The sequence below is a fragment of the Gossypium arboreum genome, chromosome 5 (assembly GCF_025698485.1).
Source record: "Gossypium arboreum isolate Shixiya-1 chromosome 5, ASM2569848v2, whole genome shotgun sequence".
Classification (NCBI taxonomy): Eukaryota; Viridiplantae; Streptophyta; class Magnoliopsida; order Malvales; family Malvaceae; genus Gossypium; species Gossypium arboreum.
This window is the reverse complement of record NC_069074.1, coordinates 80,525,604-80,597,692: the sequence shown is the minus strand read 5'-3', so window position 1 is coordinate 80,597,692 and position 72,089 is coordinate 80,525,604. Positions and strand designations below refer to the sequence as shown.

The 72,089-nt window shown below is 32.5% G+C and overlaps 2 protein-coding genes and 1 long non-coding RNA gene across 9 annotated transcripts; 1 reads left to right on the top strand and 2 right to left on the bottom strand.

Annotated features, from left to right (window-relative positions):
* Positions 1–23,583: 23,583 nt before the first annotated feature.
* LOC128292986 (uncharacterized) lies at positions 23,584–24,688 on the bottom strand. Its single transcript, XR_008282995.1, has 2 exons — positions 24,543–24,688; positions 23,584–23,626 (listed from the first exon to the last, which is right to left on the bottom strand). It is a non-coding gene; the product is annotated as an uncharacterized LOC128292986 (long non-coding RNA).
* Positions 24,689–26,794: 2,106 nt separating this feature from the next.
* On the top strand, positions 26,795–35,693 carry LOC108483683 (alpha,alpha-trehalose-phosphate synthase [UDP-forming] 1-like). Of its 5 annotated transcripts, none has more exons than XM_017787217.2 (18): positions 26,795–27,077; positions 29,768–30,164; positions 30,259–30,356; positions 30,449–30,837; positions 30,915–31,029; positions 31,111–31,212; positions 31,337–31,487; positions 31,587–31,675; positions 32,110–32,158; positions 32,694–32,794; positions 32,965–33,152; positions 33,480–33,597; positions 33,816–33,992; positions 34,072–34,194; positions 34,282–34,369; positions 34,471–34,601; positions 34,688–34,786; positions 35,001–35,693. In XM_017787217.2, exons 2-18 carry the CDS (start codon positions 29,810–29,812, stop codon positions 35,463–35,465), a joined length of 2,838 nt encoding a protein of 945 aa, XP_017642706.2. In that variant the 5' UTR covers positions 26,795–27,077; positions 29,768–29,809; the 3' UTR covers positions 35,466–35,693. The 5 variants fall into 5 exon arrangements, with proteins under 5 accessions (XP_017642706.2, XP_052884483.1, XP_052884484.1 ...); XM_053028523.1 differs by having other exon boundaries at positions 26,874–27,077; positions 34,471–34,577; XM_053028524.1 differs by lacking the exon at positions 26,795–27,077 and adding an exon at positions 28,711–29,066 and having other exon boundaries at positions 34,471–34,577.
* A 22,474-nt stretch (positions 35,694–58,167) lies between these two features.
* LOC108483314 (trifunctional UDP-glucose 4,6-dehydratase/UDP-4-keto-6-deoxy-D-glucose 3,5-epimerase/UDP-4-keto-L-rhamnose-reductase RHM1-like) lies at positions 58,168–61,732 on the bottom strand. Of its 3 annotated transcripts, none has more exons than XM_017786641.2 (3): positions 61,487–61,732; positions 59,071–60,643; positions 58,168–58,981 (listed from the first exon to the last, which is right to left on the bottom strand). In XM_017786641.2, exons 2-3 carry the CDS (start codon positions 60,628–60,630, stop codon positions 58,538–58,540), a joined length of 2,004 nt encoding a protein of 667 aa, XP_017642130.1. In that variant the 5' UTR covers positions 60,631–60,643; positions 61,487–61,732; the 3' UTR covers positions 58,168–58,537. The 3 variants fall into 3 exon arrangements, with proteins under 3 accessions (XP_017642130.1, XP_017642131.1, XP_017642129.1); XM_017786642.2 differs by having other exon boundaries at positions 61,493–61,732; XM_017786640.2 differs by having other exon boundaries at positions 61,546–61,728.
* Between the last annotated feature and the right edge of the window lie 10,357 nt (positions 61,733–72,089).

Genomic DNA, 72,089 nt, shown 5'->3' with positions numbered 1-72,089 from the left:
TGTTTTACAAATTCTTCGTAGAAACAGTTGTATGCGAAGTTCAGCAAGTGTGAGTTCTGGCTTTGTGAAGTGACATTTCTGGGTATGTAGTTTCTACAGACGGGATTTGAGTAGATCCTCGTAAGATTGAGGCTATGTTGGATTGGAAACAGCCAAAGAGTGTGCTGAAAATCTGTAGTTTTTTGGGGCTAGCAGGATATTATCACATTTTGTAAAGGGTTCTCTTTGATTGCTGCTCCGATGACTAAGTTACTGCGTAAAGAAGTTCCTTTTGTGTGGACTGATAAACAGTAGGAGAGCTTTGAGAAGCTCAAAACCGTGTTGACTCAAGCACCTGTTTTGGTTCAGCCTAAACCTGATAAGGACTTCGTAGTATATAATGATGCATCTCATATGTGTTTGGGTTGTGTTCTGATGTAAGATGGTATGGTTGTTGTATATGCGTCTCGTCAGTTCAAGACTCATAAGCCTAATTATCCGACACATGATTTAGAGTTGGCTGTAGTAGTCTTTGCTCTTAAGATCTGGAGGCACTATTTATACGGAGAGAAGTGTACTATTTATACTGATCACAAAAGCCTCAAGTATCTCCTCACCTAGAAGGAGTTAAACCTTAGGTAGCACCGATAGGTTGAACTGCTTAAGAATTATAACTACAGTATTGAGTACCACCCTGGTAGGGCCAATGTGGTGGTCGATGCATTAAGCCGTAGGTCTATGATTGATCTGAGAGTGATGATCGCTCGACTGAGTTTTTTTGACGTTGGGAGTCTGTTGGTAGAACTTCAGGTTAAACCGTAATAAATTGATCAAATCAGAGATAAGGGGTACTTGTCTCGATCATTTCCAATAGGGATCATCGTTTTACGTCTCAGTTCTGGCAGAAGCTTCATGAGGCTTTGAGGTCGAGGTTAGACTTCAATACTTCTTTCCATCCTCAAACAGATGGTCAGTCAGAGAGGGTGATTCAGATACTGGAGGACATGTTGAAGAGTTGTGTAATAGACTTCTGAGGCAGTTGGGAGGAATACTTGTCATTGGCAGAGTTCGCTTACAACAACAACTATCAGTCTAGTTTACAGATGGCACCTTACGAGGCACTGTACAGTCGTAAGTGTCGCACTCCCTTATGCTAGACTGAGTTGGGTGAGCAACGAGTTCTGGGTCCAGAACTAGTATCAGAAACTGAGGGTAAAGTTTGCTTGATTCGAGATCGACTGAAAGTGGTTTCGGGCAGACAGAAGTCCTATGCTGATTTGAAGAGGAAGGACATCGAGTATTCTATGAGCGACATGGTTTTCCTTAAGGTCTCGCCTTGGAATAAGGTTTTGAGTTTCACTCGCAAGGGCAAGCTGAGCCCTCGGTTTATTGGGTCGTACCAAATTCTGAAGTTAGTAGGGTTAGTCGCATATCAGTTGGAGCTACCTTCAGAGTTAGATACATTCATGATGTGTTCTACGTCTAGATGTTGAGTCACTACCGTTCTAATCCCACGCACATTGTGCCTGTGAAGGAGATTGAGGTTAGACTATATCTAACTTTTGAGGAGGAGACGGTTCAGATCCTAGAGCGAGATGTTAAGGTTCTGCGTAGGAATTCTATCCCTTAGTGAAGGTGCTGCAACGGGATCATAGCACTGAGGAGGCCACTTGGGAGCTGGTCGATTTGTTGCGTCAGTAGTATCCTTACCTTTTCTAATTAGGTAAAATTTCGAGGACGAAATTTTCTTTAAGGGGGTAGATTTATAACACCTCGAATTTTATAAATTTGTTTTCGTAATTATTTAACACAAGTCAGTATCTACTTTAGTGGTTAAGTGTTCTGAGTGTGTGTGTGAGGTCCCAAGTTTAAGACTTAGCTTGGGAAAAATTTTGGTTTTTATTTGAATAAAGCCTTACCTTTGGTTAGTAGACTTATAACTACTGGTTTATTAAAATATGCAAAAATGGGTCTACTAGTCTAGTGGTTAAGTGGAGTGTTAAGTGCCTGGAGGTCTAAAGCAAGGGATTTATTTTGCTGCTTGTGTCATGTGAGAGTTTGAGAATTCTGATAGTAAAGAGGTTGAGGGAGAAAATTAAGGAGACTAGAATAGGGAGGTTATCAAATTTTCAGTTATTTTTCCTGTTCCCAAAAATTTTTGACTCTCTGCTGAATTTTCTTCCTTCCTACCCTTCAAGCTGCCATTTCTTCTTTGTCTTTTTACCTCTTTGCAAGTTCAGTTACTCCTCTTTTTTGGTATCTTTGTTTTTTCTTTGAGGAATCGCACTCGGCTCTATTGCTTTGGTAAGTGTGTTAAGCGTGATTGTAGTTTTAGTCATAAATTATTGATCGGAGGTTCTTTATGTTGTTGACAGCAAGGGATCGGTTGGAGTAGGCTTTCCTTTGGTGAAATTTTAGTCTAGTGCATCGGCGTTTCAAGGTAAGTGTTGTTTGCGCGAAATTGAGGTATTGACAGTTTTAAGGTTTACATGAATCATGGATTAAGGCTAATATTGAGGTTTAACTATTCAATCTTTAGGTTTTAATCGTCTCGGGAGTGGGTAAGGCATTAAACGAACCACGTGTGTACTCCAAACGCACTTAAAACGAGAATCGACGAAAGTTAAAAATGATTCTGTCCACGCCACACGAGCGTCTGGTCACCTGTGTGGTAGGCCGTGTGGCAACACAAGGGCGTGTGGTCGACGAACCAGGCTATGCAAGAGTGACACGGTCGTGACGGACATGGCCGTAAGATGGCTAGCGAGACTGTGTGTGAGATACGAGCTTGGCCAATTGGGCCGTGTGGGCTACACAGGCAGGCCACATGGACGTGTGAGCCCATCTTTCTGCAATGTATTGTAAGGTTACACGGGTTGCCCAAGATGACTATGAGTTGTCATAGGCTCGGTAAGCATTACTTAGACCCCTATTCTACGATATGATATTATGATGTGTGAGATAACATGTTATACTTTGTATGTAAATATATGTTCTGTTCTGATTATGAGCATATGTCTATTAATCTACATTATAGCATGCTATTCTTGGATGATGCATTACATCGGGGTGGGTTTGATGAAGTGAAGGAAGTACTGAAGGGCTTCATAAGCCCGTTATCTGGCAGCTAAGCTGCATATTTATGATATGTGCCGCATTACGGTACTCTATGGTGTGTAGTGTTAGATAGGTTGATTTTATCCCCATATTTGGTGTGTAAGGATGGGTGAGTCGATTTTATCCCCACATAGTGTGTTGGGTTGGACGGAGTTGGTGTGTAGGGTTGATAAACTGTAATTTATACATATTTTTACCCCATGTTTAACGCATTTTATGGATGATTTCCCATTAGAATTGGTGAATTTGATGCTCCTAATGCTTTAATTTCATGTTTTATACTTAGGAGAGCATAGGAGAGCGAAAGGAACGAAAAACGGGCCAAAAACGGAGAAAATAGGCCAAAGTACAAAATTAACACGGCCTGGACTTCCTCACACGGGTAGCCCACATGGCCGTGTCAATCTGGCAGAATCGGAGCACAACTCACACGGGTAGAACACACGCCCGTGCCATTCTAACAGACTTGAACTCGGCCTGAAGTAATCGCACACGGACGTGTTACACGAGCGTGTCCCTGCCGAGCCCAAGTTGAGTCCAATTTGGAAAAGGCTAATTTTAAGGGCTCTTAGGCATTCTAAAGCCTATAAATACACCCTAGAGGAGGAAGAAAATAGGACACACAGAATAGGGAGTATGGAATTACTCCAAGGAAGCCGATTGATTCATCTTAGAAGTCGGATTCATCATCAAGACTGAAGATCTCTCCTCAATTCCCCTTCAGGAGTTTTGGGTTTTCTTTATGTTTTGTATTCTTTATTATTCTAAGATGTTTTCTTATTTAGTTATGAACTAAAACCCTTAAATACCTAAGGGGAATAAAACCTAAGACGAATCTTGTTATTATTTTCTGAATTGTATGATAAATATTTAACTTGTTCTTAATTATGTGTTCTTAATTCTTGTTTTGATATCCCAGGATACTGATTCAAGATAAGCTCTTATTCAGAGGAGGAATAGACCCTGTCTAAAAGTACATTTGTCATAATTAAGCGGAGTTGCTTTCGCACCTAGACATAAGGTGACAAGATTTTGCCGGATTAGGGTGAAACCTAATAAGGGGATCCATAGATCGAGTTAATGCAACCCTAGGGTGTTAATTAGAGAAAGGTCTCAATTATTCAATCTAGGGATTAGACGTTATTAGTCTTGAATAGGGATAATAACATAACTTAGGAATCTCTATGGAACAAGTTAAATGAATTAATCGTCCGATTTGGAGCCAGAATAACAAGTGCAGTCTAGGTGGATTTTTCCTTAGATATTGTCTTAATTCAATCAATTTTCCTAAAAGCAATTCCCCAATTCTATTCTCTGTGAGTTCTTAGTTTAGATAATTAGTTAGTTAAAACAAAATCCTATTATTCTTAGGTTAGATAATAAAAAGATAGTCATTAGTAGTACTTTTAGTTCCTTTAGGTTCGACAATCCGATCTTGCTAAAACTATACTGCTGTTCGATAGGTACACTTGCCTACATCGCGATAATAGTTAGTTTCAAGAATGATTAATTATAAATATTTAAAACCTATCATGAAATCACGCGATCAAGGGTTGATGGGCATGTTTCTGTTGTTCTGATCTGTTATACACGCTACATCTGAGATGGGCTAACGCCCTAAGTTGTAACTGGTTCTGTTCTGAGTGGGCTAAGGCCCACATCGATTCTGTAAGGGCTCAGGCTTGAACTATGACTGTAATATGTTATCTGTTTGTATGCATGCTGAACTGTGGGGACGTACACAATGAGTTCTGAAAACTCACCCCTTAGGTTGTTTATCTGTTCAGGTAATCCCCAACAGTAGGCAGATCGGTGTAGTGGAGGACTCGACTATGACCACGACCACATACGTTTTGGTTTATGAACTTTCTACTTTTGCTTATTCTTTATTTTTTTTGGGAAGTTTGATGTAATGTTGGACTTGGACTTCTGGTTTTTAATTTGGGTTTTTGAGCTGTGAACATGGATTATAAACTGCAACGTCAAATTATGATTTTCCTTAAATAAGCTAACAGTTTTTCGAAAATAAAAACGGTTTCTTAAAATGATAACAATAAATGGGTTTTAAAAACTTCCGTGATAAAGAAATGTTTTCAAAATAATTCGACTATTTCATGTTTTCCTATTAATTTGTACTATAATAAGCTCCTCGTAAGATTTAACTTATATCTAAATTATATCATCTTTTAATTTAGACCTAAATAAACCTCTAACATAAATTAGATCCTTACATAAAATAAAAGTTTAATAATTTTGGTAAGAAAGAGATCAGAGGTGCTTAAATTTTGGGCGGTCGTCAAGCCCACTTTGGGCTGGGTTTTGGACTAAATATTTCAACCTTAAATTGGTCAGACTCTAACTCATTTTAATATTTAAAAATAATAAAAACAAAAAAAATATTTTTATATTAATATTTATATAATTGTATAAATAAATTTAAATAAACACAATTTATTACTGTATAAAATTTTGAGCTTCAAAATGTTAGATGTAAAGAAAATATAAAAGTTTAAGTATAATCATTTATATGACCTTATAATTTTACTAAAAAATTATTTTAATTTTCATTTAATTTTAACTTTTCGTTTAATTTTATTTTAAGCTTAAATAATAAAATAACTCGTAAAATAAATTAATAATTAATCAAGCGCTCAAAATTATATTTTCTGTTGAAGCTTCTAATATCGTTAATTTTCTACTAACTTAAAATAAAATTAAAATTAAAATTACATAATAAATATAAACTATAAAATTTCAATTTTTAAAAAATAAACATGTCGTTTAACTCAAAAATTATAATTGTAGCTCGTGTAAACTGCAAATCAATGTTTAAGTTGTTGCAATTTTCGATTGCGATGTTTAATCCTAATCATTTCATTCAAAATTTGTCAACAATTATTTTTATATAATTTTAAAATTTAGAAATTATTTTTTATATAAAATTGTATATTTGTATCCTGAAAACATTTTTTTGAATGTTAGTTACATGCAACATAAAATTTTTAAAAATATCAGAAAAATAAAAATTTAAAAAAATCTAAAAGTTTCTAAATATACATAATTTTTAAATATCAAGTTTTATTATTTTTTTAAAAAATCATAAAATATATAAATTAGTAAAAGACATGCTTAGAATGAATTAAGACAAATTGACATACAAGTTCAGTTGTATTTAGACCTATCCATAGGTCGAGCCACCCGGACTAGGCCCAAAAGTCCGTCCGAAAAGTGGGAGGGCTAAGGTAAAATATAGGCCTGAAAAATGGGTTTTACTAAAAAAAAAATAAGGCCCACTTAAAAAATGTGTCGGACCTCGGGTAAGACTTTTTTGACCCAGGCCCAGCTTAGCCTAGCTCGAATATTAAAAAAAAGTGTTGCTTTTCCTTGCTATTTTTTATTTTTTGCTATTTTCTTGTTATTTTTTCACATTGTTGCTATCATTTCACTGTTATGTTGGTACTATTTTGTTGTTATTATTTGGATATTGTACAACTATTATTTTATTGTTAACTTTATTACTATTTTAGAGGCATTTGCTTGTTAAATTGCACATATATTAGTGTTGGGAAACATTTATTTTAACATTTTTAGTATTTTTTATGTATTATATTTTTTTAAAAATTATATAATAAATAATATAAATAAATAAATACAGGTGGCCGGATCGAGTCAAGTTCGAGATTTAACATTTTTATCTGGGTCGGACTTGAGCAAAATCTTAAGCCTATTTTTCGGGTCGGACATGAGCCTAACAATTTTGATTAGACCCAACCTGAACTCGGTCAAACCCATGGACACCTCTAGTTGTATTTCGATACTCATTTATCCAAGTTTATTCTGGATATGAAGTCGAAACATAAAAAATCTTTAAAATCTATAATATGCCATGTAGTCAACTATCACATCATCATTTTTAACTCTAGTTGTCACACGTCAACTGCCATATCAATTTTCAAATTTTTGTGCCTGTCAACTATTAAATAATTATCAATTAACGGACATTAAGGTTTCAATGGGGAATATAATTTTGAGAGTCTAAGTGATTGCTAGTTTTCAATTAAAGCCTTAATTGGATATGTGGTTCTAGACTAGGGGCTCAAGCTGATTATTCATTTATTTTATAAGGATTTTTTTTACCATTTAAGCTTTTTTTTTTTCTTTGGTCAGTAGTGGTGTTCATGGGTCATACTAGAATGGGCCGAGTTTAGTTCTAAAAGAAAAAAGCCCCAAGCCTAGCTTGTCCAAATGGCCCATTTTATTATTTAAAAATAATAAAAAGTATTTTTATTTAAATTTAATTATAATATTATTAATATTAATATTAATATACAATTATTTTTTATTATTTTTAAACAATTAAACAAGTCAAACTAAGAAATTAAAAATATAAGTCTAAGCTCAACCCAAATCAAGACAACCGGATTGAACCGTGAACATTTCTATTTTATAATTTTTTTATGTAATTCTTAGTTCTACCCATAATCTTTAATCTCTTAAATCAAGAAAAAAATACACACTTAAACACTCATACCCATGTATTTCATTGTTGTAATAGTTAATGTTGAGTATGACTCCTATTTTAGTCAAATTTGAGAAATAATCTTCTAGTTAAACTATGTTTATTTGTTTCAATCAAACTCTAATTAGTTTAAATTATTTTATTATTTGACTTATAAATTTAGCCTATAAATAGGCTCTTTTTCAACATTAGAAAATACACCCATTAGATATTAGAACTTAAAACACTTTTAGAGAATTTTGTGTTTACGTTTTGAGGGTTCTTTATTTTCGGGTTTTCGGGGTTTAGTTTTTATCTCCATCTTTTGTACTCTTCGTTCTTTTACCATTATAGTAATATTATCTTTGCCTGTAGTTTTTTATCCTCTTTGGAGGGGCTTTTCCATGTTAAATTTGTATGCTCAATATATCAATTTCTTCCGTTATTTTCACTTGTTCATTGCTTAATCGGGTCTATCCCCAACAAGTGGTATCTGAGCTAGTTCAATATTTGTAGATCAGCCCGTTCAAAGATGACAACAATATGGTTTGAAATTGAGAAGTTCGACAGTGTCACAAATTTCAATCTGTGGCAAGTTCGGATGATCGCAATTTTAGTTCAAACCGGTCTCAAAAAGGTTATTACCGGGAAAAAGCGTGAGAATTTAAATCAAACAGAATGAGAAGAGCTTGATGAAAAGGCCTTATATGCAATCCAGTTGTGCCTCGCGAATACGGTATTGTAGGAGGTATTGATGGAGAAGGCCTCATTCGCCTTATGGAAAAGGTTAGAAACTCTTTATGCGAGTAAGTCTCTAGCTAAACATTTAGTGTTGAAACAACGTCTATTTACATTTTGTATGAATGAAGTTGGGCTTCTTAGATATCACATCAATCAATTCATTACTCTATTAAATGATTTAAAGAACGTTGAGGTTCAGATTGATGATGAAGATCAGCTATTATTGTGCTATTTACCCCCTTTATACAAGTTTTTCAGGGAAATCCTGATTTATGGCAGTGACAAACTCTCGTTCGAAAATGTGAAGGGTCATTCATTGAGTAGAGATAAACTTGACAATGAGTTTGGTTCGGATAGCAAGACAGATAGGCTAGCTTCTTTTTTGGTAGCATCAAAGATGTGAGACAAAAGGTGCCGCTATTGTAAAAAGTTAGGTCACGTCAAAATAGATTATTTTAAACTGCGAAATAAAAGAGATGTTGAGAGTAACAATGAAGATGTAGTTGGTGCTAATTTGGCTGATGAAAGCGGTAATGATTTCTTGTTAGTGTCAACAAACGATAACTCCAAGCTTATGTCCGAGTGGATCCTAGATTTGGGATGTTCTTTCCACATGTGTCCCAATAGAGAATGGTTCTCTACAACAGTTCGATTGAAGGTGGAGTTGTGCGCATGGGAAACGATTCATCTAGTAAGGTAATTGGTATTTGTACTGTTAAAATTAGGATGCACGATGAGACGATTAGGACACTCTCAGATGTTAGGTATGTACCTAATTTACTAAAGAATCTCATCTATTTGAGTATTTTAGACTTGAAAGGATGTAGAATCAACATCGATTCGAGCGGCATTAAGGTGCCTCATGGAGCTCTTGTTTTGTTAAAAGGTAAAAGAACTGACAGTCTTTATATTCTGGAAGGTTCTACAGTGACAGGTGAAACTAGATGTCCCTCGTCTGTTGCGGAGTCGAAGTCAACTCGTTTGGAGCGAAGGCAACTTAGTCATAGGAGGGAAAAACGTATGACTGTTTTGTTGAAGAAAGGTTCTTGTTTGGATACAGGTTTTGAAAAGTTAGGGCACTGTGTTCGTGAAAATCAGACCCGAGTTCGTTTTGATTTGGTAGTGTACAAGTCGAAGGCTAGAAGTCTTCCAGTTTCTAAGCACAGATTCGACTCAGTTAATTTCCTGCATAGTTCAAGATAGGCTCGTGGCGGGCTTTGGGTCAAGGAGGAGATTTGTTGAGTATGACTCCTATTTTAGTCAAATTTGAGAAATAATCTTCTAGTTAAACTACGTTTATTTATTTCAATTAAACTCCGATTTGTCTAGATTATTTTATTATTATTTGACCTATGAATTTAGCCTATAAATAGGCTCTTTTACAACATTAGAAAATACACTTGTTAGAGATTAAAACTCATAACACTTTTAGGGAATTTTGTGTTTATGTTTTGAGGGTTCTTTATTTTCGAGTTTTCGGGGTTTAGTTTTTTTATTTCCATCTTTTGTACTATTCGTTCTTTTGCTATTATAGTAAAATTATATTTACTTGTAGTTTTTTATCCTCTTTGGAGGGGTTTTACCACATTAAATTTGTGTGTTCAATTTTTTAATTTCTTCTATTATTTTTACTTGTTCACTGCTTAATCAGGTCAATCCCCAACAATTAAAATAGGAAAAACTTATTTCGAGAGTTATTAAAGAGTACTCAATAAGTCAACATATAGTTGACTAAATTAATTCCGCAGTCATTGAATCTTATGTTACTATTAAAAAAGAAAACCACTAGCTCATGCTTCATAACTTCTTTTAAAATGACCTGCGGACATGAGCCACTAAATTTTCACTCGGTTAAGTGGTTGTAATATTCCTATGTTTTTGTAAAAAAGTTACAATTCACTTACAATTTTAAAATCTTATAACCATAAATAAATTTAACTATATCGAGCTTTTGGAAAAATTATTACTTTTTTAGTGTTCAAAATTTTTTAAAATTATTCCAAAAGTTTAATGAGTCCTTAATATTGAGGTATTCAATTTTCAATTCTTTGTGTAGATGAAGATGAAAGAAAATCATTTATGTTGTGCAATCGTGTTGGAATGTTGGATTTCCTTCTTTAATAATATATCTAAGATTCATAGCTTTAAGATGACTTTTAACATCAAGTACCCATAATAGGTAATTACTTTCGGAAATATCAGGGGCGATGAATTCAAGCTTTATGAGATTTGGCATTCTAAAAACAGTTGATATAAGTTAGGTAAATATGATAAATGTAAATAATAAAATATGAATCTCACCTGCATAGTATGTAAAGAAATGTACTCTGATCATATAAATAAAAAATACTAGATTTATAGATAAAACATGTTAAAAGAAATAAAAATTTTACCTCGATATAATGAAGAAAAAGATTTTGTTCCATGGTTAGAGACTTGAAATCTAGTTATTCAACAACTAATTTATATTAATAATTTGTTAAAGATCGATTCGTATAAACAACAAGATAATAAAAATAGAAAAAAATAAATAAAAATATTGTACGTGAAAAACTCTCAAAGAGGGAAACCCCACAGGCAAGGGAGGCTTCAACTTTTCACTAAATTAATAAACTAATAAGAATATAATATGGTAAAAATTAACCTAAATGTACTAAACATACATTACCAAATCATTGAATACAAAATTCAAAATCTCAAAGAGCAAACTGATAAACAAAATCCTAGATCTCATAGGGCACTCACAAAAAATATAAAATACTCTTCATAATTACCACGAAACTCTCGCCAAAACTCAATATGCGGCTACATCTTGTTGCCCTCAAAGAAAAACCATTTTCTAGTTGGCATCACAAAATAAGGATACAAGGTTCTTTAAAATAGATTAAGATTAAAGTTCTAATCATACTAAAATATTTCTAAAATAATCAGAGTTTAACTAAAAAAATAATAGAATTTAACTAAGAAAAGAATATGACACACCCCAAACCTTATTCTCTTTTTTACAAATTATGTCGGACTCTTAGTCATAAATGCATAGAAAATAAATATTTAATAAGGCAATGCATCATTTTGTATACATGAATGTCCTTAATGTCATGTCCCATGAATCTTATAAATGCATAAATGAATAATCATCCCTTGCATACAAAGAATTCATATATTACAACACATCCCCATTTTTTCCTTTTGGCTAAAAATTCGATCTGTTTCCCTCTTTTTCTGTATTGGTAACCATAAACCAAAAGCAACGAAGGGAAGAAGAAAGATGAAAATGGCTAGATGGGGTTGGCAGAAAGGGAAAATGAGATTGAGAAATTGAAAGTGAAAAGAAAACAAAAAGAGACTAAGAGAGATGAAAGATAGGGCTGCAACAAGGGGGAAATGAAACTGAGAAAGTGGCAATGATGAGATTTGTCGAAACCATCCTTTTTTTTTTTAATTTTAAATTAAATAAAAAAAGGGGATCGACTTTTCGAAAATAAAATATGGAGTCGCCATTGATCTTCTTGTTTTGGTGTGATCGGATCACTTAAAAATTTGGTTATTTTAATGAAACATTTTTGGTTTACTAGAACAACGATTTTGGTCTACGAACTTTTGAGAAAACGGGTTCGGGAGTCGATTACGTATGAGGAAGGATTAACACCCTCACTACACCCGAAATTAGTACCAAATCGATTAAATGCTGTCTTTATGTCTAAAATTTAAAAAAGTTTTTGAAATGTGGTTCCCTTTTGATAATATTTGAATAACCCGAGTTGGTCATCAAAATTCTCTTGCTTAAGAGGAATATAGCACCACATCCAGCACGATAGGACATGATCCTTTATGCCCTCGAAAACATGACAAATTTTGACTTCCAAAAATTTATAAGTTGAAAACCGCAAAAGGATGCCCAATTATTTAGTCCAACGAGAAAATCGAAACCCAGTACAGTAGGGCACGACCCCTCGAATTTCTAGATATCAGACATTGCTTTATTTTAGAATTTAGAGAGTATGAGTGAAATTCTAAAGGAATCTTCGACATTTTGGACAAACAGGAAATTACAACCCAACACGATAGGGCACGATTCCCCGAATTGCCAAATATCGAATATTACCTTTGTTTTGAAGAGTTTTTAGAAAACATGAGTGAAATCCAAAAGGGACCTTCGATTATTTTGAACAAACGAGAAATTGCAACCCAGCACGATAGGGCACGATTCCGTGAATTGCCAAATATCGAACATCACCTTTGTTTAAAGAATTTTTTAAAAGACATGGGTGTAATTCTAAAGGGACCTTCGATTACTTTGAGCAAACGAGAAATCGCAACCCAACACGTTAGGGCACGATTCCGTGAATTGTCAAATATCGAACATCGCCCTCGTTTTAAAGGATTTTTAGAAGACATAAGTGAAATTTTGAAGGGATATTCGATTATTTTGAACAAACGAGAAGTTGCAACCCAGCACGTTAGGACACAATTTCGCGAATTGCCAAATATCAAATCTCACCTTCGTTTTAGAGAATTTTTAAACGAATAATTATAAAAATAGCTTAAAACATATTAATACGACTCGAAATAAGACGAAATTAATCATAAAAATTTGGATTTTATAAAACCACATTTCATAAACCAAGTGGAAAACGATGATATGGGGTAATATGTGTACGCATAAAATACGACAATGGAAGAGTGGAGGCAATACAATTTATTTAACCAACTAACAAACACTTACAACTAAGTATAACTAACTTGGAAATATAATTCAATTTCGATCATGCATGGAGAATAATTAACGTGACAATATAAAACAATGAATAAATAATCTGCGACAACAACATACATGGCATACTATAAAATGATTACTACTAGATGCACAAAACAAAATGCAAATCGAAGAAGCAATATGGTATAAAATTATTTTAAAACAATGATAAGTACTCGATACACACTATATGAATCGATGGATTGATAAATTAAAAAAATATTTGTAAAGACAAGCTTAATATACACATGCAATCATTAAAATATATATTGTAGAATGAATATTTTGAAAACACATAATGTATAAGTTGACAAATTTGCATAGAAAATAAGAATATATAATTATTGAAATAGATATTATAGAATAAAATTTTGAATCAAGTCATCATAAAATGTTTTAAAAACAATTCATTTGAAAATTGACAAAGCCCATGATAACTTAAATAATATATAATATGAAAGGATAATAAAATACGTGATGAGATATAATACACAAAATAGATTTACAAAATATATATATGCATACAAATTTATTGTAAAAGGAATCATGAGATTTAATAATAATATAAATTTTAAGTTAGTCTAAAAAATATACACATGCCTTTATATCAAAACATTTAAATAATAGGCTATATAAAACACAAAAGCAATATAATACAAATAAATATTCAAAATAATAATTTCATAATTACAAAAATGAAGTTTTAAAATTGTTTCATATATACATAAAGAAAATACTTGATAAATCGTAAGGTAAAACTGTTTTAACATAGACAAATCTATTACGATAATAAGTGTATTAATATATACATATAAATTTAAAAGTAAGTACATGCAAAATAACATTGAAATGATATAGGGCTAAATTAATTTTGTTGTAAATTACACAATAGATTAAGAACACATTTATATATAAAGAAAACCATATGCATAAAATACATAGGTTTAAAAGGGTATATGAATTAGACACAAGCATCAATGAATATATATATATACTTACATAATAATAATTTCGAAGTTATGTTATGCAGGATTATGTAATAAAATACATGAATAAACTTAGAAGAAATCATATATATAAAAATAATATAAGGTTGACAATAATATATATATGAAATAAAATCAACTTTAATACAAAGTGTAAATATATGTATAATAGTGTATAGAAAATATTTACATGAAGTATTATACAGAATGTGAAAGTAGATTTACCCGATTCACAATAAGTAAATGGTACAAATAATGTGATTTAGACGAATAAATAAACATAAAAAAAAGAAATGAATCTAAAAGAAACCAAATTGAAACCAAAATAAAAAGAATAGTTTATAAATAAAATAAACTGCTGAAAATAAGGACCCGCGTATAACACACACGAATTCACAGGGGCTGAAAATGTAAATATCCCCGATCCCGAAACGCTGTGTGAAGGCACGGACTAAAATGAAAATACATGCATATTTCAAGGCCAAATTAAAAAAGAAATAAAGCAACTAACAAATGATTGAGCCGCTGTGCAAATAAGGAGGACCCAACACGCAATTAACCCTCAAGGACCCGTGTGCGGGTTTCAACCTAGTGCGGGTCGGGTCATCAGGTATGGGGCTGCCAAATGGTGTCGTTTTAAGGCCATTGATATTGGCCCAAAACGGCATCACCTAATGCCCCCCCAAGAGCCTAAACCAACCCTAAGGAAATACTCAGTCGCTCGCATAAAGAAAAAAAAAAGAAGAAAAAACCCAAAATTTCTCCCTTCAATATTCAGCTGACCGATGGTCACCCAACCGACTGTTCTTCTGCCTCTCCTTTGGACCCATAGAGTGGTCAATTGAGGCTTCATTGAACCAAGGAGATCTGTGGGTCTTGCTCACAAACCCTAAATCGCCACTTAGTTTCGATTGTGGCGAAACAAGCGGGGACTCAAAGGCTTCGAAATGCAGGTGAGTTTCTCCTCTTTCTTTTGCCCTTTTTTGATGTAAAATGATAAAGAAATCGATTGGAATAAGTAGAAAGAACAGAGGATTAAAAAAAAGAAGGAAAATCACCTTCTCTGTTTTTTCGATTGATTTGTATTGCTTCTGTTTTTGTTCGTTCGTCAAAAAGGGATCCCTTTTACAATCAAAATCAATAGGCTTTATAGCCGAATGTTAAAAATAAAATAAAATAAAATGAAAATACAATTTTTCTTTCTTTGTTTTTTGCTGCTTTCATTTGTTCTCTTTCGCAGGTACGGAGTACGAGGCTGTGTGTTGGCGTGTGTACGGGAGTTGGCGCGTCGCTGCTGAAGTGGTACGGAGGCTGGGGCGATGTGGTTAGGCCGCTTGTGAGGACTGCGGCTCAAGGAGCCCTTTGCCCTAGGGTTTGCCGAAATTTGGCTTAGTTTTCGAGCCGTTTGGGCCCGTTCTAGGTATTGGGCCATTGTATTGGGCCAAAGTCTGTAAATGGACTGTTATAAAACTGGGCTTTTGTTATTTTTGTGACTTATTTTGTATTTTTCATTTTATCTTTTGCCTGTTTTGTCTTTGCAAGGGCCCGGGCCGAAATTGGGCCCTACAAGATTCTTTTAGGATTTCCTTCTTTTTTTATTATGCTTCAACGGGTTTGAATAATTTTATATGATTATTGTAATTTTAATTGTTTATTAATTTTAGAAATGTTAGACAATCTAAAATTTTTATTATGTTTAAGTTTTATCTAATTTCCATTTTAGCTTTGTAAGAGCACAAAAATAAGAAAGTAAAGAGAGAGCATATTTTATTGATCAATCGGAATAATATACAATTCTTGTCCAAACTCTATATTATAGACATAAGAAGTATAAATGAAATAGAACTCTACTTCTAATTACTATTAGAATTTTAAATATATCAAAATTTATCTTGATCTTGATGGACACTGACTTAATAATAAAATATTCATAACAAGCTTATCGTTATTTTTTTTTCATCACACTGTCATTATTATTGTTGTATTTAAGGTTGTTGAAACCAGATCAAATCGATTGATTGAATTGGGAATTAACTGATATATAGGTCCGAAGTAAAGAAAAAATCAATTAACTAAACTAACTGTCAATCTTTCAATTTTTATCAAATAAGTCATATTTAAAAGGAAAATTTGACGGGTTATTAATTGAGTAATGGTCAGCATTATTCGCTGATGTAGCACCCCAAACCCAGCCCAGAAGTTATGGCCGGATCTGGCATGCCACATCAAAAACGTTAAAAAAAATTTCCATTCTAAGTCCAGAAAATCGTACTTGATGTTCAAAAGATTAATTCATTAAGGGTTAAAGTGAATGGAAGCATGTACCGGTAGGAAACCGGAAAAGAGGTGGTGAGTCCATCGGATTTGCTTAAGTACCAAGCTCCCTTCGGATCTAATCCTAGACATGCATACCACCATTGCCACACCTTAACGTCATGGATATTTCTAGGAAACCGATTTGATTAAGTCATTTTTAGGAAAAATGATTAATTTTGGAAAATACTTTCATTGCGGAAGCTTTGCTTGTTGTCGTGTTATTTTGAAATCAATTGTTGTTTTTTTGAAAACGCGCCCTAAAGCTATCCAATTTCAATAGTTAAAATAAGTAATACCTATCTTAGTAATAGATATTAAAACCATCAAAAATAATTAAGCGGCCTTATTACATTTAAAAACCCAAAACTTCAAACGTAAATAAAAGGATGTCCAGTTCATCAAGAAAATCAAACTTTGAGCGGGTGGCCACTCGAATTCCCTCATAGCTCCAAGCCCACTATGGTTGGGGATTTCTGCGTGGATGAAAATAAAAGGGGTGAGTTTGGGGAAACTCAGTGTGTAAGGAAAACCCATTCAAAGCCCAAGTCGGCTCAAGCCTATTGGGCCTAAGCCCATTCAGTAACAAGTGGTCTTGGGCGAGCCCTTTTCAGATTACAATAAACTAGGCCTTAGCCCTTATTCAGATAATGTATGGCCCATAGGCCCATTTCAAAATACATGCAACATCAAGAAACATATGCAAGCCCATTTGGGAGACTACTCAACCCACCAACCACTACACTCCACCCGTACCAGCCATAAACTCCATGTGGGAATAGCTCAACCCACCCATTAACACTCCACGATTCTTGACTTTCTTTGCTCGATTAACGATAGAATTGAGCCAAAGCCTCCAAAGCGTGGACAAGCCACTTTCAGTACTTCCTCGTCAATATCCCAGTCCCATACATCGATAATAACAACATGGCATGCGATAAATAACAACGATCAAACATGCATTTAGGTCAATTTAACCCTAGGGTATTTCAAGAATTTACCTACTAGGGGTAAAGCGTAAATTTTCCACTTTTAAAGGTATTTCATAATTTATCTATTTTAGGGTTTTCATGCATATTCCTACTTTTCACGTACTAACGAGAATCACGCATCGAGGTTTCTTACGAATTGGGCGTTGGCCCATCATTCCAATTTTGGCCCATTAAGACCAAAAATATCGAGGCACGTAAATCATGCATTTTACAATCCAAATTTTACAGCTTACCAAAAACATTAATCGATTTACCTCACGAGCATTCGCACACTCGCAAATCTACAAAATACCGGTTTTTGGCATTTCGGTTTTTCGACTTTTGCCGATCCAGACTAAGAAAGAGGGTGTTAGTTACACACCTGTTTGCGACGATATGTTGACGAGATCCACACAAAAACTGCCTACAATTGGATTACTAACACGTTAATCTAACTATTCAAACACGAACTACATATTAACCTCATACCATATTCGGCCAACCACACCTACAGATCATAGTAAGCTTATAAGAAATCAATAAGCAACTCATTAACAAATTTTTGTCAATGTTTACCACATAATCATAATTTCACTGCAAGCTGTCTTCCTGAGCAACAGTCACTAAATTATTTATAACTGGAGCTACGAAACTCCAAATCAAGTTCCGTTAATTTTCCCTGAAAATAGACTCATATATCTTCTATCCATAAAATTTTCAGAATTTTTGGTTTAGCCAATCAATACCAGATTTTTCTCAAAGTTTCCCATGTTTCACTATTTGACTAATCTGACCACCCTTCATTACGAATCAAATTTGTCATTGTACAGAATTCAAAATATGTTCTTGTTTATTTCATTAGAAACTAGACTCAATAAGCTTTAATTACATAATTTATTCAACTTCTAATTCTTCTCCCACAATTTATGGTGATTTTTCAAAGTCACATTACTGCTGCTGTCCCAAGCAGATTTATTACCAAATCACTCTTTCACACCTAACTTGCATGCTTGTTATTTAAACATGTATATCACCAATCAATCATCACATATCTATGATTTTACTTAAGTATAATCTCCATTTCATCATTTTAAAGCACAACATGTTAGCTGATTTTTCCCTTCAACATCTAAGGCACAAGCATGCTCATTTGTTTGGCTCAACTTCACCTATCTTCCATTTTTCATCAAAAGAACATGAAACAACAACCATTTCCTTCATTTTAATTCATGACTAAATGCTCACAACACAACTAAAAATCAAAATATACTTCAAGAGTTAAGGTAGAATCAAGAAGAACTCATGAACCTCAAAATAGAAGCAAGGTACCAAGAACTTACCTTCAATTTTCCTCCTCCTAATGACCGAATACTCAAGAGCTTTCTCCTCTCCTTTCTCTTCTCTAACTTTCAGCTATGATGAACAAAGATGGACAAAACTTTGTTCTTTTCACCCTTTTCTTTTAATAAAACTTCATATTTCATCCATTTAATTCTTTAATACAAAAGACATGATATTCTTATCATGAAACATTTACCTAACCCATTATCATGAAACATTTACCTAACCCATTATCATGGAACATTTACCTAACCTATTATCATGAAACATTTACCTAACCCATTATCATGGAACATTTACCTAACCTATTATCAATTTGTATCAATTTGTACCATAAATTATGGATATCAAGTGTACATTTTGTCTACAACAACATGATGGCTGGCCACTTCATGTAAAATGGGAGGTTTGTCATGCAAATCCTCCTATTTTGCACTCCTATTTATTTGGCCACTTCAATTTAGCCTATAGTATTTTCAAATATTTTCACATAGGTCCTATTTCATAATTTCACTCCCTTTTTCTTATGAAACAAAAATTAACTAAAATTACCGGGTTCTATCTTAAGCTTGGGCCTTCTAGAGGCCCACTAACATAATTAAACCTATGCCAACATTCACGAATTCCCGAAAATTGGGCGTTACAACTCTACCCTCCTTAAAAAAATTTCGTCCTCGAAATTTACCTAATCAAACAGATGAGGGTATTCTTTGTTGCATCGTCTCTTCGGCTCCCAAACTCGAAGTTCCCTTCCTTAACTTGTTGAAAACGAGCGACCAAAGAATCATCGTTCAACAGTTTTTCCTTAATCGATCCACCCAGTTGGCCTCACTTGCAACTCACCAGCAGACTTCCATCATCATCTGACTCAGATGAGCAAACATTGCTCTCAGATCAGATATAGCTCTACGACTTAGAGCATCGGCTACCACATTAGCCTTGCTTAGGTGATACTCGATCGAACAGTCATAATCCTTAAGCAACTCAATCCATCTCCTTTGCCTAAGGTTTAGCTCCTTCTGAGTCAACAAATACTTAAGACTCTTATGGTCAGTGTATATAATACACCTTTCTCCGTACAAGTAATGTCTCTAAATCTTAAGTGCAAATATCACTGCTGCCAACTCTAAATCATGAGTCAAATAGTTTCCCTCATGAGGCTTAAGCTATCGTGATGCATATGCAACCACCTTACCCTCTTGCTTTAACACGCAGCCCAAACCCACGTGTGATGTGTCACTGTACACAATAAAATCCTTCCCAGACTCCGGCTGAATTAACACAGGTGCTTCAGTCAGAACTTTCTTCAACTTCTCAAAAGCTTCCTGCTGCTTATCAGTCCATACAAACGATACTCCTTTCCTTATGAGTTTTGTCAGAGGTGCTGCCATCACAGAAAAACCTTCCACAAACCTTCTGTAGTATCCTGCCAGTCCTAGAAAACCCCGTATTTCTGACACTGACCTAGGCGGCGTCCACTCCAAAATCGCTTCAATTTTCTACGGTCCACTTTAATCCCCTCAGAAGAGACCACATGTCCTAAAAAGGTTACCTCCCTCAACCAAAATTCACACTTGCTGAACTTCACAAAGAGTTCCTTCTCCCTTAATACTTACAGCACTATACGGAGATGATCATCATGTTTTGTTTCAGTTTCAGAATATACCAGGATATCGTCAATAAAGACGACTACGAACTGATCTAAAAATGGTTGGAACACACGATTCATCAGATCCATAAATGCTACAGGAGCGTTCGTCAGTCCAAATGGCATAATCAGAAACTCGTAATGACCATACCGAGTCCTGAATCTCGTCTTTTGGATATCTGCCTCCTTGACCCTTAACTGATGATATCCAGATCGAAGGTCGATCTTGGAAAATACAGAAGCTCCTCTAAGCTGGTCAAATAGATCGTCAATCCTTGGCAGTGGATACTTATTCTTAATTATCAGTTTGTTCAACTGGCGATAATTAATGCACATCTGCATTGTACCATCCTTCTTCTTCATGAATAGCACCGGTGCTCCCCATGGAGACACGCTTGGCCTAATAAAGCCCCTATCCAACAACTCTTGAATTTGAGCATTTAACTCTACTAACTCCTTCGGTGCCATCCTATACGGTGCGATAGACACAGGCGCCATTCCAGGCAACAAGTCTATTCCAAACTCAACTTCTCGATTCGGAGGCAATCCTGGAAGCTCCTCCGGAAAAACAACTTGGAACTCCTTTACGGTCCTAACCTTATCCACTGTCAGTCCCTCCTCTTCCGACTGACTTACAAATACCAATTAGGCCTCATAACCTTTCCGAATCCACTTTATGGCTCTTAATGCCGACACCACCTTGGACAAATAATCCCTTCTCTCACCTATCACCATAACCTCCTCATCCTTTGTAGTTCTTAACACCATTCGTTTAGAAGCACAATCTAGAGTCGCCTTATGCTTAACAAGCCAATCCATTCCCAGAATGATGTCAAACTCTCCGAACGGTAACTCCATCAGATCTCCAGGGAAAATCCTACCTTGAGTTTCTAAGGGTACATCCCGATACAGTTTGTCTACCCTAACCGAGTGATCCAAGCGACTTAGTACAGATACCCCACTCACAATCTCCTCAGAGCAGTCCAAGTCGTCCATAATCCATTCTGTGGCCTCCAACCAATATTTCGCCACATTCGGGGCTATACCAGACACGCCCCTAAAGATCTCTATTCCGTTAGTCCCGAAGTCATTCAGAAATAGATCCCTGAATTTCGTTGCCCGAACTTGCTCCGGCAACCCTTTCCAGAACACGAAGCATTGCCTATGACAGGGCATCATCCTCGGCGGCTCTATCATACAGCCCATTCTCATCCGTCGGTGGTGGTCGTGCTACTCCAGTGGGTATGTGTTCAGAAGACGAAGATCCAGCTTGAGTACTACCTCGGCCTCGACCACGACCTTTCCCTGAGTAGCTCTCGTACTCATATCGATTTATCTTGATTACGAATTTTTATGCATCAATTCAATATTCCAGTGTTTATTACAGATGTTTTATGAATCAGACAATAATTTCAAAGTTTGTTTTCGCAGAATCGAAGTCTAGCTACAGTTTCAGTCTCTTATCAGATTTTCCTATAGTTTCAGAATCATCCTATCTAGAGTATCCTAGTAGGGTTTCAGTACAGACAGATAATTCAGAAAAATATTCAGAAGAGTTCAGAGTAATACTTACAGGCTTGAGCCGGAGATTCGGAATGCCACTTTCTAAAGATCTAAATTTTGAAAATCGAGTTTTTCGCATTTCTTTATAAAATTTTTGTTTTCAAATATCTAAATTTTGTCAATCCATTCCACAGTCGAGTTGTTGTAACCTAGGCTCTGATACCACTAAATGTAGCACCCCAAACCCAGCCCAGAAGTTATGGCCGGATCCGGCATGCCACATAAAAAACGTTAAAAAAATTTCCATTCTAAGTCCAGAAAATCGTACTTGATGTTCAAAAGATTAATTCATTAAGGGTTAAAGTGAATGGAAGCTGTGCACCAGGTAGGAAACCGGAAAAGAGGTGGTGAGTCCATCGGACTGCTTAAGTACCAAGCTCCCTTCGGATCTAATCCTAGACATGCATACCACCATTGCCACACCTTAACGTCATGGATATTTCTAGGAAACCGATTTGATTAAGTCATTTTTAGGAAAAATGATTAATTTTGGAAAATACTTTCATTGCGGAAGCTTTGCTTGTTGTCGTGTTATTTTGAAATCAATTGTTGTTTTTTTGAAAAGCGCGCCTAAAGCTATCCAATTTCAACAGTTAAAATAAGTAATACCTATCTTAGTAATACATATTAAAACCATCAAAAATAATTAAGCGGCCTTATTACATTTAAAACCCAAAACTTCAAACGTAAATAAAAGAATGTCCAGTTCATCAAGAAAATCAAACTTTCGAGCGGTGGCCACTCCGAATTCCCTCACGACTCCAAGCCCACTATGGTTGGGGATTTCTGCGTGGATGAAAATAAAAGGGTGAGTTTGGGGAAACTCGGTGTGTAAGGAAAACCCATTCAAAGCCCAAGTCACTCAAGCCTATTGGGCCTAAGCCCATTCAGTATGCATGGTCTTGGGCGAGCCCTTTCAGATTACAATAAACTAGGCCTTAGCCCCTTATTCAGATAATGAGATGGCTCATAGGCCCATTTCAAAATACATGCAACATCAGTAAACATATGCAAGCCCATTTGGGAGACTACTCAACCCACCAACCACTACACTCCACCGTACCAGCCATAAACTCCATGTGGGGAATAGCTCAACCCACCCAAACCCAACACTCCACGATTGCGACCATCTTTGCTTTCGATTAACAATAAATTGAGGCAAAGCCTCCAAGACGTGGACAAGCCACTTTCAGTACTTCCTCCGTCAATATCCCGGTCCATGCATCGAGATAATAACAACATGGCATGCAATAAATAACAACAATCAAACATGCATTTAGGTCAATTTAACCCTAGGGGTATTTCGGTAATTTACCTACTAGGGGTAAAACTATAAATTTTCCACTTTTAAAGGTATTTCAGTAATTTATCTATTTTAGGGTTTTCATGCATATTCCTACTTTTCACGTACTAACGAGAATCACGCATCGAGGGTTTCTTCGAATTGGGCCGATTGGCCCATCATTCCAATTTAGCCCATTAAGCCCAAAAATATCGAGGGCACAGAAATCATGCACTTTACAGTCCAAATTTTGCAGCTTACCAAAAACATTAATCGATTTACCTCATGAGCATTCGCACACTCGCAAATCTACAAAATACCGGTTTTCGGCATTTCGGTTTTTCGACTTTTGCCGATCCAGACTAAGAAAGAGGGTGTTAGTTACACACCTGTTTGCGACGATATGTTGACGAGATCCACACACGAACTGCCTACAATTGGATTACTAACACGTTAATCTAACTATTCAAATACGAACTACATATTAACCTCATACCATATTCGGCCAACCACACCTACAGATCATAGTAAGCTTATAAGAAATCAATAAGCAACTCATTAACAAATTTTTGTCAATGTTTACCACATAATCATAATTTCACTGCAAGCTGTCTTCCTGAGCAATAGTCACTAAATTATTTATAACTGGAGCTACAAAACTCCAAATCAAGTTCCGTTAATTTTTCCTGAAAATAGACTCATATATCTTCTATCCATAAAATTTTCAGAATTTTTGGTTTAGCCAATCAATACCAGATTTTTCTCAAAGTTTCCCATGTTTCACTGTTTGACTAATCTGACCACCCTTCATTACGAATCAAATTTGTCATTGTACAGAATTCAAAATATGTTCTTGTTTATTTCATTAGAAACTAGACTCAATAAGCTTTAATTACATAATTTATTCAACTTCTAATTCTTCTCCCACAATTTATGGTGATTTTCCAAAGTCACGTTACTGCTGCTGTCCCAAGCAGATTTATTACCAAATCACTCTTTCACACCTAACTTGCATGCTTGTTATTTAAACATGTATATCACCAATCAATCATCACATATCTATGATTTTACTTAAGTATAATCTCCATTTCATCATTTTAAAGCACAACATGTTAGCTGATTTTTCCCTTTAACATCTAAGGCACAAGCATGCTCATTTGTTTGGCTCAACTTCACCTATCTTCCATTTTTCATCAAAAGAACATGAAACAACAACCATTTCATTCATTTTAATTCATGACTAAATGCTCACAACACAACTAAAAATCAAAATATACTTCAAGAGTTAAGGTAGAATCAAGAAGAACTCATGAACCTCAAAATAGAAGCAAGGTACCAAGAACTTACCTTCAATTTTCCTCCTCCTAATGACCGAATACTCAAGAGCTTTCTCCTCTCCTTTCTCTTCTCTAACTTTCAGCTATGATGAACAAAGATGGACAAAACTTTGTTCTTTTCACCCCTTTTTCTTTTAATAAAACTTCATATTTCATCCATTTAATTCTTTAATACAAAAGACATTATATTCTTATCATGAAACATTTACCTAACCCATTATCATGAAATATTTACTTAACCCATTATCATGGAACATTTACCTAACCTATTATCATGAACCATTTACCTAACCCATTATCATGGAACATTTACCTAACCTATTATCAATTTGTATCAATTTGTACCATAAATTATGGATATCAAGTGTACATTTTGTCTACAACAACATGATGGCTGGCCACTTCATGTAAAATGGGAGGTTTGTCATGCAAATCCTCCTATTTTGCACTCCTATTTATTTGGCCACTTCAATTTAGCCTATAGTATTTTCAAATATTTTCACATAGGTCCTATTTCATAATTTCACTCCCTTTTTCTTATGAAACAAAAATTAACTAAAATTACCGGGTTCTATCTTAAGCTTGGGCCTTCTAGAGGCCCACTAACATAATTAAACCTATGCCAACATTCACAGAATTCTCGAAAATTGGGGCGTTACAGCTGATGTAACATTCCATGTATACTTAATTATTAGCGTGGCACTATTTTTGTTTTATATACTATTACATCAACAAATAATATTAATATTATCTTTACAATTTGAAGAGTTATCTTGAGAATTCTCATTATTCTTTTATTTATTACTATGTTCTCACTTTTAATAGTCCATGATTATATATTTTATTTTCTTTATATTTACATTCGCTTTAGGAATGCACCAAATCTAGTAACAAGCTTCTAAACGCCTCAATTGATTATTTATTTCTTAATCACCATCGCAAACATATGTAAATTTCAAATTAGAACCTATCTATTTATGTTGTCATTATTAATCTTCCATTATAATAAACATTATATAATAAATAAATCATAGTAAAATATACTTAAAGGTCTTTAATATCATCGTCATCACCCACATATAAAATACTTTCTCATAGTGCACATGTCTCAATTGAAGATTGAAATTGTAATAGTTCTAGAACGCATCGACAACTACTTGAGTAACAGATTTGGAGTAACCGTATTATAAAATAAAAGAGACTCGTGCTGATAACGTATTATAAAACAAAAATACAGAAGGTAAAGAAGAACAAAAAAAAAAAGGAGAGCAAAGAGAAAGCGCATTTTATCGATCAATCAGAATCATATACAATGTTTCTCCAAAGTTTATATTTATAAACATAAGAAGTATAAATGAAATAAGACTCTACGTCTAATTACTATTAAAATTTTAAGTACATCAAAATTTATATTAATATTAATGGACATCCACTTAATAATAAAACATTCGTAACAAGCTTATCATTTTTTTTCATCACACTGTCATTGTTGTATTCAAGGTTGTTGAAACTAGTTCAAAATATTTTTCATCACACTGTCATTGTTGTAGTTAAGGTTGTTAAAACTAGATCAAATCGATTGATCGAACCGAGAATTAATTGATATACGAGTCTAAAGTAAAAAAAAATCAATTAACTAAACTAACTGTCAATCTTTCAATTTTTATCAAATAAGTCATATTTAAATAGAAAAATTAACCGCCATTAATTAATTAACGGTCAGTATTATTTGCTGTTGTAATATTTCATATACACTTAATTATTAGTGTGGCACTATTTTTGTTTTATATGCTACTACACCAAATAATATTAATATTATAAAAATGCAACAAAAGAAATGAAAAATTCTACAAGAAAATATACAAAATTAAAAATATAAAAAATTCAGCACTAATTTTAATTTCATCACCAAAAATTACTACATATATCTAATTTCACTATTATAATCATTAATTTCATTATCAATACCAATTTTAATCTCACCGAAACTGTCATCAAAAGAACCATTAGCTTTCGTATAAAAAAGATAAAACTGTTGAGGTGAATTTTTTCTATTCCGAAGGAAAGTGAATGCCAGACGGGATGGGTGCGGGGAAGTGACTAGCACAGCAGTATTAACTCATCAGGTCAGGTGATTTTGACCAACCCAAAGGAATATGTGACATAAATAAATTTTAAAAGGACCCACAAATGGAAGGTTACCAAGTCCCAACCTTCCCTGCATGAATGACAAATTTATGCCTTCACTCTCAAAATTCCCTCACTCACCACCAATCCACCACTCTCTCTCTCTCTCTCTCTCTCTCGCCACCACAACCAATAATTCCAACGCAACTCCACACTTGCCTTCATTTTGCAGACTAAACAACAAATCCAACATGCAAATCTTTCTTCTCATCGACTCATTTCATATTTATTATGCTTCTTTTCAATAAACTCATCCTTTCTTTGCTCATTTTCATCCTTCTTCTTAAACAACATAAGGTGTTCTATCCATTTCCCCTCAACCAAATCAATGCAGCAGAACCAGATTTCCTCTTAGATTGTAAGTAATGCCTTTTACTTCCTTACGATCTCTCGCGTTAATTCATACTTTTTTTTTTTTAGAGCATCAAGCAATATATATATTTAATTCTTTTCAGAGGATGGTTTTCTATTTATACGTAGGATATAAGTGATGGTCTTCTGATTTTCGTCACTTATATGTTTCGCTTCTATTGTTTACTTAAGGTGGTGTAGTGACAAAATGTTGGGTGAAACTACCTTTCAAGTCCCTCGATTTAATCCTTTTATCATTTAAAAATAAAACTAAATTGTAAATAACTTTTTCATTTATATTAATTGAATATATTTCATGTCAAATACACGTTTATATCCTATTAAATAGATTGATTTAATCCTTTTATACATTCACCCAAAATGTCATGTTTTTATATGTTGTCTCGTTTGTATAAACCATGAATGAGTTATTAATTTGATGATTAAATTATAAATTTCCGTAATTATAATTATTTATTCCGATAATAATTATATATATAGTTGCTAAATTGAATATAACTCATGCCTCATATCTAGCTCTTATATATATTCGAATATCAATAAATAGTTAACCTAGTAAATCACTCTTATAGCCAAAGAACTGTTTCTTCTTTCTTTTTTTTATAGGTATAATGATTTATATAGTTTTTTAACTCTTAAATTTATATTATTTGTCAAACCACTACAAAATAAATAAAAATTAATTTTTGTTAATTTTTTGACATAGTATCCATGTGTTAGTCTACATTTTAGCAATATCAACAATTAATTAATTTTAAAATTAAAAATATTTTTAAAATATTTTTGTAACTTTATAATTTTAAAATTAATTAATTACTTCTATGGCATCTACATGTATACCACATCATTAAAACTAATAAGCGTTAACGTTTCTATCCATTTTGAGGTGATTTGACAAACAATATAAATTTAAATATTAAATAAAACGAAATATAAAATATATGATTCTGATTTTATTTACAAAATTAAAAATCAGATAAATCATTATACATTTTCAATATTATTTTTGGTATTAAAGAAAATCTTCATATAGAACATAAATGGTAACCTAATAAGAGTATGCCAAATTTGACTAACTAAAATTTGCATTCAGTTGGTTTAATAATGATAACAACAATAGTACCAAAATTGGTAATGATGATAGTAACCGCTAAGGAAACTTTATTATTATTATTATAATTATTATTATTATTTTGGAGAAAGTAAATAACTAAATATCAACGCCTATTATTTTCTATTTATCTAATATCTTATCAGCTTTATTACTTTTTTTAATAGTGCAGTCGCTTTCTCTAAAAGATATTAATATGTAATATTTCTCTAAAATTCAAGTATTAAAATAGACGTAGTTGTTAAATATAGATAAATTAAAAATTGTATTAAATTTTTATTTTTCATTATTTCGAAAATAAAATATTTATCTTTATATTATAAAATAAAAAGTGTTTCGGTTAAGTTCAATTCATTACCATTTATTTCCTATTTATTACCAGTTTTTAATTTAATCATCTAAACTAAATCTACAATTAATAAAGAAAATATGTAAAATTTGGACCAACAAAAGGTGTAAGAAAAAACTGGAACATTTCCAAAGGGCTTTCCTTATCGAATGCTTTTATGGTAATCATTCCAACACCGTCTTAAATTAGGCGGTAGATTTGATATGTCCCATTTTCTTACATCTTCCGGGGTTTTGTATTTACTTATTTTCTCTGTTTTCTTTTTCTTTTTTCTGATTAATAATTTATTTCTCATTTCAGTTCCATAGTATTACATCTCACTGGCACCCTGCATGGCTATCTTCATATAAAGATTTCACGAGAATTGTGTTCCATCCTTAATCTTTTTTCTCTCTCTCTCTCTCTCTCTCTTTATTATGTTAAAATCTTAAATCTCTCCAACCCCACAACCAAGACTCAAGAAATTTCCTTCTCTTTCATTTCGTATCTAATTCTTTTGCAGTCTCAGTCTTCAGGCAAGAGTTCATATATTGTGTAGCAAAGCTTAACTTGGCCAACTTTGAGTAGAACAAATTTTGGGATTTTATTTTTCTTTTGCTTGGTAGATTTGATCTTAAAGGTTACATTGATTTTCTTTTTCTTGCTTCACTATATAATATATATACTTACAAGGGGGAAGGGGCTTGAATTTTCTAGATTCGAACCATGAACCTAATTTTATTAAGATTTCAAATCAACAGAAGTCTTGTCATTGAACAAGTGGCTTGATGGACATATATATGTCTGTGTGTTGCTTTTAAGTGTGTAAGGTTATGTTAAGGTTGATTCTCTTAGTTTAATTTGAAACTTTCAATGTCTTACTTTATGCATGAAATAGATTGGGTTTTTTTTGGAGATATTGAATATATTTTTCTCAGTTATATGATGTTTATACAATTTTTTATATTGGAGTTTGTTCTGAATGAAAGAAATCTTGGGTTTAGTTATTACAACAGTTTTTTTTTTTTTTTACATCAATTTTTTTGTATCCCATTTTATATGTCATCATTTCCTATGTTTTTCTCCTTTGTTCTCGAGGTATTTGAATAACACTTTGTGTATTTAGGCAATTATAAGTTTATATCTGCAGTGGAAATCTTATTAGCTGTTGGTTCATAATCATTGGCCTCTTAATCTTTTTGATTGCTATGTTTTAATTTACTAAATACAAATGTAGGACATAAAACCGGCATTGGTAGTCAAGTTAGAGACCGAGCCTATGCCTGGAAACAAGTACAATGGTAATTCAAACCATATTCCGACTCGTGTTGAACGTCTCTTGCGAGAAAGAGTGTTGAGGGAGCAAAGGAAGAGCATTAGAGCTTCACAGTCGAATGAGGTGAGTGATAATCATAGGGGGGATGAAGTATCTGAGAATGGCCAGTGTTATCGAGAAGGTGACAACTCCGGTGTTGCTTTTGTCAAACAATACTTGGAAGAGGCTGGAGCTGCAAGGCCTTTCCGGCAACGACTTCTGGTAGTCGCGAATAGGCTTCCTGTTTCTGCGGTCCGGAGAGGTGAAGACTCATGGTCTTTGGACATAAGTGCTGGAGGTCTAGTGAGTGCTCTCTTGGGTATGATATCGACTACATTGTCTACTTAGTTCATATGCTAACATTGCTACATTTTCCATTAAAGGAATCTAATGATTCTAGATGAAATTTATAGGTGTGAAGGAGTTTGAGGCAAGGTGGATTGGATGGGCCGGTGTAAATGTCCCTGACGAGATTGGACAAAAGGCGCTTACTAAAGCATTAGCTGAAAAGGTAGTTAGTTGCAATTCAAACTTTCTTCTTAGGAAACAATTTGATTATATGTGATAGAGACCGATTTAGATTGAATGCACTTACCATCGCAGCGGTGTATCCCGGTCTTCCTTGATGAAGAGATTGTTCATCAGTACTACAATGGTTATTGCAACAATATTTTGTGGCCTCTCTTTCACTACCTCGGACTTCCACAAGAAGATCGTCTTGCTACAACGAGAAGTTTCCAGTCCCAGTTTGCAGCATACAAGAAAGCAAATCAAATGTTTGCAGATGTCGTAAATGCACACTATGAAGAGGGCGATGTTGTATGGTGCCATGACTACCACCTCATGTATCTTCCGGAATGCCTTAAGAAATACAACACGAAAATGAAAGTCGGTTGGTTTCTCCATACACCATTCCCTTCTTCGGAAATTCATAGGACACTGCCATCCCGATATGAACTTTTGCGTTCTGTTCTCGCGGCTGACTTGGTCGGGTAAGTTCTGCAGCATTTTTTCGGACTTTAAATTGCTTAGTTGACTATTAATATACTTCCTTCGTTGCCTGTTCCAGTTTTCATACCTATGACTATGCCAGACATTTTGTGAGTGCTTGTACTCGAATTCTAGGACTTGAAGGGACACCTGAAGGGGTTGAGGATCAAGGGAAGCTGACCCGTGTCGCTGCAGTATGTTCAGATTCTTATATGTTTTCACTTAATTGTTCCTATGCCTTTATTTTTCAGTTCTTTAATTGCTTGAAACTTCAGTTTCCTATTGGGATCGACTCGGATCGGTTCATACGAGCTCTTGAGCTTCCTCAGGTCCAAGAACACATCAAAGAATTGAAAGAACGGTTTTCTGGCCGAAAGGTAGATGCAATATAGCATTTTTATGCACTTAAATTTCTTCATTTACCTTATGTCCGACACTCACATTCAAATTCAAGTAACATAGTTACTTCTTGTCTGTGTGCTTATTTTTTTGACTATCCAGGTAATGCTTGGAGTTGATCGTCTTGATATGATTAAAGGAATTCCTCAAAAGCTGCTGGCATTCGAAAAGTTCCTCGAGGAAAATCCGTACTGGCGTGATAAAGTTGTTTTGCTGCAAATTGCAGTGCCAACAAGAACTGATGTTCCCGAGTGTATGTTCCTTTCTTTCTCTTGTTTCTATTTGTGCTCCAATACCCTTTTTTAATATGTTTGCCTTAACGTGATTCTTTGTTTCTCACTGTTGTTAACAGACCAGAAACTTACAAGCCAGGTTCATGAAATCGTTGGTCGTATTAATGGCCGATTTGGAACATTGACTGCTGTTCCAATACATCACCTGGTCTGTCTTTGTCATCCAAAACTGATACTTAATGCGCTTGATATGTTTTCTTCATATTTTAGCTTCATCCATACTTCAATTCAAATCATTTTCCATGTATGATTTCTGAGTAGTTGAATAGTCTCCTTTTCCTTTGGACCTACAGTAAACTCAAAGATTTATCATAATCTGTTTGTATGCCCCAAATGTTGAATCATTACTAAAATGAATTATTGTACTTATTAGAGTCAGATTTCAGGTTGTGTATATATGTTGTAACCTGAAATGAATATTTCTTAATGTGTTATAATTGAAGCCATGTATGATCATCTGTTTCTCGGTTTCATCTATGGGTTTCTACAGATGTTAGAAGTTTGGACTGTATGTTTTCTTTGTTTTCATGGATTTTAATCACTGGGGAAATCTTCTAATACATATCTTTTCGGTGTTTACAGGACTGTTCGCTTGACTTTCATGCACTATGTGCATTATATGCTGTTACAGGTACTGGTTCAATCACCAATGAGCTTTTCGAAATTAGTCTCATTCTTCTGAATTTTAAGTTTCATTCTATGCGATCCTATGTCAATTGATTTCGTTTCTGCTGTACTTGCATCTTCAGTTAGTACTTAAGGCGCGAACATAGATCCTGGTTTCACTTCAGTATATACTCATGTTTTGGGATATTAAAGAATCATATATTGCCTACTGTTCTTCAGAAACTTCCTTTGAATGCTGCATTTAGAGATTCTATTATGAAGTCATTGTTGTTGCCATTAATACTAGCTTTATCCATCAGATTTGCCATGCATTGGAACTTGTTCATGTACAATCCCGTAACCTGAAATGTTGATTGATTACGATCACAGAGTTAGCAAGCGTGCCAATAGAATCATTCAACTTCCTTTAATTGTTTCTTGGTTGTCCATTTTAGAATCATTCAATCGCGTAACTCAGAATGTCATGAGCTTTTACTGATTTGTTCTAGAGAATGGTTCTTAGTACTAAAATATTCATTAAATTTGGTTATTCACTGCAGATGTAGCACTTGTGACATCTTTACGGGACGGCATGAACCTCGTCAGTTACGAGTTTGTTGCTTGCCAAGAGGCGAAAAAAGGGGTCCTCATTCTCAGTGAAGTAATTACTTGCTAGTTTTAATGTTTTTGTACGTGCTTTTCGGGGTTGAATGAAAGTAGTTTCCACCGAACTTGATTTTCTTGCTCCATAGACTCCTTATACGGTAATTAACATTCTTGCTTTTGAAGTAACAGTTATAATGCTTTCAATATCCTTGATGTATCTTGCAGTTTGCTGGTGCTGCACAATCTCTGGGTGCTGGTGCGATCTTAGTGAATCCTTGGAACATCACTGAAGTGGCTGCTTCGATTGGCCAAGCTTTGAACATGCCGGCCGAAGAAAGGGAAAAACGACACTGCCATAACTTTCATCATGTGACAGAGCATACAGCTCAAGAATGGGCTGAAACATTTGTAAGGTATGCATACAATTCGAAATATATCTTTCAGTTTTCTTTTTCTTGTATTAGAGTTCCGAAACTCTCTACAGTATGTCCTTTTCCTTTTGTAACCAATGTTAGGTTAGGTTGGAATCTTTATCATGGTAAGTATTTGACTTGCTCAGTTTGGCAAATTTATTTAATATTATCCCATATTATTTGATGAAGTTTGGAATTGCCAAATCCAGCCTCCGCGTCTTGGACATTTGCTTGTAGCTTAGGTGCCTTAATAAGAATGTAAAAGCTAGAGTTTATTTGCACTAATTCTTTCTGTTCAATCCTAAGATATTATCATTGTAATTGCAGTGAACTGAATGATACGGTTGTCGAAGCACAGCTAAGGACAAGCAAAGTGCCTCCAGAGCTTCCACAAAATGATGCAATGGAATGTTACTTGTTGTCTAGCAATCGACTGGTAATACTGGTATGATTGGTTAATCTAAAATCTGTCATCGTAAAAAAATGCCCCTCAGGTCGTAAAAAGCTTTACTCGAAGTCTGCAAGTATATGATACATGTCAAGCCATAGGACTTACGAGGATTTTTGCCACATTTCTTATTGTATCGATATCAATAAATCCACTGTGCTAAGTTGAGTATGCTTGCCATGTTTACCTCATCTTTGGGATGGTCTGAAACTCAGGGTTTTAACACAACATTAACCGAACCAGTGGATACTCCGGGGAGTAGAGGTGATCAAATCAAAGAAATGGAACTTAAATTGCATCCGGCGCTGAGAGAACCCTTAATAGCCCTCTGTAATGATCCGAAGACAACAATAGCAGTCCTCAGTGGGAGTGACAGATGTGTCTTGGATAAGGTATGCTAGGATTTATATCTTTCTTCCTGGTCTAAGCCCTCGTTCATCCTCCACTGAAACCAACTGATTGCTCTCGCAGAACTTTGGAGAGTATAACCTGTGGTTGGCTGCAGAAAACGGTATGTTTCTACGACATACAAAGGGAGACTGGATGACGACAATGCCGGAACACTTGAATTTGGAATGGATTGATAGTGTGAAGGTAACCAAATTATACTTGCACAAACACTTCATCAAGTTTCTCTTTTCCATCTGCCTCTTCTAACAAAAGCCAATGGCATGTTGGCAGCATGTTTTTGAGTATTTCACTGAAAGAACACCGAGATCGCATTTCGATTTCCGGGATACATCGCTTGTATGGAATTACAAATATGCAGGTACTCAGCCTATTTTGTTTCCAAGCTTCATCTCAGATCAATTCCAACCCTGTTTGTCCAATCCTTCCTCATGTTTTCCTTTCATGTTACTTTGTCTGTAGATATTGAATTCGGAAGACTTCAAGCAAGAGACATGCTGCAACATCTCTGGACTGGACCAATTTCGAATGCATCTGTCGATGTCGTTCAAGGAAGCCGATCGGTTGAGGTACGAGCAGTTGGCGTTACAAAGGTAACTGCCCATTCACCATACACATACTTTTAGTAGCAGTTTTGGAGATGCATGCTTGCCTGTATGCTAACTTAGTTTTAAACCAGGGGGCAGCCATTGATCGTATTTTGGGAGAGATTGTTCACACTACATCAATGACAACTCCGATCGACTATGTTCTTTGCATCGGACATTTTCTGGGGAAGGTAACCTTCTCATCAATCTTTTCTTCATGCAAATTCATATTCAAATCATTTGAACAACTTAAAGGTGTGGTTATCTTTGTTCTAGGATATTGAACAAATAGATCTAATTGAGGTGTAGTTATTTACGTTGCTTCGACTCTTTACTTTTCTTGAAGTACTCGTGTCTGTCACCTATAACCTATATCGATGTGATCATTTTTCATCACTTCACCAGGATGAAGATGTTTACACCTTTTTCGAACCCGAGCTGCCTTTTGATGCATTGAGGATAGCAAGAAGCAAGCCATTTGATGGACCACGGTTATTACCTGCTGAAAGAAGGCCTCCATTGAAGCTCCCAGCAAGCAAAAGTGGAGCTAAATCGTCATTACAAAAAAAGACACAACCACCATTCCCGGCTCCGGATAGAAGAACTAGTAGTTATTATAGCTGTGGGAGTTTGCTGAGGCATCCGTCGGTGCCAGAAAAGATCTCATGGAGTGTTCTTGATCTCAAAGGAGATAACTACTTCTCCTGTGCTGTTGGACGGACTCGGACTAGTGCTCGATATTTGCTTGGTTCGTCAGATGATGTTGTCTCATTCCTGAATAGACTAGCGAATGCCTCTTCTTCACGTGACTTGGTGTTTGGAACAGATTCGCTACCCTTACATCCAACACATATCCGTACATCAGTATAGGGTACCATCCATCGAATATATGAAAACTTTAGGGAAGAGAAGAGTATAACCGTATCGGAAACATACAATATCTGAAACTTTTGTTTTGAGTCCAGATAACTTGGTTGAATATACTGGAAGAGGAGTAAGTTTTATTTGCGAGGCACAACCAGAAAACAAACTATTCTATAAACAATTATTATTCAAGTTTCCTTTTATAAAATTTATGTTATTGTTGTGCACTGTCAATATTTAATGGGTTATTTTTTTTTTACCTAATAGTAATTTATCTCTATGATATTTACACATTTTACTAATTTGATCTTAATTTTATTAAAAAATTATCATCTTCAATAAAATTAAAAATATTTAAAATATATAAATTATAAATTATAAATAAAAATCAAAACATGTATTAAGAATTCAGAAAAACATATGTATTAAAGATTCAAAAATATATATTAATAAAAAACCACCCAATATTCCTCTTTGATTCCCTTTGAGACAACTGTTAAGTTCCTTAAAATTATTATTATTAGGTAAATTAAAGTGGAATTACAAATTATTAATTTCTATTTTAGACAGAAAGTGATGACTTAATTAATGGGACTTGATTTTTAATTTTTTATATTTGTTGTTAAAATGTAAATGGAAGAATGACATGAATTTTTACGATCTCCTAATTTCCAGCTAGGATTAAATAAATAAAATGGGATTTAAAACCCTATTTATTTTGTTGGAAATATGGTTTAAAAACAGTAATTTTAAGCATAATGGATGGAAGATTAATTTAAAAAATAATAATCAGAGTGATCAAAACTCGATTCGATTCGAAAAAATTAAAAAAAAAATTGAAATTTGTGTTAACCGAATAAGTCAACTCAAATAAAAAATTGGTGTTTCGAGTTTGAATCGAGTAAAATTTTTCAATTTGAATAATTCTAAGAACATATTAGTGTAAATAGTATTTTAGTCTCTATTAATTTTGAAAATGAGCAAATTGGTCTCTTTTAACAAAAATTACAAAAAAATTAAAATTTATATTTTTTAAAATATAATAATTTTTAAAAATCTAAAAATATATAAAAGAAGTTAAAATTTTAAAATTTTCTAAAATAATAATTTTAGGATTTAAATAAGTTAATTAATAATTCAAGTTTATCATCTTGTATTTTTTATAATTTTGCTTTGAAAAGTTTTCAAATATATATGGTTTCAAATTTATGTGCTCTAACATGAAATTAGTTATATTGTAACAAGATTTTAATTTGACATTTTTAATTTTTTTTAATTTAACTTGGACAATTTCACTCGATTCGATTCGACTCGAATTTCATTTTACTCGACTCGATTAAAAAAATTCAATTTAGTCATTTTCTTTTTCTAATTTTCCATGGATGAATCATCATAAATATCTACTAACTTTGATTAATGGTCTATTTCCTTATAAGGACCTCAAATTTTGAATTCCATAGTTATTTGATCCTTCTAGCTACTAGTATTCAACTTTTGCACTTTATGCAATTTAGTCTTTTCCTCCTAATTAAAAATGAAATTGGTAAAATTTTCTTAACAAAAATTTCATATGTTATTTCTATCATAATGCAGACCATGCAATAATATTAAAATAATTTTTCTTTCTGACTCGAATTTGTGGTCCCGAAACCACTGTTCGGATTTCACTGAAAATGGGTTATTTTGTAGACACGATTCATAGTGTTAAATGGGAGCTTAGGAGTAGCCTAAACCCCTATCCTAAGTGTCAAGTGTAAGCTTTCTTAATCCTCTTGTTACTTTTGTGTGCTATGTGATTATGTGTAACACCCCCTACCCGTATCCGTCGCAGGAATAGAGTACGAGGCATTATTGAGAAGCACTAAACACTTACAGATAATGTAAATACATTTTCATAACAATTTGTTTCGATTTCATACTATTTCATATTTAAGCTTTATTCACCAAAGTATTTAAGTTTTATTCACCAAAGTATTTGAAATATCATCTTTATGCAAATAGCACACATGAGGTACATAATTCCATAATTATGAATGAACACATTTATCAAACATATTCCATGTTTTTATATATATCATAGTTTCATATTTCTATGTATCAATTACCATCACTTCCTCGTATTTTAGACAAATATGTGTAACAGTTCATAAATATGAAATTCATTAACTCTTCCTACCAATCACGATTTAAATTGCCAAATCACTTATTGAGCCCAATTTCAATGTTCACTAAAATCTATCATATAAATTTGGATGTACGTATTCATCAAGATTTCCACATTGATTTACTTTCCACATTTATGAATTCAAATAGCATATACAAGACATATATACCAATGTATTTCAAGTACGTTTTCATGATATTTCATTTCGAACTCAGATTATTTCATACTAGAAGTTTTCTCATTAACTCATTTGGAATACCAATTCATACGGATAATACACTCAAGGCGTAGAAATATATAATCACAAATGAACTCATTCATCAACCAAGTTTTATGCTCATGTCTCATCAACTCGTATTTTCTTATGTCACATAATTCCATGTAATACTTACCAAACTTCTTCAAATTAGTGAACATCTTACGGAATTGAGTACTTCGTTTTCTCGATGCCATAGTTCAACTATGGTCTTACACATCTTCAGATAATGATGCCATAGCCCAGCTATGGTCTTACACATATTCATATATCGATGCCATAGCCCAGCTATGGTCTTACACGTAATCACATTATCACATATTGATGCCATAGCCCAGCTATGGTCTTACACGAATCACATATCTCACTGATGTCATATCCCAGATATGGTCTTATACAGTAGTATATATCACATCGATGCCATATCCCAGATATGGTCTTATACGGAAATCACTTGTCACTTGTAGCCGAAGCTACCACTATTCACTAATCAGGTAGCCAGAGCTACCATTTTTCACTGATCAGGTAGCCAGAGCTACCACTTTTCACTAATCAGGTAGCAGAAGCTACCACTTTTCACTAATCAGGTAGCCGAAGCTACCACTTTTCACTTGTTATTTGTCATTGATCAGATAAGTGTAGCCGAAGCTATTACATATCACTTTCATTTGTCCTTGATCAGATAAGTGTAGCCGAAGCTATCACTTATCACTTGTTGCCATGGTCCAACCATGGTCTTTTCCTTCAATTCATTTTGTCACTGAACTGAATTTGATTATTTATTCAATTTTCATGCTTTTACATTATTCACGATTTTATCATCAATACATATGAAATAACACATCATGAAATTCATAAAATTAACAAATGATCACTAAAATTTAGCCATATAAACTCATAAGTTCAATTTTTGTATTATAACGATAATCATAATTTCATAATAAATATCCCAAATAAGTCATTATATTATTTCTAATTCAACACTTATCGATTATAATCAGGCATGTGATCAATTTATACACGAGTCATTCATATATATATGTATATTTTTCCTCCTCCTCCTCTCCATCCACATCCTTAGTATAAATAACACACTTGTGAGTAACCTTATCCATAATTTTCACTAATTACTTATGTGAATATTCAAGCTATCCACCTGTGTCATAGTGACTAAATTATTTATATCTGAAGCTACGGAACTCCAAATTGAGGTCCGATAATTTTCCCTAAAACTAGACTCACATGTCTTCTTACCATAAAAATTTCATAATTTTTGGTTGGGCCAATTAATACAGTTTATTCATTGAAGTCCCCCCTGTTCTGCTGTCTGACAGTTCCGACCCTTCTTCACTAAAAATTAATTATCTCCTTGTACAGAATTCGAATGATGTTTCCATTTCTTTCTCTTGAAAATATACTCATTCAGGATTCTAAACATATAAATTTAAGCCCATAATTATTTTTATATAATTTTTGATGATTTTACAAAGTCAGAACAAGGGAACCCAAAATCATTCTGACCTTGTCTCACAAAATTCATCATATCTCATGATTTACAATTCCATTTCTTACATAATTTCTTCTATAAGAAACTAGACTCAATAAGATTTAATTTCATATTTTATTCATCCTCTAATTCCATTTCTAAAATTTTTGGTGATTTTTCAAAGTTAGACTACTGCTGCTGTCCAAAACAATTTTAGTGCAAAATGTTGATTTCCATTTTGCCCTAAATTTCACAATTCATACAATTCAGTCCTTGCTCAATTAACCCCTCAAATAAGATAATTTTCTCAATTAATACTTTTCCTAGACATTATAAGTTATTTCATAACTATTGAAATTCATAATTTCCACATAAAACTCTAACTTCAAACTCTTTTACAATTAGGTCCTAAACATTCACTTTCTATTCAATTCTTTCAAAAAAATTAGCATATAAACAATTTGAAGCTCTAATTCCATGCCAAATCATCATATACTTCCAACATATATTCATAAAAACTTTCAATTTCTTTCATAGAATCAAAAACTAATGAATTCAACAAGTGGACCTAGTTGTAAAAGTCATAAAAACACAAAAATTTCAAGAAATAATCAAGAATTGAACTTACTTGAAGTAAAAATATGAAAAACCATCTTAAGGGAACTCTTCCATGGCGTTTTTGCTGATGAGAATGCAAAAAAATAAAGAGAAATCTAGATAATTCCACTTTAGTCCTAGCTTTATTAAGTAAATTTTGCAATTTTTCAATTTTTCCCTTAATTCTCCTTATTTTCTTGCTGATTTCATGCTCTTGCCGTCCAGCCCAAATAGACCTTAGGTCTATTTTCCTTTTAAACCCTCTTTCTTTTATCATTTAAGCTATTTAATCATTTCCCACAATTTTGCATTTGATACAATTTAGTCCTTTTTGTTCAATTAACTATCAGAACTTTAAAATTTCTTGACGAAACTTTAATACTAACTTATTAACACTCCATAAATATTTATAAAAATATTTATGGCTCGATTTAAAATTCCTGAGGTCTCGATACCTCGTTTTCGATTCTAATTATTTTAGTATTTATTTTTAGTACACTATTCACTATTTCAAAATTTTTCCTAACTTCACATTTAACTTATACTCACTAAATTAATAATATTTCCTACTCATTTGTCAGATTTAGTGATCTTGAATCACTGTTCCGACAACACTGAAAATTAGGCTGTTACATTATGCAATGTGGATTGTGTATTATGATGTGTTAATGTGATATGAGATATATGCTTGAGATGACTATTTTGGAAAATGTTAATTGTGGGCATGTTAAACACGTTGAATGACAATGATGATTTTGTGTTAATGATATAACTGTGCAATGAAAGTGTGTAGAAAATGGTAAAAAAGATGTGTGTTTTAATTGTGGATATTTTGGCCCTGTAACCTTTTGAGACTGTTGGATATAGTTGGCATGCCATAGGATTATGTGAGTACTCACCATTGTGTTGCGATTTGGGGCATTGAGGCCCAGGACAGTTTTGGAGAGATAAGGGAATGTGAGCTCATCTCCATTCATCGGGATATGTTGGTGTGTTGGAGAGTGTTAGCTAAATGCTATGCTTTTGGGATATGTTCGAATTTTTGAGTTAATCGTATGTTGAAGATCCGTGTATCCAATGTATGGTGATAGATCCCACTTTTATGTTTCATATACTCAAGTGCCAATTCATCAATAAATGAAATATTATGAAATGTGAAGTATGTCTAATTAGGTGATTATAAAGTTAAATGAGTTGATAGTTGATGCATGAATATTTTAGTATGTCACCATAGCTAAATATGTATGTAAATGTGTTCTGGTTGCTTTCATTTAATATATGATATCATGTTTACTGGTAGTTTTCCGATCATTCACTGAGCTTGTTTAAGCTCACATACTCTATTCTAAACCATTGTAGATAATTAGCATTGCGGTGTGAGCGGTGCGAAATTCCAAGGAAGTGATCCAAGCTAGGCTTAATGTTTAAGTAGGTGATATTATTGTTATTATTTTTGAACTGGGGGAATAAGGAAATGTGTTAGAGTTTTTGGTTGATTAATATTACATCTTAAATGGTTGTTTTGATTTTAGACCCGTAGGTTTGATAATTGATGTTATTATATTATTAGTTTTGTTTTGGTTTGAATTATTAATATTGTTTTGAACTACAAGCATGGTTGATTAAATGGTTGTTTTGATTTATACAGAGGTATCCTTAACTGGGGCTTAAGTCTCGATGCCCTACTGTTGAAACAAATGTGTAGGAAGCCAGTAGCTTAAATTGATATCAATACCATTCTTCAAGTATCGATACTCGGGGTGAAAATATAAATACTTTATGAATTGTATCTATAAATTGTTGGGTTTTAAATTTTGCAAAGAAACAAAATGCTAAAAAGGTATTGATTTCCTAAACAGTATCAATATCACTATGAGAAATATCGATACCAACGAGTGTGTATCGACACCTACGTGACTTTTTGAAAATTTACATTAAATGGTCTTTAAGCATGTTCTTAACTTGATACAAGGTCGTTTAATGTATGTTTAGTAAATTTTAATGTCGCCTAGGGTATTTTAGACTTTAAACTCCTATAAATGATTAAATGTGATGATGTTTGTATGCAAATGAGATGGCATGTAATGTGTGATGTTGTGACATGTGATGTGGCATCCTGTTACTTGGGCTCAATGATTAAGCCGAGTATAGGGTGTAAAATCTGGTTAGGATAACTATTAAATAGGATTGGGAGAGGATGTGGGTAGTTTTATTTTTTTATTTTTTAAGTGAGGGAGGAGAGATCTCCTAAAAATCCTCCTACTAATTACAGTCCCCTTTTGTCCACTTTCTAACTCTTCCTCGTTTTGTTTTTCATTCTAGGCTATAACCTCGCTTATTGCTGAATATTTCTCTTTGCTTTCACTCTTCTCTCATTTTTCTTTTTTGTTTCATATTTACTTGGTAACAGCCTTGTTTTCCTTTTTGTCGTTCCAATCTACTGAATTTTCGCTATCATTCAGATTAGATTCTTCCTTGTGCCGTTGCAAGTCTCTAGTTTGGTTTCTGGTCATGACCGTTTTGGGATCTTTTAGTAGAGTATCATAACTCAATCACGAAGATCGAGAGGTGCACAACCATCCACTGACATTTAAGTTGTTGATTTACCGCTAAATTTTCGAGGGTAAGTGTTCAAATGATGGTTTAGGGGATTGGTTTTAAGTGTTAAGCACTAAATTCGTGTTTCAGTTTTGTTATTAGTTGCTAATTAGGTTTAGTTGTGAATGTCGTGTACAGAAATTGTTGTTGTTGTGGTGCCGACATTACAACAAAAATCTAACTGTGTTTCTAACCCGACAACACTGAAAACGGTCACGAAAATTTAGAATTTCATGAAAATCTCGAAGCTGGCAGATAGTGTCACATGGTCCTGTGGTTGGCTATGTAGTAGGCCGTGTGGTAGACCGTGCATGTGGGATATCAACTTAATCAAGTAGGGTGTGTACGTCACATTAGCGTGTGGACCCATTTTGGGTGATTTGTTGGGCCTCGTTTGAGCCAGAAGTGTGATTTTGAAATTAGGTAAGTAGAAACTTTAGTCCCTATATTTTTTCACTTCGTTCAAATTAATCCATATCTCAAATTATCAACTCCACGTATCAATACATGCATGTGACAATCATAAAAAAAATATTTATTCAATATCAACTCCTTTTAAAAAATTGTCATTTTGCACTTTTAATCCTTTAACTTTCAAAAAATCCAATTTAATCTTATTAAATTTCATTATTTATAGTTTCTCTCTAAATACTTAATTTCACCTTTAAAATACTTATTATTTCTCAAAGACTAAAATTTTTGGATATTACAATGTCTCATTATAAATAGTCATAATCTATCAACATAACTTTATGCTCTACAGAAATAAATGTTTCTCTTAAAATATTATATTTCTGTACTTCTAGTATAAGACCAGGATAACACATAAAAATCAATTTCTGCATTATCCGATTTACAACGCGATTGTTGTTACGTTTCATTCTATAATTAATTTATTGCGCCTCAAGATTAGCCATGTTTCTCTTTGCTCTCGAGTCCTTACACATCTTTGAATACGATAAGTCCTAGTCATTTTCACCGCCCTGATATATCAGAAGATACTATTACCATTATCATTTACTTAAAATTATTAACTACGCTTATATATAAATTAATCACCATAATTATCAATGATATACTTTTCCATGTTTAAAAAATCTAAATATAAAACATAATTACAAACTCATACAAATATATATTTTTAAAATATCATGGGATGAAATTGCTTGCAATGATTCGTAAGATTTATCGTTTAATATTCCAACCTTGAACACAAAAAACATGGATAATAATTTACAATAATCTAATTAATTTATAAATAACATCATTACAAAATATTTTATTATGTTTTTATTTGTGAAATCTCTACACTAGCATATAATTAATTCTTAACACAGAATATTCAAAATATTTGTCACAATATAACTTTTTTAAATATTAATTAAAAAGTCATCATATTATTAATTATACTAATATATAAAACTATAACATAATTAAACTCATAATATTTCTAAATTATAACCTAATTTATTTTTGACCAACATTAATACATTATTATTTTCATTATATTTCTAACAAATTATGTAAATTAATATTATTTTGATAAAATCAAGCTTCATGAAAAAATTTAAATATTTAAACTTCAATGAAAAATTATATTTTCTCATAAATTTAAAAATTAATTTCTGCAGAATTATAATGCAATATGTTTTTACCTTAATCAAATTTGACTTTTTTTAGTGGTTTTGGATTTTTTGAGGTTTGAATGGTTTAGGTTTTTTTTTTTTAGGTTTGGCTAATTTTAAGCTTAAAACATTTCGGGGATTTAAGGTTTTTTAGTTGTTTTGAATCTCTTTTGAATTTTTTTAACTATAATAGCAGGGTAAAATTCAAACAATTAATGCCATCAATGCAACTTGAATCTAAGTTACATCTGAGGCGATAGATACCCTTAACCATTATGTCAGATAATAGGATTTGAGGTATTTGGAATTATAAAATCTTGTCGAGAAAGAGAATCTCTGCCTAAATCGGCACTAATGGCCCACATTTGGTAGAAAATCATTGGCCATTTTACCCAAAAAGGCCCTTTTTCTAAATTTAATTACAGAAATGGGCCTTTTTTGGGTTATTTACCATATTAGGCCGTTTTCCATGAAAATGAGTCCACGTCAGCTCGCTTTAGTGTCCACAACAGCAAGACGCTTCCCTAGGGGAGCATTTTGTCCACATCAGCAGAAAACGCTTCCTTGAGAGCGCGCTTTGCTGACATGGACAAAACGCTCCTCCAGGGAAGCGTTTTGCCCGTTTAACTATCAAAAATTTGACCGTTGGCTTCCAACGGTCCAAAATAAAACTATAAAAAGGCCCTCAAATCATTTTTCACACAAATCTCTCACAATTTCTATAATTCTCTCAAATTTCCTTTCTCTTCATTTATTTTTCACACAATTCTCTCATAATTCTCAACATTCTTTCAATATTCCCTTCAAAAATCTATCATATTTCATTGAAATTTTCTCAAAATTCTATCAAATTTCTTTGTTTAAATTTTTTTTGAATTTAATTTTTTTAATTAAAAAAATTCGGTCGTGTTAGCAATGGTCGGAGAATTAATCCGTCTCTATAATAAGCACATCTCCGTTGATCAAATGACAATGGTAAGTAATAATTTTAAATTTTCAATACTATTCGATATTTTTTAATTTATGCATAATTAAATTTGCAATACTATTTGATATTTTATTCATTTATGTAATTATAATTAAAATTTCAATATTGCTTGATTTTTTTTTCATTTATGATGTTTGCATTAATTAATTTATGCAATTTTAATTTATTTTTGTTTTATAAATTTTAATAATAGTTTGTAGATCGGGCGTTGCAATGCTACATCCGTAATATGTTTGGTCCTCCATCGCCGTAGATCAAGAATTACTTGCGAGAAGCAAGATTTTGGCACGTGGCCAAGATAGGCCGGGGGTGCAAGTTGGACCCGAAACTAATCAGTGCGTTGATAGAGAGATGGAGACCCGAGACGCACACTTTTCATCTTCTATGCGGAGAGTGTTCTATCACTCTAGAAGACGTGTATTTGCAATTAGGATTGCTGGTGGACGGGTACGCAATCACCAGGTCCGCATCATCTACTGATTGGGGAGTCGTATGCTACGAGATTTTGGGTGCTATACCAGATAATATTAACGGAGGTCGGATCGAGATAGGTTGGTTACGAGACACATTCTCGGAACCAGATAATGATTTGACTAAACTCAAAAGAATACGATATGCTCGGGCATACATTCTTGAGATGATTGGAGGTTATCTGATGCCAGACTTGCTACGAAATCTCGTACATGTAAGATGGTTGCTGAAACTCGTAGATTTTAAAGTAGCCGGCGAATTGAGTTGGGGGTCTGCCGTGTTCACAACATTATATAAGGAAATGTGCGGGGCGACGCGACCGAACAAAACCAAAATAGGAGGTTGCCTATCACTATTGCAATCATGGGCACGGTTTGCTTTCCATTTTTACGTCCTCGAGTGGATCACCCATATACATTTCCACTCATAACAAGGTAAATTTTATATTAGATTTTATAATTATTACGTAGATTTAGAATATAATTGTATGCTAAAAATTTATTTAATTAGGTGGAACCATTGGGCGAGTTATGTTGGAATACCTACCTCTCTCAAAGATATACGACTTCTATTAGACCAACGATCGGAAGCAGAAGTAAGTATTAAATAAAATATATATACATAATAAAATAGTCGTTTCGTATTTAGTATTTAGTATTATGTATAGAAGTAATATTTTTATCATGTTCATATAGTTTCAATGGACACCATACGATAATCTAACAATTCGGGCAGTAATTCCAGATGAATTCCTTCAAAATCCAAACGCTTGGCATGTGAAGGTCCCATTGGTGAACTATGCTACCATGGAGATGCACCAGTCAGATAGAGTATTGGGACAATTTGTATTCCGACAACCGATTCCCGTAGCACCCGAGGTGTTTGATGATGAGCACAAAGTAGACTTACGACAATTGTATATGGATTGGTCGAGATTCTGGTTACACTATATCGAAATGTGAGAAAATCGATATGATTATATACCTACTCAGGAACCGATCATCGTTCTAGAGTTAACGTGCGTACTGGAATACATGCCATGGTTTAGGATCCATGGCAAGCCATATTTATTGTCGGAAGAGGAGAGACGATGATAAATTCGTGCCCAAAGGGAACGACGTGGCCCTTTAAATCTAAAAGAAGGGACGATGATGCAGGCCCATCAACAGCACCCACACAATCACCAGGCCCAACAGTTCAACCGACGACACCTACATCACAGCTTTTTTAGATTATGCCAGGTACGTATCCTAGCCCTTATATGTTTCATTTTCCTAGTCCTATGGCAGGTTGGAATCTATGGCCCGGTTCATCTCCGTTCCCGATTACTCCGAGTTAACCGCCATTCTATAGGACGTAGTCGCATGAGAGATCGCACGAGGCGCCATCAGAGAGCTCTTCTTTCTACCAATCCCTATCACCTTACGGGATTCAAACACCTCCGTCATGGGTGATGTAAACACCGCCACTGTCATTATTCTATCAAGGTGGGGTCACCCTCCTAACACCCACAACCAGATCCCCTACCGGAAGAACCACAACCCCCGCTGAAAACTGATCCAAGGAGGAATCCAGCACAGACTCGTCGACGACCCCCATGTGGCACTAATTTTAACCGCCAAGGACATTGATTTTTTTAATACATTTGTACAAACTTTTTTATATTGTTTCGTTTAATAAAACAAAAGTTCTTTTGAATAAGACAATTGTAATACAACATAGTTTCATTTAATAAAATATAAATAATACAACATAGTTTTTTACAACAACTATCAACTATTTCGATTTAGACATGATTTACTTGTATGGCCTGGGTTCCTACACCATCCGCACAACTTCTGTTGATTGGTTATTTCTCGGATATCCATATTGGTACGTATTCTAAATGAGCAAGGTCAACCCTTTGGTTTGCGACACAATTATCTATCCGACAACAACTTAAACGGAGAAAACGATACTAGCGGCCACTTACGTTCATCTGAGACTGGTGGGAATACGTGTCTCCACACATTGTACATGGTTTCTAGTTTGTACACTTCGTCGACGTAGCTCATGGGATCTAGACGGAGATTCTGACAAGCTGCAATTACATGAGCGCATGGATAACGAAGTGCACCAAACCTCCTACAGTCGCAAGTCATATTTCTCAAATGTACACGATATTGCCCGCCTATAATTCCTTTGTGTAGTCTGCAAAACTCCGTCACACGAAAACATAGGTTGTCTCGATCGTGACAGACTTTGTGCATGGTGTTCGCTCACACTTTTCCATTGTTAATTTCTTGCAATACCTTTGCACACCATACATGGCCTCCTTGTATTTGACCTTTATAACTCACTGCTCGCTTCGAAAATAGTGCCGCTAAACGAAAATATGTCTCTCGAACAACCGATGTTATCGACAAATGACATGTTCCTTTTAAAAAAGAATTTATGCATTCAACCAGGTTTGAGGTCATATGACCATATAATAGGCCATCGTCGTATACTTGTGCCTACTGTTCGAAAGGTATGTTATAGAGGTAGTCTGCGCCTTCTTCGTTAACTGAATGCAAAACCACCAACTAAACGAAAAACCGCCAACATCTCATGAAAACGGTCCTTACTTATCTCATACCCTGCCAATACAAGTTGATAGCTAAAATTAAAAACCACTTTTCCATTTAAAATAAATTCAATATTACAAACGAAAGTATATTAATAGATATTAAATACCCATGTTGGTCACTTGTCGTTTTTCACTTGTAAATCAAAATTGCCCGTAGTAGTTGGACACAACGTGCTTTAAGCAATACCGATGGTGTGTACGTTGCCACAGGCTTTCCTGTCGCTCAATTGTGGCTAGTATTCCAGTGCCACGATCCGATATGACGCAGATATTAGGTTGAAGGCAGACATACCTCATTAACCTAGAAAGAAAGAAATCTCAGTCATCAGCTGACTCCCCCGGTGTTATTGTAAACGTAATTGGAAGGATTCTCCCACTGTCATCCTGTGTCACAGCTCGTAATAGCCGATGGGTATATCTACCGTACATAAAGGTACCGTCAATTTATACCAATAGCTTGCAATATAGAAATGCGTCTCAGCATTTCTTAAAGCTCCAGAACAGACGCTTAAATACTTGGCATCTACAGAGCAATCGGTCATTGTAATACGCAGGTTCCATTTCAAGGTCTGTTACGCAACCTAGAACATATCTCTCCAGCACCTGGCACCACTGCTACACTTCATTATATGAAGTGTCCCACCCACTATGCATCTTTTCCAACGCCTTATGCTTAGCTATCCAAGCCATGTGGAAAGAGGGCGTGTACCTCAACTAGCTACAAATATTGGCAATTAAGACCGACACTGAAGTTCTGGGATCCGCTGTAATATCCTGATTTTGGGCCTAGTCGGAATAGTGGTTTCGTGACCACAAAATCTGAGATAGAAATAATTATTTTATGATTATTTTAAGGTCTATGATATGATTGCATGATTGTGTGAAAATTTCGTGAAGAAATTTTATGTATAAAGTGCTTAATTTGAAATTTGGGACTAAATTGAATAAATTGCAAAACTTGTGTTCTAGAAGTATTTTGCATAAAATTGAATTAGATTATTAATTAGAGGTCCTTAAAGAGTAATTTTACCAATTTCTAAGTCTATAGACAAAATTGGACATGGAAGGAATTTTGGAAAGTTTAGTAGTAAGGGCATTTTGGTCATTTAGGGTAAAATGAATTAAAATACAAAATTAAAGCCAATTTTGCTCATCTTCAACCCCATGGCCGAATATAGCAAGGAGAAACCATGGCTAGGGTTTTCAAGCTTCCAAGCTCGATTGTAAGTCCGTTCTAGCCTCGCTTTTAATGATTTTTACGTTTTGGAGTCCCTAGAGCTCGATTTAGCTTATGCTAGCAATAATTCAACCTAGGGTTCATATTTGGAAAAATACCCATAGGTGAAATTTGTGTATTTTTGTGTTTTAAGATAGAATATGAGGTTTTAAATTATGTTAGACAACTTGTGCTACTCGGTTTTAAGCGAAAACTAGCAAAAGGGCTTAATCGGTAAAAATACCTAATAGTCATAAGTACATGTTAGAGTGAGAATTTGATGTTTCCATAGAAGGGAAAAATGATCAGCATGTCATAAAACATAAGAAAATAGGCTGAAGTTTAATTTACGAGCTTTGGGGCAAAAGTGTAAATATGCAAAAGTTTAGGGGCAAAATTGTAATTTTTCCAAAATATGATTTTGGGTCAATTTGAATAATGTGAGTCCTAATTAGACTATATTTTAAATGATAGAGCAAGGAAAACTGAAATTCGGGCTAAAATGGAAAAATACCAAGTTGTGGACGAAATGGTAAAAGTAGCCATTTTCGCATACGAGGTAAGTTCATGTGTAAATAATGTAGCATAATTGTTATTTTTAAGTTATTGATGGTAATTATATGATATGCTGATTTTTTTATCGTGAAATATTATGCTTTGTGGTTAATGTTGAGTAATATGCAAATTATGTTTACTACTTGATAAATATGAATTGCTACCGAGTATCGGTTTCGATATTCCATGGAAGACGGCAATGTGAGATCGAGGAAAAAAGCCCGTTTGAACCTTAGGAATAGATTAGGATACAAGTGACATGTCACTAGGATGGTTGAGCATCCGAACTCGTTGAGTTGAGTCCGAGTTCACTTATGGATGTGAATGTCCGAACTCGTTGAGTTGAGTCCGAGTTCACTTATGGGCGGGTTACATGATTGCTTGATTGAATATGTGGCACTTATGTGCAAGTTATCCATGTATCCGAATTATATTCCAATGTGTTCAACGGGTAAAGTTCTACTCAAATGGAGGAATACTCAAGATGAAAGGGACGTATTGGTAAGTGTTGTGAAATGGATACTTTGAACAGGTATGTACTTAACCCTCGGGTTGAAAACTCGATATAACAACAATATGGTAAGATGATAAATGAAAAGGTGATATGAATGTCTTGGTGATGATTATGCAAATGATGTTTTATGTTTGCTTATATGGTTATGTTACTTGCTATTTGCATGTGAGCTTACTAAGCATTTATGCTTACTCCTCCTTTTCATTCCTTGTAGTGTTGACAAGCCACTCGAAATCGGAAGCGGTCGGAGGCACGCCACACTATCCAGTATACCATCTTGGCATAATGGCTTGTATATTTTGAGTATGGCATGTATAGCATTATAATCATTTTATATGTATGGTCTTATGATATGGTTATTGAGTGGTATGGAAATAGAAATGCTTGGTAATGATTAGCCATTGGAATGGCTAATCATGATCATATTTGGTATTATGTATGTCAAATTGCTAGCTAATCCATGGAAACCATGAAATAGGTAAAATTTACCATAAAATAGATTCAGACAGCAGCAGTGATGTGAGTTTAAAAATCACTAAAAATAGTAGAAATGGAATTAAATAATGAATAAGTTATGGAATCGAAGTTTGATGAGTCTATTTTCATATGGAATAAGCAAAACAGGTATATGAGCTATATTTTATGAGATGTTTAAATTTTTGTGAAACAGGGCCAGAGCGATTTCTGGATCCCCTGTTCTGACTTTGAAATTCACCATAAATTTTACAAAGATAATTAGAAGTCACGCTTTATATGTACAGATTCCTTATTGAGTCTAGTTTTATTAGAGACAAACGGCATAGTCATTGAAGGTCTGTATAGGGAGATATCTGATTCGTAATACACAGAGGTCAGAGTAGTTGAACCCTGAAACAGGGGAGAATTTAACTAATAAACTGTACTAATTGGCCCAACCAAAAATTCTAGAAAAAAAATATTAAATAGATATATGAGTCTAGATTTAGGGAAAATTTACAGATCTTGATTTCGAGTTTCGTAACTCGAGATATGATTTTTAAAGCGACTGTGATGCAGTTAGCCAGCTTGTCTGGAAATTTTAAAATGAATTGTATGAGCTGTTTAATTAATGAATTAAGTCCGTTAACACCTCGTGTTCGACTCCGGCAATGGTCTCGGGTACGGGGTGTTACATCCGCCTTCACCGTCGGTAGTATTAAGGTAGCTAACATATTTGAATCCATTTTGGAATGATCTTCCAAAACACCTGTCAATGAAGTACGTTAAAAAATACAACAGTACGTAATAACAATACTATTAAAAAACTCTAAACAGTTAGTGATACTATACCGGCAACACATGTATGTCTACATTTATACTTTTTTATGTACATTTGTACTTTTTTATCTCCCACAAGCCTGTCTTTTTCCTCAACGAGACCATGATTTTCCATGAACATGTACCGTCTTGCACTGTATACTTGGGCTCAAACTTATCGGATTTGGATTTAACCATATTATAGTTAACCCCGTTCATGATGCTATGTTGTTTTAATTGTAACACCACTAACCCGTATTCATCACCGGACTAGGGTTAGGGGGCATTTCCGGACATATTAGAACATTTCGTAATCACTTTACAATTAAAAGTCAAACATAAGCATAAAGTCCCTTACTTAGGCCAATGAGACCATAAACCTGCATTAAGAAGAGGTCGGGACTAAACCAAACACACTCGTAAATTTCAGAACTTGGAAAGTTTTTCAATTCTATTGAGGTCACAAGCCCATGTGTCTAGGCCATGTGCCTCACACGGGCATCAGACACACCCATGTGAACCAGCCGTGCCAAATCAGGGTGACCATACTGACTTTCACCCACGGCCAATAGGCACGCCCGTGTGCTATGGCCGTGTGATACTAAGCTAGCTACTGACTTTAGCCAACGGCCATATGACACGCCTGTGTGTCAAGGCCGTGTAATTTTTAAGAGAATACTGCTTTTCTTATACGGCCACAAGGCACGCCCGTGTCCCCTGACCGTGTGGCACAATGCAGGCTTGGTTTAAGCCAACTTACCACCCATTATGGGTCAACCTACAACAAGGAAACAAACATACATGTACAACCCAATCAACCATTCTTTATACTAAAACATACGTCATTCATGCCATAGTTGCAAATTAACATCACATATCATAAGCCTTTCTCAACCATAAGTTCAAACACGAATTAGCCAAATCACATGGCTAAATATATATACATCACAAAACATACTCCACAACTACTATCCTATACATGTCATACTTCAAATATTTACATTTTCAAAAGTACCAAAATGAGACCGACAGTGTGGTGAAGATCCTCGACTATCCCTAAGCCTTCAGTAGCTACGATAACTGTATAATAGACAGTAATCACACAGAGTAAGCTTTCAAAAGCTTAGTAAGCTCGTACTCAAAACATTCATAGTATATGAACATAAAATGATAACCTATGAGTATTTGCACAATTTCAATTAATATAACTACATCAACTCAATGAGATTCATATACATAACATCATCTACCACTTAGGCATTATACATACCTGAAGCTTCCCGTACTTATTCACTTTTGTACTTACCTCATGTTGAATGTTATAAGACTTTCCATAAGTTATTCGTATTTTACACATCAGCACACTTAGTGCTATAAGGTTAGCCAAAGCTAAATGTTTCCGCACACTTAGTGCCATCTCAAATAATCGAGACTAAGTCGGTATCGCACACTTAATGCCTCAAGTAGCCGAAGCTAGTTAAATCGCACATTTAGTGCCAAAGCTAGTTTAAATCGCACACTTACTGCCAAAACTTCCGTTTCATCACCATATTATCCAATTAAATTATATACAACCTATGTATAATAAAGACATCAAAACTTACTTAACATCATATTTTAAGTACGAACTTACCTCGTACTCAGAATTTGTCAACTCGGACAATCTACTCGATAACCTTCGACTTTCCTCGATCTAAGTCCAAATTCCTCATTTCTTGATCTAAATGTATTCAAAATTAACCCTTTTATTCACCAAATAATTCAATTCAATCCATAAGCACATATTTAGGGCATTTTACAAACTAGCCCTCACATTTTCATATTTCGACAGTTTAGTCCCTATTTCACAAAATCATAAAATACACATAATTTGCATATACACAAACTTAGCCAAATTCTCCTAGTACTCATACTTGTTCACAAATTTCATTTATTTCACATTTTAGTCCCTCAAAATAACATTTTTTTTTACAATTTAGCCCAAATTGCTCAATTTCATCAAAAATCCAAAGACAAACATGTAAACCCAACATTAAGCTTTCATATTTTACCATTTAACAACACAAAACTCATGTATTCATCCATGGAATATTTCAAAATCACCATCAAAATAAAAAATTGAGGCATGGGCTTGATAGTATACGAAGCAACGATTACAAAAAAGTAAAAATCATCAAAAATCGATCAAAACACACACCTCAATCAAGGATTTCCTTAGCCGAACCCTATTTATTCTTTTTCTTTTTCTTTCCTTGAATTTTCGGTCAAATATGAGCATGGCATGAAGTGGTTTATTTCATGCCTTTAGTTTAATTATAATTCATTTATAATTAGTTTACCATTTTTCCCTTAGTATAAAACATTAACAAACCACTTTACAAAGGTCATTGGTGTACATTAACCTTTTAGATAGCATAATAACCACATAAGGACCTCTCATAAACAAAGCCAAGTCAAATAGGCACTTTTAACATCTAGCACCCAACTTTTACATTTTACACGATTTGGTCCTTTTTGCAAATTAAGCACACAAACAGTTAAAGTTCCACGCGAGACTTTCACACATGTCAATTCACTTACCATATACACGGAAATTAATATTAAAATATTTTTCTAACTCGGATTTATGGTCCCAAAACCACTATTCCGACTAGGGTCAAAACCGAACTATTAGATTAATGTATCAAGAAAACTATCTTTATTAGAAAATTCCTTACCAACTTCCAATTCACCCGAATCCAATGAGGAACTTGTATGGTCACGCCTTCTGTGTGGTAGATTTGGAAACTCCAACGCATCATCTTGAGATAGATCGACATTATGCATATAGGTTGGAGACGAGTACGCCCTGAATCGCGGATCTTCTTCTTCATCATCTGAACCCCCTTCAACATCTTCAAGTAAGGTTGGAATAGACTCTGGTTCAGAAAATAATGCAACTTCTACACCATCGAGGCCGGCCTCTCGAGGTGGATCCGCATCGTACTAATCATCTGACCCATCATCATGTGCAACGTACAAGGTCCCCTCGCCGGTAGACATCGTAGGGAGTATATCATCCCTCCTTATGGACGTTTCACAACATCTCCAATTAGATGTGGATTGTCAACCACTAGAAGTTGATGTCATTCCTTAGTACGTATTTCTAGAATCAAACATCGACCCACTGAGGTGCATGTCTCATCCACTAACGGAGTGTCATACAGGGGTTGGATATTCCACACTGCCACTAAACACAGGCGCTTCCGTGTTTTGCCACCCACTAACGGAGTGTCGAGCAGAGGTCGTGTATTCCTCTCGATCAGCAGTAAATGTTGAAGCTGCAAATGCATCATTTGGCGATGAAAATTGTACGTATAACTCAAAGATAGGGTGATCCACTAGCGAGATGAGTCTGCACTATTGCCTTCAAGCTACGAGCACCTTTGATGTCGAATGAGTCATATGTCACAAGATTAACTGAAGCATAAAATCGATACTTAATAAACAAAACTTTCATTGGCGTCGTTCCGAAGATTTTACGCCTAATTCTTTTACGAAGTTCTGTCAAATCTCTGTTCTGGTTAAAAACCAGTCTCACTGTGTTCTCCGATAAAAAATAACACCATTCTCGGTGTTACAGACCTTACCATCATGTAAATAATAGCACTAATACATTCACTCATATTCAATTTCTTTTCTTCTTAGCCTCTCTAATTTTTTTTTTTTGCTGTAAGTTATGCAACCTGAGAATAAAATTTGGCTCATTTATAGCCTCATTTTTCTACGAACTACTGTAGCAAAAAAGCGTCTACGTGGGAACTTTTTTCAGAAATTTTGTTGACAGTGCATCCTGCTTGAAGCGTTTTCGACACTATTTGTTTAGAAACGTTTACTCAGAATTATTTTTCTATGAACTACTGTAGCAAAAGAGCGTTCACGTGAGAGCTTTTTTCAGAAATTTTACTGACAGTGCATCCTGCTTGAAGTGTTTTCGACACTATTTGTTCAGAAACGTCTACTCAGAATTATTTTTCTACGAACTACTATAGCAAAAGAGTGTCCACATGGGAGTTTTTTTCAGAAATTTTGCTTACAGTGCATCCTGCTTGAAGCGTTTTTGATACTATTTGTTCAGAAACGTCTACTCAAAATTATTCTTGCAGAAGCCTTAAACCCTAAACCCTAAGACAAAAAAAAATTATATTTCTTATATGTTTTTTTCTAATACCCTGAACATAAATTTATTTAAAACAACTAAACCCTAATTTAATCAATTAACCCTAAACCCTAAACTCTAATTTAGTATGTAATATTTAAAATTAATAGTTAATTTAATAAATTAACCTTTAAACTTTAAACCCTATACCCTAATTCAATTAATTTTTTCACCAAACCCTAAACTTAGCATAGCGCCAGTATGTATATATGCTGCAATCATGTTATCTGTGAGAATTTTTTTTCGTGCATGTATATTGGAAATTAATAATTAAAAAAAATCAGAAATGAGCTTGTTCCAAGGTAAAAGAAACTTAGCTGGTGGATCAAAAATAAAATGATCTAAGCCATTGATAAGGGAAAAAAACCTAAACGCTGAAGTAATCGAATTACCAAGTTGTTGTTTACACGTGAAGAGTTATTTAAGGGTTTTTTTTACTAAAATATTATAAGAAATAAAATATTAAAATAGTATGTTTAAACGATTATGTATCAATTAACCCTAAATTAATCAATTAACCTTAAATTTAATCAATTAACCCTAATTTAATCAATCCCTAATTAAATCAATTAACCCTATACCTTAAACTCTAATTTAGTATTTAAAATTAATAGTTAATTTAAACCCCAATTCAATTATTTTTTCCTAAAACCCTTAAATTTTAAACACTTAAAAACTCTAACCCTAAATCAATTAACCCTAAAAAACCCTAACCTTAAAAAACAAGAGCAAAACACTTCCCTAGGGCATTTTGTCCACGTCAGCAAAGCGCACCCTCAAGGAAGCGTTTTCTATTGACGTGGACAAAACGTTCCCCAAGGAAGCGTTTTGCTAACACGTACTCTAAAAACGTGCTTACGTGGACGAAATAACCCAAAAAACGGTCCATTTCCATAATTAAATTTAGAAAAAGGCTTTTTTTAGGTAAAATGGCCAAAATAATTGCACAACCGTTGTTTCAAACAATAAAAAAGAGGGGTTGCTCCGCTAGGCACAAATCGGCGAGGATTGTGCCGACTTAACCTTCATTTGAGTAAATAAAACCGAAAAAATAAATTATAAAGAATATATTATTTTGGTAACTTTCCTTTATTTTTTATACTCTTTTTATATTAAACATTATATTAAACATTATATTACTAGCAACCAAATTATTTTGCATAAACAAAATATTTAAGTCCATCACTTTTCCAATTACAGTCAGTGGAATTTATAATAATAATTTGCTATAACAATATTTCGTTATAACAATTATGTTTCTAAGAGAATTAGTTTTTTATGTTTTATTTTAATTTTCTATAATATTTTTTCTTATAAAAATAAGAGTCATAATTATGAAGATCATCTTTATTAAATTAATTTTCTATAAAATATATAATCTAAAATTTTAAATAAATTTATAATATTTTCATATAAGCAACCTATTAATCATGGTTTATAAATTATGGTTTATAAATAAGATAATTTTATTTAAAATATTATTTTAATAAAATATTTAAATTTCACGTCACAAAATCTATTAATCATATTTTATTAAAGTAGAATTATATATATCAATTTAATTAACTATTAAGTTCCCTAATTAAATATTTTACTATAAATTTAGAATATTATAAAGTTATAAATTAATTACTTGAATTTAATAATTCATGATAAATTAATAAATTTAATTTGATAACTCATTGATTAATTGAATTTGTTAAATTCGTGAATTTTATAATTAGTCATGTGAAAGAATATACATTAAAATGTGTAAAAGTAATAATACATGCACCTGCTATACATCTTTTAATTTTATTAATTTAATTTTCACACTTTCTTTTTAAATTCTAAGGTAAATTTACAATAATTATCTCTTTATAATTATAACAGTAACAACCATCTCTATAAAATTTTAACAAATAAAAAAAACTATATTAGAGAAAAAAATTCATGATTGATTATTTCCCTATAACCAAAGTTGAACAAGGAAAGGACAAAAAATGATGTAACAAATGGAATTATAAAATTATAGAGGTTTGCAACTGCAAATTAAAGAGGAAAAGAAAGTGAAAAAGGCTCTGTTTTTCCCGTCAATGTAGTGCAATATGTAACTAAATTGTAGTAATATATATATATATATATATATATATATTCAACTTTAATTGCACAAACACATTTGAACTCAAAACCATAAATTATTCACTCACAAATAAGAGATAAATGCAGTTTTTCCATAAAAGACAAGTGCATGAGTATTGAAAGCCATATATTCAACTAATTGTAATGTAAAAATAATACACCTGACAGCCTGCAGATGACACAAATTATGAAGTAGCTCATGAGAGCTTCTCCATTAAGCGACTGCTAAGAAAACTAAGATACAACTCAGCTGCAGCTAGTAATGACGAAAGATGGAAAAAGAAAACCTATAGTTTTCGAGTAAAATTAATGAGTGGGCTGATAACAGTAACAAATGAATGAAACTAAACAGATGCGGAGGTTAATCATGGGGTACTACTATAGATGAAAAACCTGTTTAAAAGGGTCAGGTTCTTTTGTTGGGTTCGAAGACGTACTTAATCAATGATTCCTTGATCGGTAGCAACTCAGGGAACTCTTTTTTCAACTTGGATGCGTCCATCTCGTTATTGCTTCGAGGGGCAACGATCACCTTGGCTTGTTCTTCCAATGTGAAGTTCGCCCACTGGAATTTCGGGTCAATGTACTTCTTGTACATCTCCAGGATCTCATTGTGGCTCACAACGCCAGGGTTCGTGAAGTTCCATATGCCCGTCAAGTTCCTCTTTGCCATCTCGATAGAAATCGGTAGAAGTTCGTCCAAGATTGTCATGCTGTTGGGAATGTTGACCACCTTGCTGTATCTCGAAATCTTGGTGATGAAGTTGCGAGGGTTGTTTAGGTCAGATGAGATTGGCATTCGAATTCTGAGGGTGCAGACATTGTTGTATTCTTTCAGCAACTCTTCAACCTAAAAAATAATATGGAAGCAAATTATGAGCATTTAAGACATTAACTAACAGACAAATTGGATAGAATTAAAGATGTCAATGTAGTTACCATAGCCTTGGTTTTTGAGTAGAAGGAACCGGTGAAATTGGGTTTGTCTTCCTCTTTAAAACCAATGCCAGAGCCCTGAGGATGTCCTACATCATACTCGAATATACACCCAGTAGCAAAGTTCATCATCAAAAGCCCATGCTCTCGGCAAACATCAGCCAAGGTCAAGGTTCCGGCCACATTAGTGCGAATTGTTTCTGTTTTGTGGGATTCACACCAATCAACATTGGGTCTACCGGTCACACCAGCAGCATTAAAAACATGGGTCGGTTTTATATTCCGAATATCTGCTGTAAGTGACGAACGATCTTCCAACCTTCCTTTTCCATATTCAAAGGGAATACCTTGCTTATCACATAACTGACCTAGTAGACCCCCGATCCAGCCAGTCCTGCCATAAATCAAGAACTTCAAGGCTGGTTTTTGAGAAGAGACACTACTTTTGGAGGTCGGAACTACCATTTGGGTCTGACTAGGAGAACTTATATACGATGTATCTTTTCCCTCTTCTGAATCAAATTGTCTCCCGCCAGGCATCATCAGCATTCTCGGGTGTGGAAGCAGTGCACCAGACACATCGCCCCACCAATCAGGATTTTGAGTGTACCATTCTATGGTCTTCTTCAAGCCATCTTCCCACACAGTTCGCTCAGACCATCCCAAGTTCTTCAATTTCTGATCATCAAGAAAATACCTCTGGTCGTTAAATGGTCTGTTTTCAACAAACTTGATGCTTGTCTCCGAGTCCATTGAAAAAAGTTGGCATATATCTTTGGCTACATCAATCACTCTCCTCTCCTTCTTTGTTCCAACATTATAAACATGACCAACTTCACCCTTGTGAAGAATGACCTCAAATGCCTCGGCCACATCCTCGCAGTATAAATAACTCCTCACATTAGTACCATCCCCATGAATTGGGAGAACCTTCCCCCTCATTGCTAAGAGGATAAACTTAGGAATCAACTTTTCTGGGAACTGGTTGGGGCCATAAACATTGTTTCCACGGGTTGTAATCACAGGTAATCCATATGATCTACCATATGCCATTACAAGCATTTCAGCACCAGCTTTTGTTGCAGAGTACGGGTTTGTCGGGAGAAGTTGGGAAGCCTCGTGGTTTCCTACAACAGCATCCTCATCTGTCTCCCCGTAAACCTCATCCGTGCTTACATGGATGAACCTCCTGATCTGGCCAGTGACTTTGCAAGCTTCAAGCAGGACATGAGTGCCGTAGATATTGTTCTTGGTAAACTCAAAACTGTTCCCAAACGAGTTATCAACATGAGTTTGGGCTGCAAAGTGCATTATTGTGTCAATAGATTCAGTAATGAGGAGGTAGTTTACAAGGTCAGCACTACCAATATCCCCTTTCACAAACTTAAAGTTCCGCGATGACTGAGAAGGAAGGAGGTTTTTCAAATTTGAGCAGTAATCAAGCTTGTCAAGTACAACAATCTTGTAGTCTGGGTAGTTGCGGACAAGCCGATTGGCAACATGCGACGCAATAAACCCAGCAGCCCCAGTTATGAGGATGTTCTTCGGGGTATAAGTAGCCATCGCAAAATCAATTCTACAGAAAAGGGAAAAAAACACACAAAACATAATTTTAGAAGAATGGGAAAAGTTAATATAAAAGCCTGCACCAACTTGTATTAACAAAAACATAAAAAGTAAACATAGAATCTATGGTCAAACCTAAAATAATAGGGCAAAAATCCGAAAGAAAAAAAAGAAAAACAGACAAGAGCGCCAACGGACAGAGTTAGCATAATTATATTCTAAAAGAAGATTCCATTAGATCTCATTCTATAGAAACAAAATAAGAAAGAAGAAAAAGCAACCTTAAAAACAGATCTGCACTGCAGTAAACACAGGTGGATCATGCCATCCAATGCAATCAAATCACATTATCTCACTGTTTTATATCAATTAATTTGCTTTTGTTCATTAAATTAAACTTTAATGATCCTCCATATAAATTGAACAATAAACTACCTAAAGCCGTCATTTAATTTTCTTTCTCAAGTCAATGTTTGCAATCAAAGTTCAACAAACAGAGGATAAATGATCAATAAATTTATGACTTTATCAACAAGATCCATCTTTAATTGTCAGATCCAATGTAAATAAAAAGTTCATCTTTTAAACCCCATTTCATTTCATTCAAATAGTAAGAGAAAGAGACCCAGATCCAACTAATGAGCAAATAAACGTAGCCATCAGTAACAGCTAAAAGAACAATCCAAACATTATATTTTCTTACATTTGATAACAGATCTAAGAAAATTAAGAAATACCCAGATCATAAAATGGCCGAAATCAATATAAAAACAGCAAATTTTCAAAGAAACGCAATCATCAATCATATTTGATCTTCCTACAAATCACACTAGAAAAGAGAGAGAGACAGTACTAATACTTAAAAGATGAAGGGGAATCAATCAAAATCTAGATACAGAATGAGAAACACACAAATCTAGAGAGAGAAAGTGCTGAGGAAGAAAATTTGGAGAAGGAAAGCAGCTTGAGGGAATTGTGGAGAGTTCATGTCTACGTGTGAACGCATATATTTATTTGTATATTATAGTATTATAAAAATGTAAAAAGTTTGAGATAGTTGGACGGAGCCATGAAATTATTTTAAAGGTAAATTTCCCAGTTGGTCAGTGCTTTTGTTATATTCTTCTAAAATAAAATCATTGTATTTTTGTCCTTTAATTTGTAGAGTCATCTAATTATTAAATATTTTACGGTAATTGATTGTGTATGACACATCGTATTTATATTTTCATTTTAGTTATTTAATTTCTAGATCGATTCCATTTTGGTATTAAAAAAATTTCTATTTTAAGTATTGATCGAATAAAAATCATTAAAGATTAAAGTGAAAAAGTTATTGAAACTAAAAGGATTAAAAAGTATAAAAATCTCTCAAACTTTTTTAAAAAATAAATAATTAAGCCATTATTCTTTTTTCAATCAATCGGGTACTTGAACTTTCAAAATGCATCAAAAAGTCCCTCAAACTTTTTCAAAAAGAACAATTAAGCCACTGTGTTTTTTTTGCACTCAATTAAGTACTTAAACTGTTAAAATGCATAAAAAATGTACGTTAACAGTTGACCATTAAAGTTAATTGTCCCTAATATTTTTCAATTAAAGCCAACTCATGTCACAACTCACAACTATAGTGTGACATAAAGAAAAAATTATAAAAATAAAAATCAATAAAATTTATTAAATTTCAATAAAAATATAAACATATATTTAAATTTTATTAAAAATATAAAATTGTAAAAATATAAAAAATTATAAAATTTTATAAAAATCATAAAAAACTATTAAATGCATAAAACGGTTATTAAACAATTAACTTTTACCGTTGACCGTTAAAGTTAACAATTTCATTTTGTTTTTAGTTAATGCCTTCACGTATCGCAACAAATGTGACATGTGATGAAAAATAATAAAATAAAAATCAATAAAAGTTATAAAAATTATAAAATGTTTCTTTTGATACGATAAGTTTTTAATTCTTTTACAAAATTTATATTTCTTTATATTTTTATAATTTTCTTATGACTTTATAATATTTTATAAACTTTTTCTATATTTCTATATATTTTATAATTTTGTATAATTTTTAATTTTTATTAAAATTTAATTTTTAGAACTTTTATTGATTTTTAATTTCTATTATTTTTTGTCACATATCACGCCATGATTGTGGCACATGGTGGTTTTATCTGATGTCTTTTGATGTATTTTGACAGTTTAAATACCCAATTGAGTGAAAAATGGGCTTAATTTTAGAAAAAAAAGTTTGAGGGCCTTTTTGTGTATTTTGAAAGTTCAAGTACCCAATTGAGTGAAAAAAAAGGGGCTTAATTGCTTTTTTGAAAAAGTTTATTGGTTTTTACATCTTTAAGCCAAAATAAAATAATACTTTAAAATTGTCAAATTGTACTTAAACCCCTTGCCACTAAGTTCAAAATTTCTTTTTTTTTCAATATTGAAAATTTAAATTTCAAAACATCAAAATCAATTAAAATAAATTATTAAAAAATTATTCCTTAATAGTATTAGTTAATTTGTTACTATAATATTGAAATTAATTTATTTAATCCCATTCTAAGTTTTAAAATTTTATTTTACGTTTCGAATTAAAATTAACTCAATTTACTCATCTTTAATAATTGTATATGAAACTCAATTTTCTTTTGATTATATGATCTTGAATCTTCTATACTAACCTAAAAGTAAAAAAATCAAATATATCTTCCTTGACAAACAAAACCCAAAAAATTAAAGTCAAATTTTGCTAGTAGACTCTATACTTTGTATAAGTTGTGGATTTAGCACTTGTACTTTGATTTGGCCATTTTAGTCCCTATACTTTTAGAATTTGAAATTTTTATTAAATTCATTAAGTTAAGTTTTTTTTAATTTTGATATGTCAAACATATTATCACATGTAATGCTATGTCGATTGTTATTTCCATATATTACTAAAAAAATTAGTTAATAGATTTAACAAATGTCGTTTGCCTTAAAATTAAAATTTTGAAATTAAAAAAAATATAGTAACTAAGAACAATCCAGTTAGAAATATAAATTAAATGTATAATTTTATGCATAATACAAGATTAATAGCATAATTTAACCAAACATATTTAACTGCTACCATTTGGTTTAGACTAAAATTTTCAAATTCAAAAGTACAAAGATGAAAAATGACCAAATTAAAGCATAGATGCTAGATCCACAATTTACATAATGTACATGTGGTCTAATAGCGAATATGACCTTTTTATCACTTCTTTACCTAAATGAAGAATAAGAAATTAATTTAATTAATTACAATGATTTTCTTTGCTTTTAGTTTAGCATAGAAGATTAGATATTATATAATCAAAAGAAATTTAAGTTTTGTTGACAATTATTAAATATAAGTTATTTGAGTTTATTTCATTAAGAATAATTTGAAAACATAAAATAAAATTTTCCAATCAATACTTAAAAAAAGATATTTTTAGGATAACCAAAATGAAAGCAACCAAGAAGTTGGGTGACTAAAATGAAAATATAAATATGATGTGATGTGTATAGTAAACCTTCGTTAGAAATTAACAGTTAAGTAATTAAAATAAAAATACCATAAAATTGGATGACTAACTTGATAGTTTTAAAAGTTACTCTTATTGAGGTGATAGATTTACTGATCTCCTTGTTTCTTACATGTATAAGGTCTCAAGGAAAAGTAAAATATTAAATTTAACCCTTAATGTTTACATCTCTTATCAATTTGACTTTTTTTAAAATTAAATTTGATCCTCAATCTTTTAGAGAAAATTAGTATTTAGCCATTAATCCTTAAATATTTTCATTTAAAAAATTTAACTCTTTTTAAAATATAATAGAGTATAAATATCCCTCAAGTCTTTTCAAAATTTGAAATTTGCAAACTGATCCCTTGAACAAAAAAAAAGGAAAGAAAAGAAATTGACAAATTGATCTCTCTTGAAAAAAATAGAATAATTCACTTCAATTAATGATGCCATTAAATATTTTCATTGATATGTAACAAGTATCAAACTCTGATTGGTTGAATAAAAAAATTCAAATATCTAAAAGTAAAATTTATAAAACAAAATCAATAAAATCATGAAAAATCTTAGAAAAATTACATTTTTTTAAAAACAAAAAAGAATATTTTTAAAAATAAATTTTGCTTAAAATTCTTTAAAAATCATAATTTTTAAAATACAAATTCATATAAGAAGTTTTAAAATAAATTCAAAAATTTATTATATATTACAAAAATAAAAAATTGTAGGTTATATTTTTAAAAAATATTAAATTATAAAATTTTCAATAAACTTTTAAAAGATCCAAAATTTTGAAAAAAATGTATGAAAAATTTTGAAAAAGAAAAAATGACGATTTTTTTGTAAGTAGCATGGTATCACTTTTAAATTTTGATTTTTTTTCAAAAATATTATAAAATTAAATAGCTATAATTGGAATTAATTTTGATATTTTCATAATTGACTGAAGTTCGAGATGAATCCAATTCAAAATTTAAAATTGCAATTCAACAATCATAATAGATATTAATAATTAATATACTTTTATGATATTACTTAAATGCAATTAATAATAAATTTTTATGTTAAATTATAAAGTGAAACAAATTTTAAAAACATCAATGTAATATAAAATATTTTTAATCCTATAATTATATATGTATAATAAATATAAAAATAATAATCATGATATAAAATTTAACTTTAATGATAATATAAATATATAATTACAGAATATATTACTTTAATAATACGATAACTTATGTTATACTTATCACAAATAATTAAACAAGATTTATTATATGGTATTAATAACATTGCTAATAAATTTAATTTTAAACTATATATTTTTAATAAAAGAAAATCTATAACAATATTCTGAAATTCATAAAGTTCAGATAAAGTCATACAAATATATTTTAAATGGGGTTTAGGTATGGGTTTGGTTGGTATTGGCGAGTTTAAATATATATTACATTTAATAGGTATAAAGTTAATTAATTCGATTTAAATGGCTTTGAATTTTAATATTGAAAACAAAACTATAACGACAACGTCAAATTAACCAATTACTTAACTTAACCTTAAACTAAAACGATATACTAATATATAATATAATAATATAGTATATAACTATTACTAAAATTATTAATACATATATAATTATTATTATTATTATTATTATTATTATTATTATTATTATATTACATAATATATTATATGATAGAACATTATATAATACAAGAAGAGGATTAACTTTTAAATGCATGAAAGTATAAAGCTTAGAGCATATTTCAAATAATATAATAAAAACAATAATACATAATGTATTACTATTATAAATAACTATTATTACTTTATAGATTATAATAAAAATATAGTATTACATGGTATTATAATGTTTAATCATATATGCATTTATATAAACTATTAATATATTATACAATACATGATATGTAGAGTTGATCATGGGCTGGGCCGAGCCGAGTTCGTATTGGGTTGGGTAGGGTCAAGTCAAAATTTTAGGCCAGTTTTCTAAGCCCAAGATCAACCCAAAAAATAGGCCTAAAATTTTGTCCAAGCTCGGCTCGGATTAAAAATACTAAAACTCTAACCCGCCTTGCTTGTATTAAAAAAATTATATTATTTTTATATAAAAATAAATTTAAAATATATAATACATCAAATACACTAAAACATTAAAATAAATGTTTTCCAATAAATAGAAAAAATTAAAAATATAGATATACTTAAATAACACTAAGATAAGTGCAACTTAGCAAGTAAATACCTTTAAAATAATAGTAAAATTAGTAATAAAATAAGAGTTATACAATATCTAAATAATAACAATAAAATAGTAGCAATATAATAGTGAAATGACAACAAAACAATGACAAAACAACAACATTTTTTTTTTCTTTTTGCAAATTCAAGTAAGGCTGGACCAAGCTTGGGCCAAGAAAGCTTACTAGAGGCCAGGCCCAGTCCAAGCCCATTTTTTGAACTTGTATTTTTGCCCAAACTCTTTCACTTTTCGAGTCGAGTCAGATAGCCCGACTCATGATTAGGTCTCGTGATATGATATAACATTATATAGTATAATAGGGGGTTAACTTTCAAATGTACGAAAAGTATAGAGACTTAGAGCATATTTTAACCAATTAATAATAAACAATAATATATGATAATAATTAATATATTTTGTATTACTCTACCACTATAGTATGTGATATGATATTATATAATGAAATAATATATATATTTTAAGTATTAAGATATATAATTATTATATTGTAGATTATAATAAAAGGTATATTATTAATAGTTATATGTAATTTAGTCTATTAAAATACATGTTTATAATTATATCTAGCAATACATAAAGAATTATTAAAAAGTTTAATATCTTAGAACCCCATGTGATGGCCTGATGATTAAGGGTGTTTACTACCCCGGTGTGACTTGGGTTGAAGTCGCGCTAGTTGCGTTTGTTGTTCGAGCTTTGCTTTTTATTGTAATTCACGAAAAAAATTAATATCTTAATAAAATATTATTTTTATTAAATTATTTTGAATTGAGTTTTAACTTTTATAAAATTATAATTGAGTATGGGTTTAATTTCTTTTTATTTTAGCATGAGATTTGAGTTAATTAGTTTATATTGAGCTTGGATAATAATGAGTATATTATTTGAGTTCGAGCTTAGTATAATATATTTGAATTTTGGAATAAATATTTAAAAATATGAGTATTCGGTTTATAAATTTAATAAGAAAGATAAAAGTTATTCAATTGTCAATGGAATATAATAATGAACAATAAAAGATATTTTCATTTATTCATATGATATCATAGAATAATAAGTTTTACATGCAATAATCGCTTTAATTATTTCACATGAAAGAACTCTATTAAATACATATAAGGCAAATTTAAGTTGCTTTACCATCTTATTAAAATAAAATGCATTATTACATTTGAAATTAAATATTTATAACTATTCAAAATTATTTGAATCCATTAAAACTCGCCTGACTTGTCACACTCTAAAAATCGGGTTAGAAGAATTAGGTTTGTGAAAATTGAGAGTGGTCACACCTCGATTTATAAGGTTGTCTTTGTGCGCTTATAAATCGAGGGTTTGAAATGGATACGTTAATTAGGATCATAAATAATTAATTAAAGTATTAACATAATATAATCAGTATTATTATACTAATTAATCTAAAATGAAACTTGATTATAAGGTTTAATTTAAAAATAGTGTGTTTTAATTGAGTTAGAACCTAATTGGAAAAAGGGTGAAATGAATTAAAATATTAATAATGAGACAACTAAAGTGAAATGTGCTAAGAATTACAAAGTTAAATAAGTTAATAAAAAATTGAATAAATGTGTAAACTAATAAATAATATATAAGTTGAGCCCAAAATAAATTTATACAATTAAGTGATTAAAATAAGTAAGAAATAAGAAATAGATTGAGTGATTAAGTGTTAGTGCCTCTTTTTTAAAAGTCAAGGTTTGAGTTACCCTTCTTTCATTTATTTTGCTTTTATTTTCAGTAACTTAGGATAAAAGCCTTTACTAAAACAAATATTATTTGAAGTAAAATTTAAATAAGTAGTATGTTTAGGCCTAAAGGTTAGCATGTTTGATCCTTTCTTGGAGGTCTTAAGTTCAAATCTCTCTTTTTTTTTTTTATTTTATTTCATAATTCACCAAAATTGCCTCAAAAACATATCACTATGATTAAACGTAAAAAATAAATAAGAAATGAGTGCTAGCCTAATGGTTAAAGTGTTAGTTTCACCTGTAAATTTAAATTCAAGCCTTCTTATTTTCCCCTTCATTTTAATTCCAAGTTTAGCTAGCTTTGGGGAAATTGCAAGTAACACCAGATCCTAATAAAATTAGAATTTTATTATCTTTTTCTCTTCTTTTCCTAATTGAATTTTCATATTGACCTTTTCAAATCTCAATAGAATTTTCTCTCCATCTTTCTATTTATTCTCTTTTTATTTTCTTTTATTTTTTTTGCATCATATTTTCATCCTAATTGTTGATAATTATTTTTGCTTCCTGAATCAAAATCAATCTCCATTCAAACTGTATTTCCTATAGGTCCATTGATAACATTTGTTTCTTTTCATCAATGTTCGGTAAGTACATCCATTTCAATTAGTAGAACTCGTAAATTCCATAATAGCATCAAATCACGTTAATCTTTCAATTGAATTACTCAATCTTTTTGGTACTTGTCGAATCCTTCGATAGTCTTGACGAATCTGAAATCAATAATTAACTCGTGTATAAATATTATTTGAAAGACTTGTTTCAGGTGCATCAGATCAAATTTGATCATGAGGAACATTGATCGAGCTCTTGGTGAAAGGTGCGTATTTTTTACAAGTGAATCAGGACAAATTGTAACGGCCCAAAATCCTTGGGCACCGGAAAAGTATATTATCGGGCCTTCGACATAGTGAACCGGATTTAAAAATAATTATTAGGAGTAATAATGAGTTTAGTAGTATGCGTAATTAAAAATTTGATTAAGTGAATTTAGTTTAATTTAGAGTAATTAGTAAAAAAATTAAATTAAAAGAAAGGACTAAAATTAACTTACCAATTAACTTGGAATCCCAAAATCCCTATTTTTCCTTTTCTTCTTTTCTTTTCCCGATTTCTTCAACCTATTTCGTGGGCTCTCTGTAACTTTTTCTTCTTTCCTTTTTCAATTTGTTTCTTTTATGTTTTATTAACCTTTATTAATTATTATTTTAATTAATATCTTTTAAATATCAACTTATATTTTACATTTGTTTCATATTTTTGTTGCACATGTTTATAACCATCACCATACATGTGTTTTATTCTAATTTATTTAACATTAATAATAATAATAATAATAATAATAATAATAATAATAATAATAATAATAATAATAATAATAATAATAATAATAATAATATCTTTTACTTATAATTTAAGTAAATTATTTATTAATTTACATTTGTATTCATTTTCATTATTACACTTGTATTCAATTATTACCTTACACTTGTCACTCCTATAGTTTATTTACTAATTTAGTCCCTTTTCTTTTCTCTACTTTATAATTAAAATTTTATACTCTATTCAATTTAATTCTTTTACTAATTACTCTAAATTAAACTAAATTCACTTAATCAAATTTTAATTACACATACTACTAAACTCATTATTACTCCTAATAATTATTTTTAAACCCGGTTCACTACGTCGAAGGCCCGATAATATACTTACAATTGTAACATCCCTTAACCCCGAACCACTACCGGAACAGAGTTACGAGGCATTACCGAACATATCAGACAACTTACGAATAATTCACAAATAAAATAACATTCAGAGTATAATTTAATAACTAAGTCCTTATAATGAACTCTCGAAGTCTAAAACATGTATTAAAAGTGAAACGGGACTCATTCAAGTACTCCGAATTTTTTTTTTATAAATTTCATCAGCATTTCTGCTTATTTTTACATAAAACCCCCTGCAATTAAAACCGTATCCATTTCAAACATAACTAATTCAATCAACTCATTTCACATACTCATTTTCTATTCTAAATACCTTCTAATCAAACTCAATCAACATAATATCAATTTAAATTTATCAATGTACTAATTAAATTGAAATAGATAAACTTCTTTCATTATAATTCTTAGACTTGTAATACTAACATTTTTAACCATTTATTTTCAAAACATAATAACCTTTATACACATCCTATGTACATGCCACATTACTAAGAGAAAATATGCATCACCAAAAGTTTGCTGAAGTTGGGTTTGGCTTTGGATGCTGGTTTAGTACTTAATTTCTACAACCTGCGCACGGAAACAACCGTACGCTAAGTATGTATATACTCAGTGGCATCACTATAATTCAATTTATAATTAAATACATTAAATCACACACATACTTTTACATTACAATTATCATCACTTAATGAACAATTCAATCTTTTTATGTTATCATTTGAATATATATATATCATTCTTATTTCTTTAGTTCAATTCTCACTTTCACATATGCCATATCATTCAAATTTAGTTTTATCAGTAAATTTATTTCATTTGTCCCTATTAACTTGACTCGGACTCGACAGGTACACGGATTCCAACCAACACACCAGTACGGCATATTGTGCCTTAACGGTACACAGTACCTAAATAGTACTCAGTAATGGTAGTAGTAATAGTAACGGTAACAGTATTCACCACACAAATGCTGAATAGGTAACGGTAACAGTAATAATATTCGACACACAAAGTGTTGAATCGGTAACAGTAACGGTAACGGTAACAGTAATAGTAGTCGGCACATAAGTGCCTGATCAGTAAGCCAAAAAAAACCCGTACTCTTCCATATCCTATGGCATGCCAACTATATCCGATTAGTCCGACTAGTTAATAGGGTATTCAAATCATTTTTCAGTACAATTTCCATTTCGATTCAATATTAATTATAATTTATTATTTTGATCAATTTTTCACAGTAATACAGTAATTCGTTTCATTAGAAATTTTACAGTTAAATGCAGTATACGTAACAATATTCAGTAATTTCACAGTTCAATTCGATATTCAAAACAATATTCAGTATTCCATAATTCAGTTCAGTATTAATCTCAATTTTTATACCCAATCACAATTTTTATCAGTTCATTAAATACTTACTTACCACACATACATATTAAATTAAACATATATTAATTATAAAGCTTGAGTTATAGTGATACAAACTAGAATTTTCTTCGAATTTAATCCTCGATGATCTTTTATTTTCCTTTTTGGGCCGATGCTTCAGGCTCGATATTAGCTACGAACAATTAAAATAATTCCACAATTATTAGCATAACACAATTTAAATGCTGAAATTTTTATTTAACTTTTACTTTAATTCTAATTTAATCCTAACTAAACTCATATATTTTTCTTCTTCAATTCATATCTTTTTATTACTCAATTCCCTACCAAACTTACATTTAACTATCAAGTTTTCACCATATTTTTATAATTTCAAATTTCTATCAATTTAGTCCCTATAACGTAAAACTTATGGCGTAGTTTACAATTTTATCCTTTAATTAGTTCCAATCAAAATTTCTATCAAATAAACCCCTAATTCCATCATTTGTTCAACATAAACCCTACTAAAAAATTCATTAACTTTCAAATTTTCAACTCAAATCCAAGAGTATTTCACTCTAGGATTCCAAAAATATTAAAATTAAAAGAAATGACTAAAATTAACTTACCAATTAACTTGGAATCCCAAAATCCCTATTTTTCCTTTCTTCTTTTCTTTCCTCGAGTTCTTCTTTCTATTTCGTGAGCTCTCTCTAACTTTTTCTTCTTTCCTTCTTCAATTTGTTTC

Coding starts and splice junctions, on each gene's coding strand:
- LOC108483683 (XM_017787217.2), top strand. CDS start 29,810: ATGCCTGGAAACAAGTACAATGGTAATTCAAACCATATTCCGACTCGT. Junction 30,357..30,448: donor CTAAAGCATTAGCTGAAAAG/GTAGTTAGTTGC, acceptor TTACCATCGCAG/CGGTGTATCCCGGTCTTCCT. Junction 30,838..30,914: donor CTCGCGGCTGACTTGGTCGG/GTAAGTTCTGCA, acceptor TGCCTGTTCCAG/TTTTCATACCTATGACTATG.
- LOC108483314 (XM_017786641.2), bottom strand. CDS start 60,630: ATGGCTACTTATACCCCGAAGAACATCCTCATAACTGGGGCTGCTGGG. Junction 58,982..59,070: donor ACTCAAAAACCAAGGCTATG/GTAACTACATTG, acceptor ATTATTTTTTAG/GTTGAAGAGTTGCTGAAAGA.